The 72089-nt window shown below is 39.9% G+C and overlaps 1 protein-coding gene, 1 long non-coding RNA gene and 1 other non-coding gene across 4 annotated transcripts; all 3 read left to right on the top strand.

Annotated features, from left to right (window-relative positions):
* The first annotated feature begins 3232 nt into the window (after positions 1–3232).
* LOC117276997 (small nucleolar RNA R71) lies at positions 3233–3337 on the top strand. Its single transcript, XR_004507267.1, has one exon. It is a non-coding gene; the product is annotated as a small nucleolar RNA R71 (small nucleolar RNA).
* Positions 3338–16666: 13329 nt separating this feature from the next.
* LOC104097243 (probable beta-1,3-galactosyltransferase 8) lies at positions 16667–19773 on the top strand. Of its 2 annotated transcripts, XM_070196795.1 has the most exons (8): positions 16667–16772; positions 17425–17776; positions 17845–17909; positions 18015–18214; positions 18296–18553; positions 18855–18942; positions 19053–19178; positions 19275–19773. In XM_070196795.1, the coding sequence occupies exons 2-8, from the start codon at positions 17432–17434 to the stop codon at positions 19534–19536; spliced, it is 1344 nt and encodes a 447-aa protein (XP_070052896.1). In that variant the 5' UTR covers positions 16667–16772; positions 17425–17431; the 3' UTR covers positions 19537–19773. The 2 variants fall into 2 exon arrangements, with proteins under 2 accessions (XP_070052896.1, XP_033512310.1); XM_033656419.2 differs by lacking the exon at positions 16667–16772 and having other exon boundaries at positions 17190–17776.
* Positions 19774–35551: 15778 nt separating this feature from the next.
* On the top strand, positions 35552–37861 carry LOC104097242 (uncharacterized). The gene is made up of 3 exons (XR_686508.4): positions 35552–35972; positions 36039–36312; positions 37301–37861. It is a non-coding gene; the product is annotated as an uncharacterized lncRNA (long non-coding RNA).
* Positions 37862–72089: the final 34228 nt, after the last annotated feature.

The raw sequence follows: 72089 nt of genomic DNA, 5'->3' as shown, positions 1-72089 counted from the left end.
ATCAATACACGTGGAGTCCCAAACCTCGAAAATATATTCTTTTTCACAAATGCAGCTACCACCATGGCATCATTTGTTGGCAATGCGATCGCCTCTACCCATTTTGACACGTTGTCAACAGCTAGCAAAATGTATTTGTTTCCTCTGGACAATGGGAATGGTCCCATAAAATCTATCCCCCATACATCAAAAATCTCAACATCCAGGATGCTATTCAAAGGCATCTCATGCCTCATAGTGATTGTTCCTGTTCTCTGAATTTGGTCACACTTCTTAACAAATGCATGGGCATCCTTGAATAAAGTTGGCCAAAAGAAACCAGATTGTAATACCTTTGCAGCTGTTCTATCTCTTCCATGATGGCCCCCGTAAGGTGATGCATGACAATCATACAATACTAATTCTGCCTCATTTTCTGGAATGCATCTCCTCATCAACTGATCAGCACATTGCTTGTACAAATATGGCTCATCCCAATAGTAGAAGTTCACATCATGTAGAAACCTCTTTTTGACTTCAGATTCAATTTCAAGAGGAAGTACCCCACTCACAAGATAATTCACATAGTCTGCGTACCATGGGGGAGGGTCTTGGGTGATAGCAAAAAGTTGCTCATCAGGAAATACTTCTTTAATTTGTCCACCCTCCTCCACGTGGTCGTGATTTTGCATCCTTGATAGATGGTCAGCTACTTGGTTCTCTGTGCCCTTTCGATCTCGTATTTCTATATCAAATTCCTTCAACAACAAAACCCAGCGCATCAATCTAGCCTTGAATTCTTTTTTTTTATAAATAAATACCTGATTGCTGCATGATCGGTATGGACTATGACTTTTGTTCCCACCAAGTATGCCCGAAATTTCTCAAAGGCCCACACAACGGCTAACACCTCCTTTTCAGTGGTGGTGTAATTCAGCTGTGCATCATCAAGAGTCTTACTCGCATAGTAGATGGAATAAAACACCTTGTCTTTCCTCTGGCCTAGCACTGCCCCAACAGCATGGTCACTCGCATCACACATAAGTTCAAATGGTAAGGACCAATCTGGTGCCACAATAATGGGAGCAGGCACCAACTTCTTTTTGAGTTCTTTAAATGCTTTAAGGCAGGCATCATCAAAATTGAAAGTTACATCTTTTTCAAGCAACTTGCACAAAGAAGTAGCAATTTTAGAAAAATCTTTAATAAAGCGCTGATAGAATCCCGCGTGCCCCAAGAAACTCCGGACACCTTTCACAGAAATAGGTGGAGGTTATTTTTCAACCACCTCCACCGTTGCCTTATCAACTTCAATGCCACTCCTAGACATTCTGTGACCCAAAACGATGCCTTCCTGCACCATAAAGTGACACTTCTCCCAATTCAATACCAGATTTGTTTCTTCACACCGGGCTAACACCTTGCTCAAATTCTTCAAACAATCATCATAAGAAGACCCAAAGACTGAAAAATCATCAATAAAAACTTCAAAAAATTTTTCCACCATATCGGTGAAAATAGCCATCATGCATCTCTGGAAAGTAGCTGGTGCATTACAAAGACCAAACAACATTCACTTGAAGGCGAAAGTGCCATAAGGACAAGTAAAAGTGGTCTTCTCCTGATCCTCTAGGCATATGACAATCTGATTATATCCCGAATAACCATCAAGGAAGTAATAATATTCATGCCCCGCTTATATGTCCAACATTTGGTCAATGAATGGAAGTGGAAAGTGGTCCTTGCGGGTTGCTTTGTTGAGCCTTCTATAATCAATGCAGACTCTCCACCCCATCACAGTGCGAGTAGGAATTAGCTCATTTTTCTCATTCTCAGTTACAGTCATCCCCCCCTTTTGGGCACACATTGAACTGGGCTTACCCACTTGAACTAACACATCTTCAATCACTCCTTCAGGATGAGCAAGGGAGCGATCAGCCAACTGCAAGATGACCGTTATTGGGCGTCTCTCACCCAACCCCAACTGTCTAAACACAGATAGCGGCATCAAATTAATGCTCGCTCCAAGATCACATAAGGCTCGCCCGATTGTATGCTTACCAATCGAGATTTGGATAGTGAAACTACCCGGATCCTTCAATTTTTGAGGTTGCTTGCTTTGAATTCTTGAGCTACATTCCACAGTGAGTGCCACAGTCTCGAACTCGGTCTACCTCCTTTTATTTGCCACTATGTCCTTGATGCATTTTGCATATTTGGGCACTTCTTGCAAGATGTATACCAAAGGAATATTAATTTGCACCAGCTTCAAAATATCAAGAAACTTCTTATATGCGGCATTATCCTTCACTTTCTGCAATCTTTGAGGGAAAGGAGGTAGTTGCCTCACAACCAATGGTGGAGGTTGCTTAGCCACCGCCTCTTCAGTTGGCTTCTCAGATTCCTTTGCTTTTTCTGATTCTGACTCTATAGTGGCTGGCCTCTCATTAAAAGTCACCTGTTTTCTCTTTTTCGACTGGACTTCTTCTAATTGTCTCCCATTCCTCAATGAAATGGCATTAATGGATACCTTAGGATTAGCTTCAGTGTTACTTGGAAGAGCTCCAACTAGTCTAGTATTTTGGGCACTGGCAAGTTATCCCACTTGGAGCTCTAAATTTCTCATTGTTGTGGCTTGGGCTTGATGATCAGCCATCAATTTCTTCATCATTTTCTCAAGGTGACTTGTTGAGTTTGCCTGTTGTTCAGCCTGAGGTGGTCTATATTGTTGTTGAGGTGCTTGTGGTCGGTATTGATTTTGAGCACCTTGATTTCCACTCGAAGAGAAGTCTGGGTGGTTCCTCCAATTGGGATTGTAAGTGTTCCCATATTGGTTTGTTTGGCCCCTATTTGCAATACCCACAAAGCAGACAGACTCTGGATTAACTGGGCATAAGTCGTTCGTGTGACCCTCTCCGCATACTTCAAAAAACAATGGAACCTGTTGCACTGGTTGAGATTGTTGTTTGTTAATAACTATGGTCATCTGATTGACTTGGTTTGTGAATGTAGAAATCTGTGTTGATAATGCCGAGACGACATCTAACTCGAGAACCCCTGCAGATTTTTGCACCGTGTGTCTGCCCATTTCTCCTTGCCAATCTGGATTGCTTTTGGAGAATTTGTTCAGTAATGCATATATCTTATCAAAGCTTTTCTCCAACATTTGACCTCCAGCTGCAGCATCTACCACAAATTTTGTTTCAGGATGTAGCCCTTCTATGGAAGTGTTAGCTAACACTTCGTTTGTCTGATTGTGATGAGGACAGTCTCTGAGTAGCCCCTTGAACCTCTCCCAAGCTGAGTATAAAGACTCTCCCGCTTTCTGTTTGAAGGCAACTATCTCACTTCTGATCTTTGCAGTTTTTCCTGAAGGGAAGAACCTTGTCAGAAATTTCCTTGCCAGATCATTCCATGATGTAATAGAATTAGCTGGTTCTACCTTCAGCCATCGCTTTGCTTCGCCCAACAGAGAGAATGAAAAAAGTGTGAGCCTTACATAGTCTGTAGTGACCCCGTTAGTGATATAAGTATCACTAATTTCCAATAAGTTCAGGATATGCTGTTGTGGATCCTCGTGTGGAAGACCCATAAACTGCCCATTCGCATGAAGTAGCTGGATCATGCTCTGTTTCAGCTCAAAGTGCCCAGTCATCCTGGGCTTCACAATGCTGGAGGTAACATTAGCAATGCTGGGCATTGCCATCTCCTGAACAACCATATGTTCCTCTGCCATGTTCACAGGAAATTGTACAAGTGCCTAAATATTATTCGTGTCCCCTTGCTTCCCTCAACCTCCTATGAAATATTCTCTTAGGTTCGGGGTCAAAGCCTTGAAGTCGCTCCTGGCTTCTGACCCTGTGCATTCAATCAAAGTTCCTGAGATCCGAGTAAAAATCAAGTAACGTTAGACTTGACGAAATAAACAATGAAAGTAGAAACTAGAAAGTAGTCAATATTCAAGTCCCCGACAACGACGCCAAAAACTTGTTGCTCCCAAACGCACACGCAAGTATACGTGGTCGTACAAGTAATAAAATGATAAGTCGAGTGTCGAACCCACAAAGACTTATATCAACTACCCACAAAAATCACCAAGATTGTTATTCAGTCAAGCCAAATTCGAGTTCAAGAATGAGGTTATACTAAACTATACTTCTAAGGAGTAACTAAATTATCAAGCAGTAAAATAGTTGTTGTTTATTCAGTAGAGATAAATATTCTAGGGTTGTGATCGATTCACCAATTCTATTGTATTCTAGTTAACTCTCCCTTTCATACAATTCACTCATGGTTGCTAATTAATCGATAATTGCTCTCGTAGCCTTCTCTCGAAGTACTACTCGCCTATTCAAAATAGATTAACGCCTATATTCCTATGGAATCAATCTATCAAGAACGCATTAAGATTATGATATTTATTTAAGCACGGTGACTAGGGATATTCCTATCCTAACCACAAATCCGCTCCCCCTAAGAGTTAAGATCATGCTCTCTGCAATTCTTCTCTAATCTAAACATGACTTTCCCAAGCATAGCATAGATAGTAAATAGAACCTAACTGCTGGCCAGACAATTAAGCAATTAATCACAGAATTGAAGAAAAAACCACATAATAGTGAATTGTAATCAAGGTTAAGTCAACGTTAAACAACAATATTCATGGCTAAATCACAACCCCAGAACTATGGATTTTAGCCACTCATGATAATAGCAAATAATTTCATAAGTGTTGGATAATTTAAAATACTAAGAAAAGATGAAGAAAACTGAGATCTCTTCGCTCTCGGATGTTTCTCGTGTGTATTCTACCTTCAAAGTGTCATCTCCTCCCTAAAAATAAGCTTAGTCTTGCTTTTATACGTGTTGGGTAGGTCTAGGGCCGAAATAACCTTGTCCCGGGCAAAGTTGGATAGAATTCACGCCACCAGCGCCCAGCCCAACTGGTAATTGAAGCTTACTGTCTCTGGCACCACAGGTAGCACCAGGCGCTGGCTGTGGCGCTGGAAATTCCCTTTTTTTTGTTTTTTCGTCCGTTTTGGTTCTAATCTCGCACCTTTCGCCCCCAATTGCTCCCGGATCATTCCTACACATAAAAATACCTCAAATTAATATAAGTCAACACATGTTACATCCTAAATCCACGAAACAAAAGTAAAACATGAGGCGATATACATATAAATATATATACTTTAAGACAAACATCAGTTATGCTCTGGATGCTACAGCAACACGGGTCTTCACCGACATTCGGCAGCTTTTTGGCATCCTCGGTACTAATCCAGGTTCTATCGTTCTTTCCTTTGGTAATTCATAATTGTTTTTGCTAGTTTTTGCCCGTCTTTACATTATTTTGCCTTAGACTTTTGTTTCCAATTTGACGTGCCATTCTTTAGTTGTGTTTTTTTACATTTGGACTTGCTTTGATTTCCGTTTCTGTGACTACGGTCTTGTATATATAGTAGACTTTATTTCTTGCGTAGTTTATCTTGCCATAGGTTGTAGTGGTTCTAGCATAGTATCCGTTAGATAAGAGTGGCAGGTGTGAGTGACGACAAAGTGAGGTCATGTCCTTGGGTGGGGCAGGGGGTGGGGGCCAAGGGTAGTAGGGGTAAGGGCTCCACTAGGCTGCGTGTTGGGTCCTTGAATATAGGGACATTGACAGGGAAGTCTATAGAACTAGGGAAGATTCTCCAGAAGAGGAGGATCAATATAGCGTGTGTCCATGAGACTAGATGGGTGGGGCAAGAACGGGGTAGGTATCTTAGTAGACAAGGATCTCAGGGAGCTGGTGGACGATGTTAAGAGCGTGAATGATAGATTGATGACTATTATGCAAGTGGTTGGTGTGCTCACTTTAAGTATGGTTAGTTTATACGCCACCGCAAGCGGACTTGGGAAATGAGGTCAAGAGGTAATTCTGGGAGGATTTAGATGAGGTGGTGCATGGTATTCCGCACACCAATAAGATTTTCATAGGAGGTGATTGTAATGGTCATATTGGGGAGACGGCTAGGGGCTATGATGATGTGCATGGCGATTTTGGTTTTGGGGTTCAGAATGAAGGTTGTACTTCGTTGTTGTATTTTGCTAGAGCCTTTGATTTGGAGATAGCTAACTCATATTTTCATAAGAGGGTGGACCACTTGTTCACGTTCCGGAGTTTGGTGGCTAAGACTCAGATTGATTACTTACTCTGCAGGAAGAGGGATAGAGGCCTTTGCACTGATTGCAAGGTTATTCTGAGTGAGTGTCTTTCGGCCCAACATAGGCTCTTGGTTATGGACTTGGAGATTAAGAGGGAGAAGAAGAAGAGAGCGGTGTTTGGTCAACCTATGATCAAGTGGGGAGCCTTGACTGAGGACAAAGCTCAGGCTCTGGGGAGAAGTTGTTGGATATTAGGGCTTGGAGGAGTTGTGGGGACATGAATAGTATGTGGACCTCGACAACGAACTGCATTAGGGAAGATACTAGAGCGGTGTTAGAGGTCACGAAGGGTTTCTCCAGGGGTCACGGAGGTGACTTGTGGTGGAATGGATAGGTCTAAGGTAAAGTAGAAGCCAAGAAAGCGGCGTATATGAAATTAGTGGAAAACGCTGACGAGGAAGAGGGGAGGACGAGTAGGGAGTATTATAAGAAGGCTAAGAAAGAGGCGAACCTAGCGTTCACGGCGGCTAAGACCACAACATTTGAATGCCTATATACGAAACTTGGGGGCAGAGCCGGTGACAAAATATTGTTCAGGTTAGCCAAGGTTCAAGAGAGGAAAGCTCGGGACCTAGACCAAATGAGGTGCTTCAAAGACGAGGATGACAAGGTATTGGTTAAAGAGGCGTGCATTAGGCACAAGTGGAAGTCATACTTCCACAAACTTTTGAACAAGGATGGGGACAAGAACATTGTTCTTGGTGAGTTGGAGAACTTAGAGAACCGGCATGATTTGAGGTTTTGCAGGCGTATTAAGGTTGAGAAGGTTGAGGAGGTAATGCGGAAGATGAGTATAGGCAGGGCGACTGGGTCAGACGAGATCCCGGTAGAATTTTGGAAGGTCGTGGGACGGGTAGGCTTGGAGTGGCTTACTGGACTGTTTAATGTCATTTTAGGACTAAGAAGATACTTGAGGAATTGAGGTGGAGTAACAAAGGTGATATCCAAAATTGTAACAACTACAAGGGTATCAAGCTACTGAGTCACACTATGAAAGTGTGGGAGAGGGTGGTGGAGAGTATGGTGAGGAGGAGTGTGTCTATTTCAGAGAATTAGTTCGTTTTCATGCCGGGGCGTTCAAACACAGAAGCCATTCATCTTGTGAGGAGGTTGGTGGAGCAGTATCAGGAGAGGAAGAGGGACCTGCATATGGTGTTTATCGATTTAGAAAAAGCTTACGATAAAGTCTCAAGGGAGGTTTTATGGAGATGTCTGGAGGTTAGTGGTGTTCCAGCAGCGTACATTAGGATGATTAAGGATATGTACGATGGAGCGAAGACTGGGGTGAGGACTGTGGAGGTGTTGACAGCCAATTTTGACCCTCCCTTTTAAATTAAAATATATATACTTAATAATTTACAATAAATATTTTTAAAGTATTTTCTAGTAACAAATACTTAGTTTTTACAAATTAATTAAGTATTAAGTTTTAAAATTAATCACATAGTATTAATATTATGTAATTACAAATATATTATTTTAAGATTATTAAAATAACTTTTATATATACATTACATAGGTTCTATAATTAATTTAATGAATTACTATTTAATTTCTATTTAATTAGGCTACTATGTTAAAATTCCGAAATTAGTGTTGCATTTTAGAAAACAAAGTATTTTTATAAATAATTAATTAAAATAATTAGTAGTATATAATAATTATAATTTTATCACATTTATTGAAAATTGTTAAGTTTATTTAAATTAGTTTCAAAAAGGGATTAAAAGACAAAAGGCTACAATTGCAATTCTCAATCAAATGTAAAATGGCCATCTTTTAAATTATTTCTAGCCCAAACGTGCAGTCCCAGTCCGAAATATACCCAGTCCAAACACTCCTCTCTTTCCACTGTGGCAATCCGTGCCATTTCTTTTGTACTAATCATCGCGCGCCACGTCACCCTCCCTCACCACTCACAGAACAAACACACTCACATCTGAGCTGTTGGTCCATCTAATCAATGGTTCACATTTAATCTCTGATTTTCTCTTAATTTCAAACACCCGCCCTAGAGATTTCTTCCCCACCATCCAAAATCCGATGATCGAACGGACACCAAAATCCCCCTAAAAATCCTAAATGTTCCAAATAATCAGGGTCGTTGATCATTAGATCCAACGGCCCAGGTTCTGTCTCTCATCTTTAACCTAGAGACGGACCCTATTCCCCCCCTAAACCCTAATCATTTCCTCTTTGACACATCCGCCTCATTTCCCTTTCCTCTCCCTTTTCTCTCGTCTCCATCAACCATCAATCTCATAACCTTGCAAAAATTTGTGCAAGGTCACCTAAAACCACTAAAAATCATTCCTTCTATCCCTGCTACACCACGAATCTCGCTGATAATTTCCTCTTTCGATCATAAACTCTTGACCCCTAATCCTAAACCCTAAGCTCAAAAAGGAAACCATCTAATTTTCTCTCATGAGTCAAAGATCGAAGTCTAAAACCACCCTTTGCCTTCTGAAATCCGTGAATCCAGCCAGCTATTTCCTATCTTATCACTCAAAATTCAAACGCCCAAATCTTAACCCTAGATTCAAAGATATAACTTCAAATCTCCGAATTTCCTTCGTGTTCTGTCAAATTGGAGCATGCATGGAGTCGATCTCAGAGTTCATCATCAGGATTCGACGTCCAGAGGTCAAACTCAGTGACCTCTGGACATTAGAGTTTTAACTGTTGGTCCAAAGCTTCAACGGTCGATCTCCTTGTGCTCAAATAAATTCGAACCTGTTTTCCCCTCTGTTTTCTTTCTAATTTCACTCAATTTTGCTACCATCATCAATCTTTCATCACTTTTTACTCATGATTTTGAATCCGATTGAAACCCTAGAGCCTTAATGGCACTATAAAAGGGGCCTTTAATGTTCTCACCTAAAAACAACTACACAATCATCTACCACAACCTCAAATCACCAACTAGACGAAAAGAACAATCATCTAAGAGCAATTCTAAGATTCCAAAGCCTAGGATTTCTTACTGATTTCCCTTTTTCTCATTTTTGAGTACTTTCGCTGCTTCGAGCTTGAAGCTTTGGGGTCTTAAGCAACTAAGAGAAGTCTTTGTTTGGCCAGCTGCCGTCGAAAAGGTTAGTATACCTCTAAATTTTCTCTTCTGATCATCTTATTTGAATATTATGAAATACGCTTGTTGTCTTCTGTGAACTATAGTCATTTGTGATTCTTATAACCAATATAGAAATGTTATTTTATATTTATGATAAGATGTTGTCTACTTATGATCACTTGTCATGCTTCTAAGTATTTAATTAATGTTGATCAAGCTATTATGTGACCTCAAATGACTTTCGTTTCTGAGTCTAAATAGTCTACATGATTAATTCCCTTTAATATGCCTTAATGACTTCCATGCTTTTCTAAACTTCTGAGTTTTCTGTCAATAGTCCTATTATGACCTTTATTGTAATATTTATCTCTATACATTGCTTACCTGTATTTTTGCGGTTGAGATTATAGTTTGATAATCCTAATTAGGACAAAACTTGAGTTCACAATTTAATCTCTCACCACTTGACTGAAGGATAAAAAGTCTAAATATTTTTAAATGCTCTCCCTCTCTATCAATGCCTGTTAATTCTGGGAATAGTTTCTGAGTTGTCATTGTGACAATCTTGTGTTCATGTCTAACAGATGGTTATACCTATATGAACCAGTGTTGTTAGGATGAATTCTTATGAGCTTCAGTGACCCTTGTGTCTATATTTTGTTGTTATCAAACTGTCTTTCATAGATCAAACTTAGTTATGGCTGTCTTCAATCTAAGTTAAACACACTACCTCATATTTAGATAGAGCCTTCAGTTACATGTTTAAGTCAAAACTTGTTTGATATAGTACTTTCTTGTCTTTAATCTCTTTTATGCTACTGCTGACTTTGTAAAGCTTACATTCAGTTGTCATTAAGGTATCTTGCATAAAGTAGGATCTAATCTTGTTATAGTCAAGTGATAATTTTTAAAAATCTGAGTATGATTACTTCATATCTAGATACTAATATAAGCTATACACCTGAGTTAAACATTTTTTTTCCCTTCACTTCATGACATGGCTACTTGATCCCATAACATGTAAATTTCCATTGTCTGTATAAGTTCACAACCCCACTTGAAGTGTCTGTGTATAACTGATTGAATATTGTAGGTATCCCTGCTTCTCTTCATGACTTCATGATTCCATGTTTTTGTTTTGAAGTTATACTCAGTCCTCTCTTTTTTATTATTAATCTGAAATTGAATCTGATTTTCAATCATGTGAGAAGTTCTCTATTGCTACTGATTGAACATAGTGGTTTGTTTAATATTAGTATTATTTTGAGAAGGTATTCCGTTAAAGTATCTTTAGGAACTCCATGTTGAATCTATAACCTATAATCTTACTAAGAACCCTGATCATGTTTCTGGTACTTCTGATAATATCTAAGAAGTTGTTTGGTATGATTGTTTGTTTAAATCCTTGTCGATGCTTTTTCTGAAAAAATCCAGGCAGTATGGTCAGTCTATGCATGTTTTTGTGGCAAGACCTAAGCTAATCAACTCATAATTAGTTTACCAGGGCAGGAGTATTTGTATTTCTTGTGTTGCTGCATATCTGAACTCTGTATTCTTTATCTTCCCTTTGAATGTGTTTTTCCCTAATGTTTAGACCTTTAACAGTATGTTATAATATTTCTGTTTCTCTCCTATATGTGCTCGAAAGTCTGACCTTCAGATATACCTAACATGTGGATTGTTCATCTGGTGTTAGAAAAATGTAGAAATTTTTGTGTACCCTTATGTTATTCTGTTAGGAGGGAAAAGTATACTTCTGGGGTAGGGGATATAATAACATTTAGTTTATATTGAAAGTGCCTCATTGGCACTTAAACCCATAGGGAAAAATAAGTTATTAGTGGTTAGGGGTATTTGGGAGTAGAGTTTAACTCTAGGTTGGGCTGCTCTCCCCGACACAAGCATTGCCCTGGGCCTTGAGTCCCTTGGGAACTTTGAAGTGTCAGTGGATTCAAAGGGGGAATCGACCTTGAGTAGAACTCCCTCTTTAACCCTTAATTCATTGAAACTTTTGGTTCTTTAGGGGTTTATTATTTAATGACAACGAAATATTTTCAATGTAAATTATTTTCCATGTATGACCACCACATTAGTATAATTTTCCATAGTGTTAGAGTATTTATGTTTTAATATATTTGGTTCCAGTCGTTTATTTATATATTTCATACATGGTTGAATATGCGGAATATATGGAATATGTATCTAATGATTTTCTCCTTTCTTTTGGTCATGTACATCCATTTGGGCTTGCTGAGTTCCTAAGGAATTCAGGCCCCATCTCAGCCTTGTTGCATTTTTCTGGAGAGTCCAAAATCAGCTATAGCCGCATCTCTTTATTGCTGGGCCTGCCTTCTTGAGGCCCAATGCTGAATATTACTTTGGAATTGATGTAGGTAGTATCCCTATCTTTTTTGACAATATTAGCGCTATCAACATGACCAAGAACCCGGTCCATCACAAAAGAACTAAGTACATAGATGTTAAGCATCACTATCTGAGGGATAATTTTGAAAAGGGTTTGATCATTGTGGAATTTTGTGTTACTGATAAGCAAATAACTGACATCTTCACAAAATCTTTGAGTAGAGATCAATTTGAAAGGAAAATGCTAGAATTAGGGATAATTAAGATCACCTAAAAAAAATCGGTTCTAACTCAATGATTGGTTAGATAATTTATGAATTTTGTAAATAATTAGATTAGATATTGCTCAGTCTCATACTTTTAATAGTATACTCCTGTGTCATGTGCTAAAATATCTCACTGATGTCTAATGATATTATTCTTAATTTTTTGAAAAAAATCATTCTTACACAAGAGAACTTTTAGTGAAGAACCTAGTTCATCGAGCCTATAAGGTATGTATTCTACACTCCGCATAAATTGAATTAACTGCATTTGGATCATGATCTAAAAAGAGTTTCACTTTATCCCAAACTAATTTTGAACCAATCAGCTATAAACTAACCAATTTCACCAAGAGTCCCACACGCCATAATTATCGAAAATTTGGGGAAAAGCCCAATGTCTCTTCAAACTGGAACTCCCAATGTGATAAGACTTCTAGAGTTCAAAAAGTGTCGTTATACACTCAACCTTCCCTTCTTTAAATTTATCTGCCCCTATCATCTTCTTTCATCTCTTATTTTCTAAAAGACCAAAGCTTCTAAACCCTAAAACTCTCTCAATATTCTTCATCTACCTACCCTAATCTAATGGCCAACTTACCAAAAAAAACCAAGAACACTAAAAACCCCTCTTCACCACCAAAAGAACCTTCACCCACACCCTCAACCATCCAAACCCCCAAGAAAAAGCATGTTAAGATGCTTACACGAAAAACAGTGGCAAGTAGAGCACATGCCAGGAAATTGAGTGAGTAATTACAGGCTAGCCAAGTAGAGGAACCCTAAAATTTGATGAGTCATTCAAGTCTGCGACTGAGGGGGAAGAACTAGTTTCATCTGAAACTGAACAGGTAACCTCTGGATTGAAATTTTTTGAAATTATTTCTGAAACTGCTGAAAATCTTGAGAAAAGATTTGTCTTGGTTGGTACAATTGCTGGTGTAGAATCTGAGTCTGGAAAAATTGGAGGTAAAAATAAAAAGGGAAAAGAAAAGGAGAGTGATGGTGTTGAGGATGTGAGGGGAAAGGGAGAAGAAAGAGTGGCTGAAACCTCTTCACCCACTCTTGTTGGTCTAATAGATAAAACCAGAGTAATGGTAGTGTGGAGTGAGGAGAGTGCTGAAGAGGAAAATAATGTTATAAAAGAAGGAGGCAGTGGGTGCGGGGATGCTAGTGTAGCGGATGGGCTGGTTAGGTTGAGAAAAATGCTTCAAGGACCTATTCCCTCGATGAAGGAATCCCTCCTTGACCTACTGAAGAAAGTGTTTGATAGTTACAATTCAAAGAAGAAGAAAAGTTCAAGAGTTAAGATTCCAGGAAAGGCAATAGGTGTAAAGAAGAGAAAGACTGTCTCTTCTATCCCTGTATAGACTCCTACCACAAGGGAAAGAACTACAAGGAACCAGAGGAAGCATAATGAGGTCGACCTACAAAAGGCCTTAGATGAGAGTGAAAAGAAGGCTGTTGCCAAAGGGAATAAGAAGGTTTGTGAAACGAGTGAAGCCATTGAGATAGAGGAGATAGACCTGTTCCTTTCTGATGAGGATGAGGCAGAGGAATTGGAGGATGTGACTCCCAGTGCTAAGAAGAGAAAGACTTCTAAAAGGAAGTCTCCAAAAAAGGTCCACTGCGACAGAGGACTCTGCCCTATCCAATAGAACCAGGTCTGCCAGGAAGTCAAGAAAAGTTAAAATTGTAGAGGAAGAAAGTGAAGAAGAGGAGACTGATGAGGCAAAAGACAAAATGGTGAAGTTCCAGAAAAGAACTATCCTAAAGGGGAGGCTCCTCAGTGATTTAGATAAGGAAGACATGGTGCTGGTGCTGGAGAAATTGGAGATACAAGATAAAAAGGATATGGTCCTTCAGTTGGAAGGAAGGTTGGCCAGGCTGAGATTGTAGAATTCTTTGCAAATTGTGAGATTGTAAATGAAAGGGTCCATCAATAGTGAAGCGAAAAGTCTGAAGGAGAACTTTGATGAAAAAGAGCTAAGTGAGATTCTGGGTATACGTGATGAGGGGTATAATGACTACAAAAAGTTGAAGTTGCCTAGTTTAGAGAATCTACCTACCTCACTGGCCATCACTAGAAAATTTGTTGATAGGGACCTGGAGCAAGAACCCAGGGCTGTTTGTAAGAATGAAATGAAACCTGCCCACAAAATGCTCTTTGAATTTGTCAACAAAGTGGTTCTGCCTAGACAAGAGAGAAGACATATTTTTACCTTCATGGACCTGGTCCTTATGGAGTGCCTGGATAGTGGGAAGCAGATCAATTGGCCGGGATTCATAATTCAGCTCTTTCATAGGGTTGTTTGTGGCACTAAAACTCAGGCCATTCCCTATGGATTTATCCTCACTGTTGTGCTTGCTCACTTTAAGGTTCCCTTTAAGAAATGGGATGTTAGCATGAGCAAAAACTACTTTGGGGCTGACACTTTGACTGACTGTGACTATGAGTCCATACTTTCCCCAAAGAACTCGGTTCATCCAAGAGAGTGCCCAAAAATAACAAGGTTAGGGTGTTGGAGCAGGAGAGTGGGGCTAAGGATGCTAAGATTGAAAAGCTGAAGAAAAGGCTGGCTGAAGTGGAAACTGAGAGGGACTCTCTCAAGTCTGAGCTTGCAAAGGAGAAAGAGAAGAATGAGGGTACTCTTCAAGACATGTTGAAGCTGCTTCAGAATAGGAACCAAGAACCAAGAATCTGGTCCTTCCTAGTCCTAAACCCTTCCTAGCCTAGTTTGTAACCAGTGACCTAAGTGGGATTGTTTTTTGTGCTTTTTTGCTCATGGTTCTATGCATTTTTTTTTATGCTTTGTGGAATAATCTTATCAATAATATTCACTACTTTTGCTCTAATTATTTGTTGATATTTCTTAGATGGCTAATATCATTAGATTGATAAGAGAATTTTGATTCCTTGATTTCATTTGAAGTAGCCTCAGTGGCCATGAGTAAAATCAGCTAAAATCTGATTACTTAACGTAATTATGCAACTTTTAGATAATGCCAAAAAGGAAAGATAAGGTGTGCTTTTTCTTTGGACTGTGATGTTTATAACCTAATGAACTTGGTCCTTGATGATTTGTGATTTTAAATAGATTGTGTCCTAACGTTGTGTTAGATGTTGAGCTGAGTTGAAACAGGTTCCATGCTTCTAAAAAGCACAGAGTTTGTCATCATCAAAAATGGAGAATTTGTTGACCTAAGTGGTTTTGGTTTTGATGATTGACAAAGGAACACATGCATGAACCAGGTCCATGGACAGTGTACATAGGGCACGGTCAGATTCAAACAAGAGGCATGCACGTGTAAGGGATAAGTATAAGTGGTTATATATGATATTTCCTGAATGGAAAGGTTGCATAATTGATAAGAAGCAGGACTTCTTACTTGAAGAGAACTCTATCCTAGATAAGGAAAGAGTTATAGATTGAAGTTAACTAGAACTCTTCCACCAAGGAAGAGTAAATCATCAGGTCTCTAGTTAATCCTAATCTTACTGACTCTATATATTTCAGTTGTGTTTTCTTTTATAGGTGACACACACACGCTGAAATTAAGCAAGAATTGAGAACAAAATAGTAAGGCATTTTGCAATCAATTTCTGTGCGTTTCAAGAAGTGCGAACCTGAAGCTACATGAACCAGATAGAAGAATCAGTTCCACGTGTATGTCTTTTATTCTAGTTCAATTGTAGTAGGACTTTTGAGTTGTCTCTTTCAGCTTTCTTAGAAGCAAATTGTAATTAATAGGTACTTGAGTTGTACTGTTAAAGTTAGAGTTAACTTGAAGCTGTCGCAACAACCTGTGGGTGGATGCTATAAGGGTAGAGGTAATCCTTAGGTTTATAAGAGTTTTGTAAACATTGTTGTTTGGCTCAGAGTTGTAGTGAAGTTTTGGGAAAAATCCTACTAAGAAGTAGGTCGTGATTTTTTTTTACCTTTGAGTCGGGTGTTTTCCACGTAAAATACTTGTGTTCTTTACTTTCTGCATTATTTATTCTGCAACAGTAGATTAAGGAACACATAGAAGAACCAGGTCCTTCTATAAATCAGTGCACACGAAAATTGGACACTACAGAAATCACCGCCCCTCTTGTGTGGTATTGAAGTATAAAACATGAGAGGGTTAGGGCTCGACACTTACGAGCATATTAAAATTCAAGACTGAATACATGAAGTAGGAAGACATAAATCCAAACCTCCTCTGCAAACAACAGAACATTGCCCAGACACAAGGTTTTAAATTTGACAATTACAATATGATTTTAAAAAAAAAAAAAACTATAGTATTTGATATCTTCAACTTGGAGTTGAAGTTTTTTCAAATTAGTAAAGTTTGAACATATTATTTATATAGCTAGATTTTCAATTTGTTTAGTTTCAATATGCACCTTTAGCTGCCACAGATGATCTCTTCCCTTCCACATCGAATGGTACGTCTGAATTATCATATGTATATTTGACTCCCTTTTGATAACTATTTTTATCGTTTGATCAATTCTGTTACAAAGTATCCTAAATCTAATTGTCTTTCCGACATTATGAGCAAACAGTGGCTTCTGAACGGCTGAAATTTTGGCCAATGTTTGTCAAATTTAATTGCATCAATGAATATAGGATGTCCGTATACGAGTGTTAATCATACAAGAGAAACGTACTGCATTGCCTATTTGTAGCTTCAAAGCAATATGAAAAAAAACAGGAGCTTCTTTTCTGTTGAAATAGGGCATACAGTTTGTTGGAACATGAAAGCCACATGATTAAACTGCCTAGGCTTGCAACTGGACTCTTTCATGTAATAGGAAAGGGAAGATGTTATAAGCCTCTTTAAAATGACACATAATTTCATATGTGCATGCCACTTCAATTATCATGTCCTAGCAGGTACTACCTACCATCTCTTCTTTTACTGTAAATGCATATTTGACAAACAATTGTAGAAGATGTCTTTTAGCTGAAAGTGAATACATTAATTATATTAGTTCATGCATGTACTTAATTCCATGCTTCATTTACTAATAATGTGCATTGATTTCATTTGTTTTTGTATTCCGAATGAGGTATTCTTATTTATGCCAAACATCATGACACTACACATGAGAGAAATGAATCTTCAAATTCAATTCAGAATGTAAGGTTAATATCTTCTGATCTATAGAGAAACAGTTGGCCAAGCTGTTTCAATTTTTCAGTTCACTGAAGATTTTCCAAATCTGCCTAACATGATTTCTTGTCATATGATACAGAGTTTCTGTCCAGATCTTTCACTTTGTTCTTCTCTCTGTTAAAGGAAAATACTTTGTTTGTTGCTTTGGATTCAAGCCAAACACCTTTCTTCAATAGTGCTTGTTATTATTAGTCCTTGACATACCATGCAATTTAACATGACATGTTTCACTTCCCTTATTTTTCTTCAAGAATATCATATGTTGTTTGTGTGGCCATGAAGATTCTCATGTTTTATTGACCATAAGGGATATCCCTTATAAATTATTCAGCCCAAAGTTTGAAGTCATTATCATTTTATATATAACAGATATTAAATGTTGTTCTTCATGAAGAATACTGGAAAAGCAGCAGCAAACAATAGGGTGCTGCTGGCCGAGGAAAAGAAGCTAAATAGCAGTGGCCGCGTTTGGGTTCCGGCTTCAGTATTGTGGCCGTGGGAGCTCAACAAACTGGGAAATTCAAAAATGAGATCAGGGAAACTCCCGGTTTCAGGGAAATCCATATTGGTGTTATGCATTGCAAGCTTTCTGGCTGGATCAATCTTTAGTAGCCAAATATGGACTCAACCTAATTCTGAAATGAATAATGATCTTGTGATCCCCGCCATTTTCAACCATGAGAAGCTTAGGACCATTTCACGTGAATGCGATCCCAAGCGTGTAAGCTTCATTTGAAAAACAAGTATATATTGTTGTCATAATATTGACTTATGATTTTCTTTATGCAGAAACTAGCCGAAAGCAATTCAGGAGACATCATGGGAGAAGTTAAGAAGACTCATCAAGCTATTCAGTAAGCACAGGCTCAAATCGACCAATTCAATGCCTAATATAGCCTATCTTTTAATTCTCATTTTTTTTTAATTTTAAATTATGAATGTTGTGTTCAAATTAACAGATCACTTGATAAAAGTATGTCAACATTGGAGAATGAATTGGCAATAGCTCGGACAAGGCAAACAATCAGTCACAATGCAAAGGAAAATAGGGCTTCAAATCACACCACACCGAATAAAGCATTCATCGTGGTGGGAATTAATACCGCATTCAGCAGCAGAAAAAGACGCGATTCTCTTAGAGAAACTTGGATGCCTAAAGGTCTTCAATTAATCTATTTCTCTATTAGTTTGACTTAGATGGATGATTCTGACTAATTATGTATTCAAATATATTTGGCAGGGGATAAGCTAAGGAAGCTAGAGAAAGAGAAGGGAATCGTGATACGGTTTGTGATAGGACACAGTGCTACACGAGGAGGAGTTCTTGATCGTGCCATTGATAGTGAGGATGCTCAGTACAAGGATTTCCTTCGACTTGACCACGTTGAGGGTTATCATGAGCTGTCCACCAAGACAAGATTGTATTTCTCTAAAGCTGTCTCCATTTGGGACGCTGACTTCTACGTTAAAGTGGACGATGATGTCCATCTCAACTTAGGTAATCTAAATGAGAGTTTATATTCTCGTGTATATATTTGTTTACATCGTCGGGTTAACTTGACCTATAAGATCAAATAACTAGTTATTTATAAGCCTGATCTAGTAACCTGAAAAATAATATAATAACTTGCGATAGTTGGTTAAATTAAATAAGTAGCATAAAATATATATATATTAATTATACTTTCTAGTATATATAACTCAAATCCTCTGTCTAAAGGCTCATATAGTACTTTATTGATTTCCATAAATGTATGCATAACTTTAAATGGTTATGTAATTCTCACAACCCTTTGCAGGTATGCTTGCGAACACATTAGCAAAATACAAATCCAAACCAAGAGTCTACATTGGATGCATGAAATCAGGGCCAGTTCTTTCCCAAAAGTGAGTCGTCTTCCATTTAATTTGTTCTACAAATTTAAATATAAACGTAATATCTCCTCTCTAAATGTGAAATGAAATGTAATTGAGTGATAATTATATTGATTTGGCAGAGGAGTAAGGTATTATGAGCCCGAGTATTGGAAATTTGGAGAAGAAGGAAACAAGTATTTCAGGCATGCCACGGGTCAAATATATGGCATCTCTAGAGACCTTGCTTCATATATCTCCATCAACTCGTAAGTTGTTTAATTTACACATATTGCATCCTCTTAGACCAATATCAAGTTGAAGAATGACATATGTGTAATTGTATGATGGAAAACATAAAATAGGGGAATATTACATAGATATGCAAATGAAGACGTATCATTGGGATCATGGTTAATTGGGTTGGAAGTAGAGCATGTGGATGAGCGTTCAATGTGCTGTGGAACACCTCCAGATTGTGAGTGGAAAGCCAAAGGAGGAAATATATGTGTGGCATCATTTGATTGGTCATGCAGTGGGATATGCAAGTCGGTAGAGAGGATGAAAGATGTGCACCACTCATGCGGCGAAGGTGATGCAGCTCTTTGGAATGTTCCTCTCTCATGAGATTTATTGGAGAGAACTTAATTAATTATCCACATAGTATTTCCTTTCGATTAATTAATAATTTACTTGCGCAATGCAATTCTTATTTTGCTTATTTTTGCCACCACCATTTGTATTTCACACTTTTTGGCCTTTATCTTTAGAGTGCCAAGTATCTCTTTAATTAAGCCAGCCTTGTGTCATGAAAGAAATTTCTCTATCAGTAGCTGATATGACACTACACAATTCTACCTCTAACTTGTATTGTGTTCCTTATAATCTATTTCGCACTACATACATTTAAATTATATTCACCTAGCTTTAGAGACCACCAAAATTAAAGAGAAGCACTCTCTTATGATTTATGTCTATACTACTACGTATAAAAGTACAGATTGCATGCTCATTGTACTCAGTTAGAGTATAATATTCCTAAGAATACGATCATAAGGAATTAAACACAAAAATATTCTGCAGCTCCCATTTATGTATTCATTAGTATCACATTTTCAAGTATTCTCATTAATTACCTAAATCCACTGTAATCATTTTGTTATCTTATTTATTACTCTCTCATTCCTATTAATTTGATATTATTATTATTCCGGAGTCGAACAATTTCTTTAATTACCATTTTGTATTTGCTTTAAATATTTTCACGCGAAAAGTGTAACTTATAGTACTTTTTATATAGCGTCTAATTCTTTAAATTTTTATTTAAAACAATAAGAAATTCATGTCTATAATTGAGACTGAAAAATTAAAGATCTGACCATCGTATGTCAAACTCCTTTACTATTTTTTAGCATATGAAGTATTATTCTCCGTGGCACATTAACTTTTGAGACGAAAAGGCAGCTCTAAACCTGTAATTAAATTAAAAAGCAGCGATATATAATGTTTCACACCAAGAAAGATTCACACAGAAATCCGAAAAAGAGGGCAACAGGGAAAAAAGTAAGATAGCATGGTGTATGGGGTAAAACTGGTTAATGACAGCCGTGCGAATGACGGTGTGACACGTCGCACTGAAGACAAGTAGGATATGAGCCAGCAAACAACTGTCACCGGATGCAAGCAGCGAGCGATCAACACCGAACAAGCCCCAAAGACAGAACAACCAATAACAAAGATTTGCAGCATTGTCATCAGATAACATGCGTTGGACAACCATGGCAGAGAATATTTGTATTTAATGCCAACCGTTATGCACCCATCAATGACGATTTTATTTTCATTCAAGAGGAGCTTGATTTAAGTATCTTGTCCCCCTAAATAGGGCTATAAATAGCAGGATTAACAACTATTGTGAGGACAAGAAATATTCTCCACACAAACAAGCTATAATCTATTATCTTGTCACGCTCAGTTTGAACACCTGAACATTGCTTTTACTTTTATCCTCAGAAAGGCTAAGTTCTTAGTCAAACTTGTTATCTCCTTTAATTTCAGTCGTTAATCTTATTTTCGTTCTTATTTATTTATTTATTTATTTATTTATTATTTTTGGATCAAACCGATTCGCTTGTCTATAAATAATACTATAAATTTAACTGTACTGTTTTACGCGTAAATATTTTGGGGCCCACCGGGCACAGACAGCCGCGTAATTGCTTTGATCCATTCGTTTATTGCTAACAAGTTTTGACTTTTTCCTTAGTAAAAATCTTATATGGCAGCTAATGATGTCAACAACGTTTACAATGTTGGAGCACGCGATGAGCAAGAAGATGCGTTCCAGTGTGATGATTCAGCCAACAAAACTCGCAACGAAGGGGATAAAGCAACCCTAGTTCGTGAAGGATAGTATCCTCGGCATGTGCGGGACCCGACCCTAGATGAGGCGGATGATGAGCAGGTTGTCGAAACGGTCAAAATCTTGAGAGAACAACAAAAGGCGATAATGGATCACCTTTCAAGGCAAGATCGGGTGATGACGGAATTGAAGCAATCGTTATCGGGTGCCTCCAATAATGCTAATGAAAGAGTTGTGGTTCCTCCCAGCGTTCCCGCAAATCAGACAGCTCAAAGAACCGATAGCAACACTCCAAGGGATGAAGTCGGTTTAGATGAAGCCGGGGGGACCGAAAGCGGATCTGGGAACAACAACTTGAATGATCCTTTCAAAATCGAGCTCATGAGATTCATGAGAGAGATGAATGAATGAATGGACCAGAATGCATAAGCGTCTCATGCTTGGATGGATCAGAACTCAGGCGTGCCACCGGTGTTAAAAGGACCAGATTTGAGGAAGTATGCATAGTTGCCGTTTAAACCGAGCGCGACATCGGAGTTGATCCTGAAGAGGTTTAAGATACCGGATATTCCAAAATATGATGGGACGTCGCATCCACAGGAGAACATCATGAACTACACCATGACAGTAAAAAGCAATAACTTGGCTCAGCACGAGATCGAGTCGGTTTTGTTGAAAATGTTTGGCAAAACCCTCACGAAGTGGGCCCTGACATGGTATTCCTTCTTACCTAAGAATTTAATCGATTCTTCTAAAATACTTGCAAATTCGTTCATCAAAGGCCATGCTGGTGCAAGAAAGATTCAAGCCAGAAAGGCGGATATATTTAGAATTTCGCAAGGAGAATCCGAGCTATTACAGGAATTTGTAATCTGATTCTAGAAAGAAAGGATGCCGCTCCTAGCGGTTCCGGATGAGTGAGCATGGAGGCATTCACGAAGGGTCTCAATCCACTGAGTTCTGATGCCTCCCGAAAATTGAAGGAGAGCTTTCTCAAGTTTAAGAAAACCACATGGGCAGATGTACACAACCGCTACGAGTCGAAGATAAGGATAGAAGACGATCAACTTGGCTCTTTGGTATCCTCCAAGGGACAGGGTCGTGATAAAAATTAGGATAAGTTTAAAATTGACTTTGATGCAGATCAGAGATCCTCTAGGGGTTGTTTTCTATTGTACGAGAGAACCAATGGGCGTAGCAGTAAAGTATTCCAGTCATCATATAGGTTCACCTTCGAAAGAAGGACGGATCGTGGACAGAATAACAGATCGTTGCAAGAGAAAGAGGTGTCAGGATCCCATGATCCCGCATATCCCAGGTTATCAGGTTACAATTTTAATATCAGCCTGGTAGAATTGGTGTCAGTAATGAGAAATATCAAAGAAGCACAGTTTCCGAAACCGATCCGATAGGATCCTAGCCAAAGGGATCCTAATATATGGTGTGAATTCCATGGGACTCACGGCCATAGAATTAGGGATAGCCGACATCTTTGCAAGGAGGTGGCAACGTTGTTGTAGAATGGCCATCTTAGAGGGTTTTAAGTGACCGCACCAAAAACAATTAAGGTAGAAGCTGGGATAACATGGAACCATCAAAGACAGCAGCAGGGTCACCTCGGATGAAAATCAACATGATCTTCGGAGGAAATGAGGTCAATGTGGGTGACATTTTCGGTATCAAAAAAGACAAAAATATCGGTGACTCATGGCAAGAGAATCCGAGAAGCCGCAGAAGATGACATTACCTTCACTGAGGAAGATGCTGATGGGCTCCTTCTTCTACACAACGATGATTTTGTAATTTCTCTTAATGTATTAGATTTCAAAATTAAGCATGTTTTGGTTGATACAGGAAGTTCAGCCAACATCATACAATGGAGGGTTCTGGAATAAGCAAAGTTGACCGGGAATATCATTCCGGTGACAAAACTCCTAGCTGGATTCAACCTATCTAGTCCTTCGTTGTTGTTAAAATAGGGGACAGTGAGCAACTATTAATTTACTTGGTGGTCTAGGAAGTAGTGGTAAGTACCGTCTTGGTTCGAGAAGACGAAGGTATGTAATTTCATGTTTATTAATTTAGCAAGATACTATCAGGAGTGGAAACACGGTATCCGCACCCAGAAAAACTGGCCTTCACTCTCGTAGTTGCCTCTCGAAAGCTCAGGCCTTATTTTCAATTTCATCCAATAGCCGTTGTGACAATCTTTACCTTAACGAATGTCCTTCTTAAGACCGAGTTGTCAGGCCGGTTAGCTAAGTGGGTAGTCGAAGTTAGCGAGTTCGACATTGAATACAAGTTTAGGACCGCAATTAAGTCACAAGTCTTGGCCGACTTCCTAGATGATCTCAGTCCAGGGTTAATGCCTTTGGCTTCTAAGGAAGCAGTGCTGGCATTGGGATTTTGAACCTTGTTTATGGATGGAGCCTCCAATGTAAAAGGGTCCGGCCTCGGGGTTGTTTTAGTCACTCATTTGGGGGAAAACCTGAGGCAGGCCATCAGAACTATTCCATTAACTAACAATGAATCCGAGTACGATGCTTTAGTTGCAGGACTTGAATTAGATCGGGGATTAGGTTCCTAGATCATAGAGATCAAATGCGACTCCCAATTGATGATAAACCAAGTGTATGGGATTTTCGATGCCAAGGAAGAGTGCATGCAGCAATACTTGAACAAGGTTCAAGCATTACTTACACGATTCAGAGAATGGTCAATCGTCCATATTCCAATGGAGGAAAATGTGGAGGCAGGTGCTTTGGCTAATTTGGGTTCATCCACAAAGATGAAAGGATCTGATTCTGGTGCGGTCGTCCAATTGCTACATTTGGTATTGGATGTGGACGACTACTGCAAAATAAATTCAACCAACTTGATTTGGGACTGGAGGAACAAATTCGTTAGATATCTCAAACATAGTATATTACCCGAAGACCCGAAAGTGTCCCCGACGCTGTGGACCAAAGCAGCTCACTACTATCTTATTGACGGACAGTTGTACAAGAGGTCATTCCAAGGACCATTGGCTCGGTGTCTTGGGGCCTAGAAAGAAGACTACGTGATAAGGGAAGTCCATGAAGGAATCTGCGGAAACCTTTACTGTGCAGACTCGTTGGTTCTCAAGATAGTCATGGACAACTACTATTGTCCCCGAATGGAACAGGACGAAAAAACATTCATACAAAAATGTGACAAATGCCAGCATCATGCATAGTTATTTCATCAACCGGCAGAATTGCCGCATTCGGTGGTGTCACTATGGCCATTCATAAAGTGGGGGATAGACATAATCGGCCCCTTACCAGGGCTCGGGAAGGTAAGATTTCTTTTGGTTTTAACTGATAATTTTAATAAATGGGTTGAGGTAGGTCCTTACCAAAAGATCAGAGAAGGTGAAGTAGTTGACATCATATCGGACCACATAATCTGCCGATTTGGAATACCAAAAGAGATCGCTTGTGACAACGGGCCACAATTCATAGGATTAAAATCACAGAGTTTTTGGAAGGATTAAAGATCAAACGAATTACGTCGTCTCTATACCACCCGAGTTCTAACGGAGAAATGGACTCAACCAACAAGGTAATTATCCAAAACCTTAAAAAGAAGTTAGAAGATGCTAATGGCAAGTTGCTGGATGAGCTACCGAGTGTTCTATGGGCTTATCGGACAACATCAAAGTCAAGCACAGGAGAGATACCCTTTTTGCTCGTGTATGGTTCAGAAGCTTTAATACCGGTAGCGGTGGGAGAACCAACTTTGAGGTTTTCCCGAGCAAACGAAGAAGCAAATAATGAAGCGTTGCTAGTCAAGCTAGATTTGCTTAAAGAGCACCGGGATCTAGCATATGTGAGGATGGTGGTGCAAAAGCAAATGATGGAAACATATTATAATCGCAGGGCAAATCTCCAATATTTCCAAGTAAGGGATTTGGTTCTAAGGAAAGTCACTTAAAGCACCCGAGAGGTTAACATCGGGAAGCTAGGATCGACATGGGAAAGACCTTACCCAGTTTCAACTATAACCGGTAAAGGTTCATACGAGTTGGAAAATCAAGATGGATTTAAACTACCAAGAAATTGGAACGTGACTCACTTCAAAAGGTATTATTGCTGAAGATCCTTGCCGGTACTGAAAGTATGTGCTGCACTCTTGTTTCCTTCGACCAGCTTGTGTCCCAATCAGGTTTTTCTAGAAAATTTTTTAACGAGGCAACAATGTCAAGCATACTACGAAGGAAGGATCACCGGTAAGCTAACCAAAAGCTCTTTGTGGATCAACTCATATGGCAATCAACCTGTGGACGGTTAAATAATCTTTGGCCCGATAGAATAACTCACGAGTCTCATCGACCTTCGATAATAGATTATTTATCCATCTACAAGTTATTTCCATTAATGAGGGAGCAACGCAAAATCTTGCTATGAAAGGAATGTCATCGGCGAATGCAAGACCTTCAGTGTTCGAATTCTCATGCTCAGAATTCGAACACTGGGGGAATAATACATGACAAATCACTGAAAGTGTTACGAGAACCGGGGACTATTATAACCGAGATCAATGTCTTATCAGGACTGGGGACTGCTTGATCAGCTCCGTGGAAATAAGTTATACACGTTAGCCACATGTATTGGTAGCTTTATTTACTTTAGAAAATGAATGTTTATGTAAATGTACTTTTAATAATATAGGGAATAAATCAAAGTCCTTGTATTCTTATCTTATTTCTCGCCCGGATGATAAGTTAATTTTTTATCTTTTGAAAGTTAACAAAAACTTCAAATGTTTGTGCTGGAATGAACAAGAGACGTCCTCTTCAAGAGCACCGTAAACATAAGTGCCCTCTTTTATGAAACCCTCATAATAAAGGGTAGATTTCAGAAGTATTTATGCCCGGAATCAAAAGCTTTCAGACGTATGAATATTCCCGGGGCTTTATCAATTAAATGAAAGAGAATATTGTTTGCACAACACTTAGGCAAAAAGTTTCTTCTATTAATTAAAATGCCAAACATAGTAAGAGGTTTTGGCGTGATTACAAAAGATAAAATAAAACATTTATTCATCTTTGCTGCCAGAACCCGAAGGGAGACAAGGGTCTTCATTTCCCCTCGTGGAAGAAGATTGTTCCGCTGCCAGTTCGGGCCTTTATCTTCTTCATTTTCCACTTCGGATCCCGAGTACTCAGAATTAGTATTTGAGGAGTCAGATGCAGCATGCCCTCGGAGGCAAGAAGATTGGCCTGAAAAAAGGGATAAAATCAAAGTTGTTACTTAAAAATATAAATAAAAAAAGTAAAGAGAAGTGAGGATGCTACCTGCGCCGAGCAATGCATGTTGTTGTTTATTAGGCACTCTCTAGAAAGGGAGTCCATCCTTTACCAATATTTCGCTTCGTCTTCAGATAATTTGCAAGCTCCAATGGCTTGGAGAGAATATGGCACTCCTTCGAAATCGAAAGAGTGGCACTTCGCCTTCCACGAGGATCTTGACAAGGTGTCGAGTAATTATTTCCCAAGTTCCCGTGGTCGGGAGACCGTGGAAGAGTGGCATTCCCTACTTGTTCGGCTGATGCTGGTGGAGGAGAAGCAGTCGGTGCTGGTGGAGAAGGGATAGCTGGTATCGATGGATAAGGAGCTCTTGGTGTAGATGCGGAGAAGAAACATCTGGTCTGGAAGGCATAGAAGTTGTGGCTGGCTCGGTAGTCGGTGACAGAGGAAGGGCAGGGGCCGAACTTCTCAAACTGGGAACATCGGCAGGGATCGGAAAGCGAGAATCAACATTTTCAATCAAACCCATTTCCCCCTAGAGTTCCTAAACTTACTCTGATGATGGATTTTGAAGCCCTACCGGCTGAGAACTCGGTTGAGCTGATGAGGACCCTTTTCTCCTTTAAAGAGGGGCGCCTTCATCATTAGCCCCTTCTTCATCATCAATAACCACTGTAACCGGTTTAGTTGATGATCTTCTCACTTTCTTCTCCTGAGTCCCAGTCGAGAAGGTTCGCTTCCTCTTTGGTTTCTTGATTTTAGACTGGGGACTCAGAGAGGAGGTACCCTCACCGGGGGCTCGAGCAGATCCATGAGCCCTGGTCCGGTTAAGGGAATTCTGCAATACCCGCTCGGCCTCCTCGGGGTCATCGAGAGCTTCGACGTCGGGGCACATAACATAACCCCTCGGAAGCCCTATACAAGCAAAAAGACAGTTAGTAAATTGCTCTTAAGCTATTTTACATAGATAAGATTGAAAGAAAGACGAATTTTACTTACCTTGTTTCTTAGCTCTCCACCCATATTTGGGAGCCATTTCTTTCCATCGTCGGGTTTCCTGAGTAATGATATCTAGGATATTTTGAACCCTTTGGGCCAGTCCTTAAACTAGTGGCGGTTCCTAGCGAGTAGATGGAATGAAAAAAATAAAATGTCAGCTAAGGAGAGAGTTTTTTCACGAAGAAAAGAAACAAATATACGAAGACTTACGGAAAAGGTTCTATGATTCAGGAAAGACTAGCGTTGTGGCCGGGATGATGTCCCAGGTAGAAATAATGATGAAATGTTCCATCCACTCACGGTCGTTGTTGTCAAAAATACTGGTGAGAAGGGCGTGGTGACCACGCTTCCTGAGGTTTAGCACACCCCCGCAAAATAATTTGGGGGGAGTATAGGTTCATCAAGTGCGTAAGAGTTAGGGTTTCCCTGATCTCAGAGCATAACTGACAGAGACAAGCCACCGTACACCATATAGATGGGCCTACTTGTTCCAAGCAGACCTGGTACCGATGGCAGAACTCCAAGATTATTGGGTCAAGTCCTTCACCTGACCCCAAGGTGAAGGGACCCAAAGTGAAGGGGTATGTATATGCATACATGAACCGCGCTATGGAGTAGGTAACTCGTTCTACCCCATCTGGGGAGATTTTGATATTGTGTAAGTTATAGTACACCTTCACAACAGGGATGCTAGAAGGACGAATGAAGGAATGGTTGTGGAATTTGCATGTGTTTTTTCTCCTAGAGATCATATGCGGTGCTAAGATGAAGTGGTATGATGGTGTTTATGGTTGGAGGTTCGGAATCGACGTAAACCTCTTTGGTTTTGTTTTTCTTTGAGCCTCCACTATCACGTCCCAAACCTAGGGGGCGTGGTTGGCACTTGGTGCCTTACTGGCACGAGCGAACCACTCTGTAACTCATGATCGTTTGATCAAAACTAGAACATGCATAGGTCGAGTTGGCTAAACTCATTCCTTTTATAACTATCGTTGGCCAACATGGACACAACTCATAATGTATAACTATAAGTGGGCAAATGTTGTATCAATGAACCATCATACTTAAATCATAAATAAATATGGGCGTCAAGGCCTCTGACATATTGTACATGATGAACCTGAGTCTACAAAGCCTCTAAAAGTATTTGACATCAAAACATGGTCGGGACAGAGACTCGGCCTACCCATAAGTCTGTAGGAAAACTCTAACACGAAGACTTACAGACTCGGTTGCACTCCGAAAGAAGTGGAGTCTTACCGATACTTCATTGAATGCTAACCTCGTCTACTATGAGGGCTCGTAAAACTAATTATCTATACGTGTAGGCATGAATGCAACGTCCACAACAAAAGGACGTCAGTACGAATAATGTACCGAGTATGTAAGGCATGTAAACCAGTATATAAAGGACAAGAAAGAAACATGGAATAAAGGACTCAACCTGTAAGTCTGGATAGCTCTGTAAATCAAGAAATATTTATAATGTCATACATATGCATATAAATGTCATATCATGCATATGTATATGCGTACATAACATCATCAAGCCTCTGAGGGCATCCCATCATATCATCTCGGCCTCTGTGGTCGAAATTATTAACGTATACCAACTGATCAGGTGGTGCTGCATGTATAATGCCGTAACCTTTCCCCATACCCCATATGCATATAATATACGCGTATATAATGCCATCGGGTCATGGGTCAATGTACATGTATAAATGAATGCAATGCATAATGAAGTATGTCAATAAGATCTCTCGGGATGTCATACGATCAATATGCCTTCGTGTAATATCACGAAATAACTTTATCAGCTTACATATTTTCTAAAACCAATGAATAGAAGATATAATAAAAAGACACATGGGGAATCAACAACATAAGCACCCTTAGTATTTCTATGAATAGAGGCATTTATGAAAGTTGTGCGTATGCTCATTTTGTTTGTATTGTGTGGATCATGCCAAAAGGAAAGAAGGGATAGCCTTAACATTCCTGAGCCGATTCTCTTGACAATCCCTTTAACACACATCAATCGCAACAAAACACATAACGCCACGATCGAAGTAGGGAAAAATCCATATGATATTCTGGAGAAAGATTATACTGGGCTCCCTTAGAATTGTAAGTCACGTTGCTATTACATTAGATAGTTTCATTTGAATTTTGTTGAAGCTTTCATCCTTTACTTTGTAGATATATCCATCTCTCTTTAATGAATTACGTAGGTCTCTTATCCTAGTGGTTGTGGGCCCCACTAGATAAGGATTACTTTGTCAACATCCCCTAAATATGCCACCTAGCCACCTAGCCAAAGAGTCATTATTTGGTCTTAGCAAATAAACTCCTTGCTGCCACGTTGGGGGTGATGTCTTCATTAAGCTTATCAACAAATTCTAATTACCTTGTTAATCCCCCACTAAAAAATCAATAATTAATCAATTATCCACATAATTAGGTAATATCTTAATTACTTAAAATACTAATCACCTTTAATATACTTTATACACCTTACTATCATGGTCATGTGGTACATTGTATGTCACTAGTCCATAAATACGGGGTATTATAGCTTGAACCATATTTTATCCCAAATTATCAAAGTTCAACGAAACTCATTTCTTTGATTTGTTTACCCTCTAACCTTCACGACACTTACTTATCACTTGTTATAAATAACATAAATACCTATATCCTCAAAATTAATCTCATTCCTGAGCTTACGTTGATCAACTTATGAAGAAACTTTAACGTACGAAAACGCGAAATGTAACATCTTCCCCCCTTAGAAACATTCGTCCTCGAATGTTAACTCTTAGAGACTTGTGAAAATTTTTGCCAGAGTCTCTTCTGTAAATTGAACTACTTACTACCAACCTGCTACGCAGAAAAACAACTAATACAAGGCCATATTCACAAATAGCGATAATTGCCTCACACGACCAATGACAATAACTAACACAAGAATCCATACACGCACCTTAAGGCTGTGATGTCTCAGTCGGATCCTCCTCTGGAAGAGGAAACAAGTGAGGATACCTAGACTTGATGTCTTCTTCAGCTTCCCAAGACATTTGTTCCACATTATTGTTTCTCCAAAGGACTTTCACCGAAGCTACATCTTTAGTCCTCAATCTCTGAACCTGTCTATCTAGTATAGCAATGGGAGTTTCATCATATGATAGGTGCTCTATGACCTGAACATCATCGACTGACACGACTCTGGAAGGATCTCTGATACATTTATGGAGCATAGACACATGAAAGACTAGATGTACAGACTCCAAGTCAGAAGGCAAGTCTAACTCATATGCTACCTGGCCTACCTTGCGTATGATCTTATATGGTCCAATGTACCGAGGGCTAAGTTTTCCTTTCTTACCGAACCTCATAACACCTTTCATCGGTGATACCTTTAGGAATACCCAATTGTTAACCTGAAACTCCAAGTCTCGCCGTCTGTCTAGGGATGAAATGCTGTACTAGGATTTACCTGAGTCCTCAATCCTTTTTGGAAGGACCTCCATAAATTAGCTGTAAACTGATCACCTCTATCCGAGATAATAGATATAGGGACACCATGAAGTCGTACTATCTCCTTAATGTATAACCTTGTATAATCCTCTACGGAATATGTAGTCCTAACAGGCAGAAAATGGGTTGACGCTTCTAAACCAATAGGCCATGACGAGTGCCCGAGTCCTACCTGTCGAACACCCCTTAAGCATGCGTCTAAGATATAAACATGAATTGAGGGTAGGTCATGAATAAAATCTGCCAATAAACTGCTGAATCACGTGAATAACATACGTGAGGAAAACATGTCCAAAAGACATATATACATATACATGCGGAATACGGTAGGGTGAGCCGACAAGGTTACTGTAGACAACTATATATCCAAAACTAGAAGCCGACAAGGCCACATACTATCCAACTATAATGACCATCTACAGACCTCTAATAGAGTGTACAACTATATGAAGGACCGGACTGGGCCCCGTCGTACCCATATCTACATACAAAAATAGCGTACCAACATTAATAACAACTACGGATCAAGTGGAGCACACCGACTCTCGCTGATTAAGGATCAAAAAGAGGGGGATCGTCAGCCTATCTACCTGCACCTGCGGGCATGAAACGCAGGCCCCAGGAAATAAGGGAGTCAGTACAAATAATGTACGAGTATGTAAGGCATGAAATGATGCACATAAAAGACATAAAAGAAACATTGGGTAAAGGATTCCACCTGTGAATTAAATAGCTCTATGAATTCTGAAACATTTATAATGTCATGCATATGCGTATAAATATTATATCATGCATATGTATATGCGCACATAACATCATCAAGCCTTTGAGGGCATCCCATCATATCATCTCGGCCTCTGTGGGCGAAATCATCAATGTATACCAACTGATCAGGTGGTGCTGCATATATAACGCCATAACCTTTTCCCATACCCCATATACATATAATATACGTGTATATAACGCTATCTGGTCATGGGTCACTGTACATGAATAAATAAATGCAATGCATAATGAAGTATGTCAATAAGATCTCTCAGGATGTCATACCATCAATATGCCTTCGGGTAATATCACGAAAACACTTTATCAGCTTACGTATTTTCTAAAACCCATGAACAGATGATATAATAATAAGACACATGGGGAATTAACAACATAGGCGCCCCTAGTGTTTCTATGAATAGAGGCATTTATGAAAGTTGTGCGTTTGCTCGTTTCGTTTGTACTGTATGGATCATGCCAAAAGGAAAGAAGGGATAGCCTTAACATACCTGAGCCGATTCTCTTGACAATCCCTCTAACATACGTCAATTACGACAAAACACGTAACGACAAGATCGAAGTAGGGAAAAATCCGTATGATATTCTTGAGAAAGGTTATACCGGGCTCCCTTAGAATTGTAAGTCACGTTGCTATTACATTAGGTAGTTTAGTATGAATTTTGTTGAAGCTTTCATCTGTTACTCTGTAGATATATCCATCTCCCTTTAATGAATTAGGGAGGTCTCTTATCCTAGTGGTTGTGGGCCCCACTTGATAAGAATTACTTCGCCAACATCCCCTAAATATGCCACCTAGCCAAAGAGTCATTGTTTAGTCTTAGAAAATAAACCCCTTGCTTCCACGATGGGGTGATGTCTCCATTAAGCTTATCCACAAATTCTAATTACCTTGTTAATCCCCAACTAAAAAATTAATAATTAACCAATTATCCACATAATTAGGTAATATCTTAATTTCTTAAAATACTAATCACCTTTAACATACTTTATAAACCTTACTATCATGGTCATGTGGTACATTGTATGTCACTAGTCCATAAATACAAGGTATTATAGCTTGGACCATATTTTATCCCAAATTGTCAAATTTCAACGAAACTCATTTTCTTCGGTTTGTTTACCATCTAACCTTCTCGATACTTACTTATGACTTGTTATAAATAACATAAAAACATATATCCTCAAAATTAATCTCATTCCTGAGCTTACGTTGATCAACTTACGACGAAACTTTAATGTACAAAATTGTGAAATGTAACATCCACGAAGAGAAGACTAGTTTTTTAGGAGATAGCAGTGTAAGAAGACATGGTGGTAAGAGATCTGTGGAGAAATTCTTACTGAGAAAGTTGAGTGTTGTAGAAAAGTTATAAGGAGATTCAGAGAAAAAGAAAGAGTTGTGAAAATAGTGAAAGTATGATGAGTGGTGGAGAAGTTATAGACGACAAAAATCATGGTCATGATTACCTCAAAAACTGGCAAAAATACTTGCTGAATCACGGAGCAACACATGTTCGGATTATTAAATGCGAGAAGACTTACGTCCTTTCGAATGTCAGAGACCGTTCAGGAACTTTTCCGCCAAGAAAAGAATCCTTATCTACTTCCCGGTAACACTAAGTTACTTCACCAGAAAGTAGGGGGACTATCTGTATGGGGTAAAACTGGTTGATGACAGCTGGGCGAATGACGGTGTGACACATGACACTGAAGACAAGTGGGATATGAGCCAACAAACTGTTGTCACCGGTTTCAAGCAGCGAGCGATAAACGCCAAACAAACCCCGAAGATAGAACAACCGATAGCAATAATTTGTAGCATTGTCATCGGGTAACATTCATTGGACAGCTGTTACAGAGAATATCTGCATTTAATGCCAACCGTTATTCACCCATCAATGATGATTTTATTCTCATTCAAGAGGAGCTTGATTTGAGGATCTTTTTCCCCTAAATAGGGCTATAAATAGTAGGATTAACAACCATTGTAAGGACAGAAAATATTCTGCACACAAAAAGCTATAATCTATTATCTTGTCACGCTCAGTTTGAACACCTGAACATTGCTTTTACTTTTATCCTCGGAATGCCTAAGTTCTTAGTTGGGCTTGTTATCTCCTTTAATTTGAGTCGTTAATCTTATTTTCGTTCTTATTTATTGATCGTTTTTGGATCAAACCAATTCGCTTGTTTATAAACCACGCTATAAATTCAACTGTACCGTTTTACGAGTAAACATATGGTATCCTCTATTTTCTCTTAAAATCCTATATTTTCCTTCGATAATCTGCCCCGTTGTGTTACTCCATTTTCTTGTATCTATATCAGCAGTAATATGGCAGTTTATTAGTATCACTTGATTCTCCTCTACAAAATTCTCCGTGATTCGAGGGCTTGAGAATCGTCTTTCTCGAATGTAGGACGATGCATACCTCCTTGTGATGTATTTAATCGCCAAAAATGTCGAGCAACACTTTGTTGTTTCGGGTTAATCTCCGGGAAGAACTCCATTGACCACTCCTTTGTTGAAGAACTATGCACTTGATAATTGATCTCTCTGTTTGCGGATGCCTTCACCAATTGCAGAATGCTCTTCTCCAACTCTCAATCTTCAAAGAGTTATGTAACCCCTCTATTTATAGCTCTAGAGGATGGACAGTCTAACTATATATAAACTCTCTTACTTGATTCTGATTGGCTCATGTGAGTCATCAAACTTATCGCACAAGTTATGTGATAAGTTTGCTTGTGATTGGCCAAGACATGTCCTTTTAGACACTTGGCGATTTGATTGGTCACTATTTTAGACTAGGAATGCCACATAATTTAACACGTTGTATTATCTTGTTGGCCTCAAACTTTACCGGACATGCCACCTCACTTGACACGTGGCATGAGTCTCGACCTTAAGATAAAATAGACATTGGGCCTGAGAATAATAAAATGGACTTACTCAATTTGTAAAGTCCAAATTCACTACTTGCCCCAATAAAAATTTAATTCATGCACGTAATTGGACTTTGAAATATCCAATTAAATTTTAATGCTTCCAAATGCCCTCTGCTTAAAGGTTTGTCGGGGTGTAAGCTCGTTACTCCCAAAATAAGCTTCTTTTGGACTTATTTGCACACATCTCTTTAGAAGTGAAGCAGGGAAATATCAAATTTGAAATTTTTTCCATGTAAAGTCCTCCAAAATAATCACATGGGTAGTCCTACTTAATTTAGGAATAAGCCGCTTTTAGTATTTTCCTTCTCCAATTATGATCTTCTTAAGGACAATCGATCAAAGTAATTCCATCTTTGAGTTGAATTATTATTTTAATTCAATTCTTCTTGGAAAAGATGATTAATTCCAAACACTAAACAAAGCCACGTAACCAATCTACCTTAAATTCGTGTTTGGACAAGTCAAACTAGTCAGAAGCTTAACCAGTGGAATTGTGTGCAAACCTCTATTCGTTTAAATTGATCTCGGCAAATCCGTTGGCTCTATTACTCAAAGAATTTTAATTGGACACAACTTCATCTAACCCATCTTGTGTTTCACTCGCACATGGATTCTTCTTTATCCAATTTCAGTCCAACTTGATTACTCTCTTATCTTCCGTGAACTTCTCTTCATGCGACACCTATAAAATGATGACCAACCCACTAGTTTCGCATCACAACTTAATTTTGAGTTCTTCTGGGGTGTCGCTAATTTCTCTCGCTCGTCCATTCATTCCTTTCTCTTGCACTTTTTTGTTTGCTCTTGTTCACAATATTTTTTCGTTTTAGGCACCGAAGCACCAGCAAAGGAAGTTCAAATTTTGCAAACTTTGAGCAATGGAGATTGTTGTTTTGACATTGAACTCGGCCTTAGTTTAAAGCTTCATGCCGTTGCCATTATTACCTGTCACGCTGATCCGAACATCAAGTCGTGAGTACATTTATCTATCGTGACGAGTTGAAGCCTTGTGTCATTGACAACGGTACCTGCAGCTGAATCAAAGCTTCGTATAGTTGGCACCAATCAATCATATGGAATCAACAACTTCGTATCACTGGCACCGTATCCATCAGCCGAACTGAAGCCTCATTCTATTGAAGTGTCGTGCTACTGGTACCGTATCCATAGAAACTTCATGTTACTAGTATTGAGGATTTATAAAATATTTTTCTTTTACAGGATTTGAGAGAGTACCAACGGTCTTTGTTATCCCTAAGGAAATGCAGGAGATGCCTATATGATTTGCAGTAAAACACTCGTCTCTTTGTTGCGGCTGGCAAGAGAGACACATGAATTATCATTTAAACCTCGGCGCCAAAATCCCTACTCTTGGAAGCTTGAAGAGACCGTATTTTGATCATTGCCGAGCAAACATGTACCACATCGCATCTTTGCAAGTTGGCGAGGAAGACAATTGGAGTAGGCCTTTCCAACTTCGGCGAGCAAATACCTGGTGCGTCTTTGCCGCTTTGCCTTCAAAGCACTGCATGCTCTCATTGAAAAATCGTATCTCAACCTAAGAGTATCTAAACTGGGATCTGCTTGATTCTACAGAATCAAAACTTGCACCACAGTGACATATCAAAAATTTAGGGCCAAATTCTATCAGGACAAGTCGAAATAAAACTTTCGAAAGCGACGCACAAGTCTGTCATTTCGACTTCACAACACGCTGTCATTAGAAAGTACATATTTCAAGCTAGAAATGTCCAAATCATAAGATGTCTACGCCATCAAAAAGACAAGTTTGAGACCTGCAACACCTAAAAATATCGCGGCAGAAACCCTTTTAGATTGGCCGCAATATTATTTTGAAGTCGCTCCTGATGTCTGCCTTGCTGCTTTTCAGCTTTGTGCACCCTCGTCGAGAAATTCATATCTCGAGCTACAAGTGTAAAAATCGTGATCCGTTTGTGTTGTTAGAAAGTAAACTCAAATACTTGCAAAAAAATTAAATTTTATAACTGAACTCCTTACGGACTGTCAACAGAAAATTCGCAAAGTTGACCTAGTTGCATTCAACTTTCAGTTTTGCGTTACTTTTGGCGAAAAATATTGTATCTTGAGATAGGAGCCTCCAAATCACCAACGGTTTTTGTTGTTTGAAACTAGACATAAGAAGCTACATGTGAAAATTTAGAGGTAAAAAAAGCTTCTAGATGGACTGAGTGGCTTTCCAAAGTCGATCCAGACGTCCGTTGAGCTTGCTTTCCAATTTTGTCCACACTTGTGGAAAAATTCCTAGCTTGGGCTAGGGGTCTCTGAACCATAAACGGCTTGATCCTACGACATTCAGACGTGAAGAAATATAACCATACCGAAGATTAAGGCTCCATTCACTCTGAGTTGCCCTACTTTAAAATTAACTCTACATTCTTGCATATAGTAACTTCAAGTACCATGATTCACAAATCTTATCTCTTCGTTTATTTCTTTTGCAGAGTCGCGAAGGATATCAAAGGGTCCAAATATAAAATTGATAATTCATATAAGATGCGAACATATTAAAGTTTTGGAGTAACAAGGCCGCAAGCAAACTCTTTATCAGAAAGAAAGAATTATTGTAGTAGATCGTCATGCGAAGCCACTCCTTCACCAACTTATGCATTTGATTTGTTGATATTCTTAGAGTTCATTATTGGCGGCTCCATGGTGATTGAAAGTCTTTTTTCAAGAGAGACGACTTCTCACATATGTGACCTTCTACCAACACTAATAAAAGAGAAGCGGACTATCATGCTCGAGGCCTAATAACAAGACACATGGTCAAGAGATCACCACAACTACTGAACGCGAGTGACGTACATTGAGAATGATGTATTAAATATGGAGACGTCATACAAACATGGAATAAGCGTACAAGATGAATCGACAACAAAACCTAGTTTACGATCATTTGCATGACTTAAGCTTTTGTATAGGATAATGTCTAATCCCTTTTGTCTCTACAGTTTTGGATGTATCAACTTTTGTAAAATCGAAGCAATAAAATATCTTTTATACTTCAACGCTAATTGTCTTCTTTTCCTCCTTTATATACGCCTCTACATTTGGATGAGTTAATGTGATGATTCCATAACACCAAACTTATTTTTTTTTAAAAACCATGCGACTGAACTTAGAATGAATCTCTAAGTTGCCTACATACCTTAGTGAAAAGGATCAAGTCATAACGTAGTTCAAAGGGTTGAGGTTTGTTTTTGATTTTTTTATGTCCTATTTTTTGCCTAGGCCGCCTCTCACGAGATTTTCAACCTAGAGGACCTTTGTTTTGTCCTAACTTTTGCTTAGGATGCCTCTTTCAAGTTTTTTAACCTAGCGGACTCTTTTGTTCTGGCCATACACAATTTAGAATCACGTGGGCCAAGAGTGTTACAGCATGCAGTTTAGGCTCGTGCATCAAGGAACTTCATGACTTGCAGGTTAGGCTCATGCGTCAAGGAGCGTAGGTGACTTTCATGGGAAGTACTGCCTCAGGAATTTGCCATTGATTGGACTAACTCTGAGACCATCCTTATCAATGATTTTCTATGTGCCACTTGAATATGCTTCTTTCACAACATATGACCCATTCCATTTTGAAGTAAACTTGTCGCCTATGCGTTTGTTGAGGATTATGGGTCTTCTAACAGCTAGTACCAAGTCTCCCACTTGAAATGATTATGGCCACACTTTCATGTTGAAGACTCTAGCTAGTCAATCTTGATAACACTCCTATTTTTGTTGAGCTTCCAATCTTTTCTTATCCAATGCCTCTAACTCCGCTAGGCGAAGTTGAACATTCACTTCGGACGTGAGTCCTTCTTGATTGCGATCCGCAATGATGGAATTTGTTGATCCAGTGGAAGGACTGCTTCTATGCTATACACTGCTTGTGTAGCAGTTCTGAAGGTTGTCCGGTATGCCCATTCAACTTCACCAATTTTCTCATGCCAGTCTCTCTTGTTCCTTGCAACAACTTTCTTCAAAAGATTACCAAGCATCTTGTTAAAATCTTCAGTAAGGCCATTAGCGGGTGCATTATACATTGAATACATATGTTTCTTGAAACTGAACTTCTCGCATAGACTCCTTACAAACTTATTGTCAAATGGCGTTCCATTATCAGTGATTATGTATCTTGGTATGCCGTACCTAAAAAATATATTTGACTTGATAAAATCGGCATTAGTTTCCTTTTTCACTTCCTTGAGTGGAATAGCTTCAGCCTATCTAGAGAAGTTGTTAGTGGGAGCCAATATATAAATTTGTACCTTTGAAGACTTTGGAAGCGGTCCAACAACGTCAAGTCCCCATGCATCAAAAGTCCATGAATCTACAATTGGATGAAGAGTATCTGGAGGTTGGTTGACATAGTTGGCATGTAATTGACACGCTTGACATCTTTTGGCATTCTCCATGCAATCCTTCCCCATTGTCGGCCAGTAGTAGCCCACGCTCTTGATGCGAAAATAGAGCTTAGGACCAGATTGGTGTGCTCCACAAGAGCCAACATGTGCTTCCTCCAAAGCTTGGTGAGCTTCTTCTTTGTCAATACATCGTAGGGATACCTCTCCAAGTTCCATCAACGTGGCCAAGCATCATCCCTGCGATTTTCTTCTATTGGGATGTGATTTAAGAACACTTGGTCGAATTTTTCAAGTAAACAAGAAGCATATTGGTGGTATGGCAAAAGATCTTCCTTCTTTACCTTGTAACTCCCTAATAGTTGGTTGATGATCAACTTAGAGTCGTCGTATATCTCCAATTGTAAAATCTTCATGTCTAATGCCATTTTGAGATCGATGATCAAAGCTTGGTACTCTGCGGCATTGTTGGAGCATGTTTCACCTAAAACAAATGAGAATGGCAAGACTTGTATTTCTGGAGAGATCAACACAACACCCACCCCCGCACCGTTACGACATGAAGATATATCAAAGAACATTGTCCATGGTGGTAATTATTCAATGAACAATACGTCTTCATCTGGAAACTCATCAAAAAGCTCCCATTCCGTCGGAAGAGGGTGATCACCCTGTCCTTTTACAGCCTTTTGAGGTGTGCATGTGATCTCATATTGGTTAAACAATATGGATCATCTTGTTAGGTGTCCAGAAAGAACAGATCGATTCATTACAAACTTCACGATATCTCATTGAGAGATGATCTTGATGGTGTATGCTTCAAAATAATGCCTTAACTTCTTTATTGCATAATGTAACGCTAAGCATATTTTCTCAACAGGCGTGTACTTCAACTCAGCTCCTATCGGAGTTCGACTAAGGTAGTACAAGGCTTGTTCCTTTTCTTCCTCATTCTCTTGAGCAAGTAGTGTCTCAAGTGAATATTCTTGTGCCACAATGTAGAGTTCAATGGCTTCCCAATCATTGGTGCCCCTAACAAAGGTGGATTAAGCAAGTACCATTTGATGCTTTTAAAAGCATTTTGACATGACTGATCCCAATTAAAAGGGACGTCCTTCCTCAATAGATGATTGAAGGGTTGACACCATCCAACCAGATTAGAGATGAACCTCCAGATGAATGCTAAGTTTCCTTGAAGACTGCAAAGCTCGCTCAAGTTCTTTGGCTCGGGCATTTTTTAAATGACATCAATCTTTGCGGGATCAACTTCAATTCCACGATGACGCACAATGAATCCAAGAAACTTTCCCGAGGTAACACCAAATGCACATTTGAGTGGATTCATCTTCAGATCGAATTTTCTTAACCTTTCGAAAACAATTTGAAGGTGTTCAAAGCGGTAGAGCCTATGATTTGTCTTTACCACCAAGTCATCGAAGTAGCTTTCAACCCTCATATGAAGCATGTCATCAAAGATACTTTGCATTGCGCGTTGGTAGGTGGAACCATCATTCTTTAAACCGAAAGGCATCACTTTGTAGCAATATATCCCCTTTGGAGTTAGAAAAGCAGTGCACTCTTCATCCTTCGGAGACATCCTAATTTAATTGTATCTAGAGGACCCATCCCTGAATGACATAACTTCATGCCTTGTTGTAGAATCAACCATGAGTTTGATAATTGGTTGCGAAAAGTCATCTTTCGGACATGCCTTGTTTAGGTCTCGAAAGTCAACACAAACACGTATTTGACCATTCTCCTTCTTGACAGGTACAATATTCAATATCCATGATGGGTACTTCACCTCTCAAATAAATTCCACCTCGATGAGCTTGTTGACTTCAGTTTCAATTTGTAGTACGAGCTCCGGTCGAAACATGCATTATGACTGCTTCACAGGGCATGCTCCACTTTTGATCTCCAAATGATGAATGGATACTTTAGGACTAAGTCCAGGAATCTCTTTGTATGACCAAGCGAAGACATCTTCGTACTCGGTCAACAACTTGAAGTATTCCTCCTCATCTTGAGGTGTGAAAAATGGAGATTTTGACTAGTTATTAGAGCCTTTTAACTTTTGTTTTAGTCTAAAAGTATTTAATTGTGTTCCCAGAACTAATAAAATTGCGCAAAATTGCAGGAATGCTGGAAGTTGGGCTTTCGAGATAAAATCCGACTAATAAGGACCAGTCTAAGCACAAAGCAATAAAAAGGCACAAAAGCACAAAATGTGCGGTCCACAGAAGGAATTCTGTGGCCGCATAAGAAATTACGGACCGCAAAATTCCATCTACGGCCGCAACCAAATAAGGCAAAATCTGCAGACAATTGTGCAAATTGTGGACCACATATAAATTGTGCGGCAGCAAAAGCTGGGCTAGGAGTCAAGATCAGAGAGTATGCAAATTACCAAGTCCAGAACCACATAATATTTGTGCGGCCATAGAAGATTGCCTTGCAGCCGCAAACTTAACATTGTGGACCGCAGAAGAGTGTCTTGCGGCCACAATTCTAAATCTGCGGACCGCAAAAAAGTTGCTTCGCCCCCGTAGTTCAGAATTGTGAGGCCGCAGAACTCCAACTCCTGTTAGATGAAGAAATCTGCGGACCACATATGGAATTGTGCAGCCTCAGAACCTCTCAAAGGATATTTTTGTCCGAGATTTTTAGCCTTGTACAAATAGACGAGTTTCACAAAACTAGGTCAAGTTTGAACATCAGCAATTACTGTAGCCGTTGTCTTTGCCATTTTTGGAAGTTTACTTTGCTTTAGTGTATTTTACAATAGATTTAATTATTTTAAGCATTCATTATGAGTTTAATTAGTTTTTCTTCTCTATTTTCTTCAAACCCAAGTATGAATAGCTAGATATTTATTAGGGTTGTGACCCAACCCTAGTGTGTAAACCTCACGGGTATCTAATTTAGTGCTTGTTTATGATTGAGTGTTTATTATTTATCTTAGTTCATGCTTTAATTATTGAATTAATGGTTGCAAATATTAGTTGATGCCTATTTGACCTAGTCTCTTCTTGAGAAAGAGAGACCTAGTCTAGGATAACTTGGCTAACAAGGAATTGGGTCAATCAAGAGATTTATTTACCCAATTAAAGGGTTCAACCTAGAGATAGTAATAACCCGACTTGAGCTTTTATCAATTATTTTGTGTGATACCCATTTGGTCTTGAGAAAGCCAAATTGGGCAAAACCACTCTCTGACCGAGATGTATTGAGTGGGTAATTTAGAGTCGATAGCTATAATACACCCCAATCAGTAAAACAAGCATTAAAGTCTTTATCCCATCAGGCAAATACCTAGGCAATGGTCACAGCCCTAGGCTTTTTATCAATTCGGAAAACCCCCAAAAACAATTATCTCTAGTCTTCTTTCTTTATTTTGCAATCAATAGAGTAACATTAGAAATAGAAAACCAAACTTTTTGTGGAAGTGCAATCTAGATAGATCAATCATGCGCATTGAAATATATACCCCTAACTCCCATCTTAGCTCCATGTGGATTCGATCCCGACTCTTAGTTGGGTTTCTATAATTGCAAACGACCGTTTCATACCTCTTTTGAGGTGTGTATTTGGTCGCGATCAATTATTGGGGTCGTTGTCGGGGAGTTAAAAACGGTGTTAGCTATATATTTGGGTGTGTTTTTTGAGTATTTTCTTTTCCTTCAGTGTTACTAACGTGTTTGAGAAATCGTAGGTACAACCATGGCGAACAATGAGCTTGAAAATATTGCTTTGGGGGATGTGGACGTTGAGGATGACCAAGTGGATGAGGTTCCTCTTGAACTTCAAGCCAATAGAAGAGGCCGAGTGCCTCATGATAAATTCATTCTTCTAGTGGATTTTGTAATTCTTGATTGTGAAGTTGATTATGAGGTACCGATTATTCTTGAAAGACCTTTCCTTGCTACGGGGAAGGATCATTGTGATGTGAAAGCCGGCGAACTCACCTTCCGAGTGGGTGATGAAAAAGTGGTATTCCATGTGTGCTAGTCCATACGGCAACCAAATAGCAACGAGGTGTGCTCTTTTGTGGACTTGGTGACCGATGTTATTGTTGATGATACAAGTTCCACAATCAATGTTGGTGATATATTGGAGTCCGTCTTGCTCAACTTTGATGATGACGAGATGTATGGCTTCATGGAATATGTGAATTCTTTGCAAGGAATGGGGTCGTACAATTATGCACCCCGAAAACTATCTTTGGATCTCGAAAATAGGAAAACTCCTCCTACAAAGCCTTCTATTGAAGAACCTTCTACCTTGGAGTTGAATCCATTGCCTCCACACCTTCAGTATGAATTTTTTGGCCCTTGTTCTACTTTATCAGTTATTCTTTCCTCTTGTTTGACTAACGTGTAGGTAGATTCTACATTGGCGGTGCTACAAAAAAGGAAAAAGGCTATTAGGTGGACACTGGCAGATATTTGGGGGATAAGCCCCGTATTTTGCATGCATAGGATCAACTTGGAGGAAGGTGACAAACCATTTATTGAACATCAAAGGAGACTCAATGAGGCTATGCAAGACGTTGTCAAAAAGGAGATTATCAAGTGGTTGGATGCAAGGGTTGTCTCCCCATTTCTGATAGTTCGTGGACTTCTCCGGTTCAATATGTCCCAAAGAAGGGGGGAATGATGGTGGTCACCAATGACAAGAATGAGTTGATTCCTGCAAGAACGGTGACCGGCTGGAGAGTATGTATGGACTATCGCAAGCTCAACAAAGTCACAAGGAAGGATCATTTTCTACTTCCCTTCCTAGACCAATTGCTTGATAGGTTGGCCGACCGTGCTTTCTATTGCTTTCTTGATGGGTATTTGGGCTACAACCAAATCCTTATTGCTCCAGAGGATCAAGAGAAAACAACCTTCATATATCCCTATGGTACTTTCGCCTTCAAGAGGATGCCATTTGGTTTGTGTAAAGCACCGACGACTTTTCAAAGGTGTATGATGGCTATATTCACGGACATGGTGGAGGACTACCTTGAAGTTTTATGGATGACTTCTCGGTAGTTGGGGATTCCTTTGATAATTGTCTTTCCAATCTAGATAAAGTGTTGTCAAGATGTGAGGAAACGAATTTGGTGCTCAATTGGGAGAAGTGCCATTTCATGGTCGAGGAAGGAATTGTCCTTGGCCACAAGATCTCAAAGAATGGAATTGAAGTTGACAAGGCAAAGATTGAGGTGATTTTTAAACTTCCACCTCCTACTTTGGTGAAAGGTGTGCAGAGTTTCTTAGGCCATGCAGGGTTTTACCGCTGATTCATCAAAGATTTCTTTAAGGTGGTGAACCCATTGTGCAAACCTCTTGAGAAATATGCTAAGTTTAACTTCAATGATGATTGTATGAGAGCCTTTGAATTGTTAAAGTTCAAGTTGACAACCACTCCCATCATCACCGCTCCAAATTAGAGTGTCCCCTTTGAACTCATGTGTGATGCTAGTGACCTAGTGGTTGGGGCTGTTTTGGGGCAACACATCAATAAGTTTTTTCATCCGGTCTACTACGCTAGTAAGACCATGAATGGTGCCCAAGTCAACTATACCGTTACGGAGAAAGAGCTCCTTGCCATTGTGTTTGCAATTGAGAAGTTTCGCCCGTACTTGATGGGTGCAAAAGTTATTGTCCACACGGATCATGCAACATTTTATTATCTTATGAGCAAGAAAGAATCCAAAGCTCGGTTGATGAGATGGGTGCTTTTATTTCAAGAGTTTTATTTTGACATCCAAGATAGAAAAGGGAGTGAAAATCAAGTGGCAGACCACTTGTCTCGTTTGGTGGAGGAGGGGAGGTCTTATGATGGACATGAAATTAATGACTCCTTCCCCGATGAGCAGCTCTTGGATATTTGAGTGAAGGCCGTGCCATGGTTTGCGGATCTAGCAAATTTCCTTGTGTGTGGAATAATTCCGGATGAGTTCTCTTCAAACCAAACGAAGAAGCTCAAATGGGATTGCCAAGATTATTATTGGGATGAACCATACCTTTTCCAGATTTGCACGGATGGGGTGATTAGAAGATGTGTACTTGAAGAGGAACAAGGTGAAATTCTTGGGGCTTGTCATTCTTCTCCATATGGTGGTCACCATGGTGGAGCAAGAACGACGACCAAAGTGCTAAGTTGCGGTTTCTGTTGGCCAACTCTGTACAAGGATGCAAGTGATGTAGTGAAAAGATGTGATAAATGTCAACGGGCCGGTGGAATCTAGAAGAAAACTGAAATGCTTCTCACTATCATTTTGGAGATTTATATCTTTGAAGTGTGGGGTATTGACTTCATGAGTCCTTTTGTGAGTTCTTGTGGAAATACCTACATATTGGTCGCGGTTGATTATGTGTCTAAATGGGTTGAGGTCGTTGCTCTACCCAACAATGAAGCGATAAGTGTGGTGGCTTTCTTGAAGAAGAATATTTTCACAAGGTTTGGTACTCCACAGGCTATCATAAGCGATGTGGGGTCGTATCTTTGCAACAAGGCTTTTGACACTTTACTTAGCAAGTATGGTATTACTCATAAGGTCACAACTCCCTATCATCCACAAGCTAGCGGTCAAGTGGAAGTCTCCAACCGGGAGATAAAGAGTATTTTGTCCAAAACAGTGAATGTTAACCGGACGGATTGGTCCAAGAAGCTTGATGATGCATTATGGGCTTATCAGATGGCTTACAAAACACCTATCGGAATGCCGCCATACCGGTTGGTGTTCATCAAAGCTTGTCATCTTCCGGTGGAACTTGAGCACAAAGCCATGTGGGCTCTAAAGAAGTTGAATCTTGATTGGGATGTAGCCGCTAACTTGAGGGTTGAAAATTTGAATGAATTGGATGAGTTCCGGTATCATGCTTATGCAAGTTCGTCCTTGTACAAAAAAAGATGAAATATCTTCATGACAAATATATTTAGAACAAAGAGTTCAAGGTAGGAGATCTTGTATTGTTGTTCAACTCGAGGTTGAGGATGTTACCCGGAATGCTAAAGTCTAAATGGAGTGGTCCGTTTGAAATTATGAGTGTGACGCCTTTTGGTGCATTAGAGTTGAAGAACAAAAACAATGAGGTATTCCGAGTCAATGGTCACCAGGTGAAGCACTATTTGGGAAAAGTTGAAGATGGCCACGTCGTGGCGGTGATTCATTCTAACTAATAGTATTCTGCATAGTGCCGCGACGTTAAATCATGCGCTTTTTGGGAGGCAACCCATGTTTCTTTTTCTTTTCTTTTCTTCATTTGTAGTTAGGTGTTATTTTTGTGCTAACTTAATTTGAAGTGTGCTACATGGATGAGTGTGCCTTACAGGAATGGTGGACAAAAATCTGGCTAAGTGTGCAAAAATGTGCGGACCGCAGATGAATTGTGTGGACCGCACATTTACAGTTGTTGTAGCAAAAGCAACTCTGCGGCCTCACAATTAGCTTGCGGACCGCAGAAATGGAAGGTGAAAAATGCCAACTCTTTGAAGTTGGTCTGTCAGAAAAATGGTCGATCTGCGGCCGCACCAAAGAATCTGCGGCTGCAAACAAAATTTTGTGAACTGCAGATGGAGACCACAATTGAAGCACTAGGTAATAGAGTGCGGTCCACAATTGAAATTCTGCGACCGCACTCGCTCTTCTCTCCCTTCAGAACATGAAACGTATAAATAGACGACTAGGGCTACTGTTACCCTTTTCCCTCTCTGAGCAAAAATCATATAATCTTTTAAAGTTTCTTGTTGGGTCTACCCGTGCATTCATACAACATCTTTGATCAATCAATAATCACACTCATTCATTTGGTATGCTTCACAATCTTGTTAATCTTTTATCTTTTTTTATTTTTTAGATTTTTAGCCAAATTTTAGGCCATTTGTCAGTAGAATTCAATTGTACAACCATGTGGGGGTAAATATGCAGTGGGTTATCTAATACTTGCTTATTGGGGACTGGGCAAACGTGTTTTCATGCTTTTATGTTGTTTCCATGTCAAATATTGCTAAAAAAATAAAATTTGCAAAACCTAGTTAGTCATATTGGCCTGTTCGTAATTGTTTGAATTTTGCGGCCGCAAGAAATTTGTGCGGTCCACAGAACTTGAGTATAGGGTAACTTAAGTAACGATTGGGTCTGCGACCGTAAGGTAAATTGTGCAGACCGCAGAATTTTTGTTGCGTTCGCAAAACAGCTAATTCACTGTCTTCAGAGAAGTGTACATATTTGTGATTTAATGTGCGGCCGCAAGACAAAATGTGCGGACCACAGAAATCAGGTTGCGGTCGCACATCAGCCAATTTTCAGTCATCAGAGAGTTAGGATATCTTTTGTTTACAAGTTGCAGCCACGATGAAAAATGTGCGGACCGATGAAAATGTGTGGACCGCACTTCATATTGGCGGCCGCAAGAGAGAATTGTGCGGTCCGCAAGGCCCAATCTGCGGATGCAAGGAAAAATATACAGACCGCTGATCCTTATCCCCCAAGAATGTTTCAATTGTGTTCCTCATTGTATCTTCTAGTGTGTCCTTACATATCTTATTGTATGTCTGAACTTGATTTGTAACTAACGATCGCCTTTGCTTGATACAGGAAATGGTTTGATTTAGAGGCAGAGGCGACACTTCAAAAGGAAGGGGTGAACCTTCTTGGGGACGAGAAAAGAGACCCCTACTTATTGCCCAACATCATGAAATCAGAAAAAAGACAATAGAGGGAGAGGGAGAGGTGCAGATCTCTCCGAGACGAGTTCATACGCCAAATCTAGGACGTATCAGAGGGAAACTCAACCTCTATTCAGGAACAACCTGCAGTACTATCCAAGCCGTCAGGGAGATTTAAACTGAGTCACAAGCCATCATCATAACACAACACTTCCGAGGGTTCAAAAAGTGCTAGCCAGGCTTTTGAGCCATTTACTACACCCGTCTCGGAGGCATAGGGACATTAGTTCACGACATCCCCCATGATGATAGAGGGGGAGATGATATAGTTACCGGCCTTGAAAGGATAAAGAGGAAAGAGGTTTGGGAAGACTGGTTTGTCAGTTTGACTGCCTTCACCAACTTTCGTCAGTGGTGGCCAGTGAGGTCGCTTACTCTTGAGAGGCAGTTTCAGTTGAAGGACTTTTGAGAAATATAACCCGGCAATGCTGAGACAGTTCAAGGAACGCAAAGGGTAGATATGGTTCACCCAGAGTGTGGTGGATGCCAAAGAATATCTTATCCGGAAATTCTACACCAATGTGGCACATATCAAGAAGGGTACAAAGGTAACCAAAGTGCGTAACCTTAAAGTGAGATTTGACCAAGCTACTCTCAACACATACTTGGGTTTCGAGGATGTCAAGCTGACGGAATACTTAGAGAAGTATGCAATGGGAGATGCAGCCCGACCTTGGTTAGCAGAGATTTTAGCAGCTCATGGGCCACCACCACCATGGATAACAACAGGGGTTCCTATTCATAGGAGCACTTTGATCTTTGAGGCAAAGGGGTGGAAAACCTTTGTCTGCAGTAGACTGAACCCGAGCCAGAATGAAACCTATCTCCCAATCCCTCGGGCAGTTCTAGTTGCTTCGATCATGTACGGGTACCCTATCAATATGGGTGACATGATGTCGACCAACATCTCGGTCATTGCTCAACAGGATGACTCATCCTACCCGTATCCCAACACTATTACCGAGTATCTCACAGATGCGAGGGTAGAGCCGAGGGATTATAATACAAAGGTGCGGCTGAAGAAGCCTTTCTCATGGTACTCAATGATGGATGCGAACAACCCCAAGAGAAAGGGTCAGTCGGCTACCACCACAAGCTAGTCTGATGAGCCAGCGACGGTAGTTGCAGAGGCAGTTGATGTTCCATCCACTTCGGTAGAGCCTTCCTCAAGTGCCGCAGTTATGCCTCCACCATCCTCTTCAGTTCCCACTGCAGTTCGTGTCACAGGTTCCACCTCGGCGTTGAAGCCGGTGCCCATGCCTACTGCTCCACTTTCTGCACTGCGAGTCTCCCAGACATTGGCAAGCCTCAACAACTGGATGCAGATAACCACTGTAAAGCTGTCTAACCTATCCAGTACTGTTGTAGCACAGTCTTCAGCACAGGCACCTCAGATTCCCCTAACATTTGAGGAGACATTGAAGAATCTTCTAGAGAACCAGAGCGCCATAATGGCTACCCTGGTACAACACGGGTCAGTGATCGAAGAGCTGGGCAAAGAAGTCAAGAAAATGAGAAAGTCCCAAGCCAACAAGAAATCAGCGGACAAGCTCCGGAGACAGTTGAGATCCAGTTGGAAGATACTGAGGGTGGTGACCTTGCTGTGGACACAGAGATTTCCAAGGAGCCATAGGGAGTTTTCTTCACTCTTTCGCCTCTTTTACTCTTATTTTGTTAAGCATTGGCGACAATGCTTATTTTTATTCAGGGGGTGGAGTTTATTTGATCTTATTTGGTACATTCTGAGACTATTGGCCTGTAATAACTTGATATTATTTTCTTTCTCTTTCTAATTTTGTATATATTCTTTCTTTTTCTCTCATTATGTATATTCAGTAGCTTTTGTTTAATTAGCTTCTTTATTTTTGGTTTCATTATTAGTTCGTAGTTTGAGTTAGTGGCTTCTTTGTTTGTTTTAGTAGCTTCTTTCTATGTTTTAGTAGATAATAAGCCTTTGGTTTTCTTAATGCCACGGTTCTTTCTAAAGGTAGTTGTTGTATGAACCAAGTGACTCGTCCCAACGATGGATGGCGTGACAACCTTCTTAAGGGAATGAGTTCGTTTTTGGTGTTTAGGTAATAATAGTATTAGTAATGAATAAAAAAGACCTAATTAATTCATGCTCGAAGAGTTAAACATGCTTCATTTGGTACCAACACACTTAACTACATGCTTACGGTTAGAAACAAGGTTTTTGAAAAAATAGCTCTAGTTAGTGACTTGGTGACTCTTGTGTTGACTTTGGCAACCATCGAATGTTTTAATTGAACCATAGTGATTTTTTATCTTGAATGTGGTCGTTGTGGGCCCTCGACTCTATCCTTTTTAACAATTCAGTTGTGCGAGGGGTGAGATACTTTGTTGCTAGTCCAAGTACTCGTGCGAAAGGTCTAGAACTTGCCCCGAATGTGTTTCAAGGCGAAATCCAAAGTTTTGCTTGACTTGAGAAGTGATTGTAGGCTTTCCTTGGCCCGTTTGAATTTTCTATGGCCTACAATGTTGCTATCCCTATTCAACCCATTTGAGCCTCGAGCCTTTCTCATTTGATAACCATGTTACAAGACTTTACCCGTTTTGTTGTGACCCACTCTTGGCACCCGAGATTTCCTTAACACTCTTGTGAAACAATTGGCTAAAAATGTAAGTTTGGGGGAGAGACGAGGAAATTGAAAAAGGTATCAAGGCATAAAAAGAGAAAAGAAATAATGAGAAGGAAAGGCAAGAAAAGAGAAGAACAAAAAGAAAAATGCAAAAAAGTGAATAAGTGGAAGGTTTGAAGGGATTCAAAGAGAGGTAATGATCCCAAACATGGAGAAATCAAAAAGGGAGAAAATGAATGTAATGATCAAGAAAGAGTGATGTTAAGTCTATCTAGTTCCCCAAGGAAAAGAAAGTGCCTCAAAGAATTGGCAAAAATGTGAGCCGAGAATAAAAAAATAGAGTGTTTAAGGAAAGGTGTAACCACTCAACCATATTGTATCCAACCCTAATCCAAAAGCCTTCATTACAATCCCGAAAGAAGTCCTATTTGATCTCGAGCCGAGTGAGCTTGCATTAGTGGCGATCTACATGAGGGGCAATCCTATGGTACTAGAAGCCGTACTTGCGACATTCTCTTGAGAGAGATGAGTGAACCTTTCATAAATCTTTGGATTGAGTGTTAAAATTCTTAAGTGAGCCAGGCAACCGGAAAGTAGACGAGGAAGAGTTTGTAGATCCACCATGACCTACATGATAGAGAAAGAGTCCTTGATGAGTAAAGTCAACTTTTGATGCTCAAATGTTACTCTAGAACTCTATGTGCATAAATGTTTAACTTGTCGTCTTGTTGATAATACATAAGTAGTGTAGTTAGTTGTTGCTCCCAACTGATGTGTGGATGGCTTACCTTCGTTTCACTGAAATGATCCTTAACTTTTGGAGGTGGGAACTAATTTATTTGCTTGAGGAAAAGCAAAGACTTAAGTTTGGGAGAGTTGATAAGTAGGGATTTTGACTACTTATTAGCACCTTTTAACTTTTGTTTTAGTTTAAAAGCATTGAATTGTGTTTCCCAGAAATAATGAAATTGTGCAAAATTGCAGGAATTCTGGAAGTTGGACTCCCGAGATAAAATCCGACTAAACAAGGAGCAGTATAAGCACAAAGAAATAAAATGGCACAGAAGCACAAAATGTGCGGTCCGCAGAAGATATTGCGGACTACGGAATTCCATCTGGAATTCTGCGGCCGCAACCAAAGAAGGCAAAATCTGCAGACAATTGTGCAAATTGCGGGCCGCTTATGAATTGTGCGACCGCAAACGCTGGGCTAGGAGTCAAGATCAGAGAGTATGCAAATTAATAAGTCCAGAACCTCAGTGAATTGCGGACCGCACAGTATTTGTGCGGCCGCAGAAGATTTCATTATAGCCAAAACCTTAACATTACGGACCGCAGAAGAGTGTCTTGCGGCTGCAATTCTAAATCTGCGGACCATATAAAAGTTGCTTCACGCCTGTAGTTCAGAATTGTGCGGCCACAGAACTCCAGTTCCTGTCAGGTGAAGAAATCTGCGGACGACACATGGAATTGTGCGGCCGCAGAACCTCTTGAAGGGTATTTTTGTACGAGATTTTCAGCCTTGTATAAATAGACGAGTTTCACAAAATTAGGTCAAGTTTGAACATTAGCAATTACTGTAGCCTTTTTACTTTACCATTTTTGGACGTTTGCTTTGGTGTATTTTATAATAGATTTAATTATTTTAAGCTTTCATTGTGAGTTTAATTAGTCTTTCTTCTCTATTTTCTTCAAACCCAAGTATGAGTAGCTAGACTTTTACTAGGGTTGTGACCCAACCCTAGTGTGTAAACCTCATGGGTTTCTAATTTAGTGCTTGTTTATGATTGGGTATTTATTATTTATCTTAGTTCATGCTTTAATTGTTGAATTAATGGATGCAAATATTAGTTCATGCCTATTTGACTTAGTCTCTTCTTGAGAAAGAGAGACCTAGTCTAGGATAACTTGGCTAACAAAGAATTGGGTCAATCAAGAGATTGATTTACCCAATTAAAGGGTTCAACCTAGAGATAGTAATAAACCGATTTGAGTTTTTATCAATTGTTTTGTGTGATACCAATATGGTCTTGAGAAAGCCAAGTTGGGCAAAACCACTCTCTGACCGAGATGTATTGAGTGGGTAATTTAGAGTCGATAGCTATAATACACTCCAATCAATAAAACAAGCATTAAAGTCTTTATCCCATCAGGCAAATACCTAGGCAATGGTCACAACCCTAGGCTTTTTATCAATTTGGAAAACCCCTAAAAATAATTATCTCTAGTCTTCTTTCTTTATTTTGCAATCAATAGAGTAACATTAGAAATAGAAAACCAAACTTTTTGTGGAAGTGCAATCTAGATAGATCAATCACGCGCATTGAAATATATACCCCTAACTCCCATCTTAGCTCCCTGGGTTCCTTAAGCTCATCTATAGTTCAATTCCCTCCATCTTCTAATTGAGGGGGAGCCTCTTGGACTTCTCCATGGGCTATCTTCCATTGTTATGTGATATGATATTTTCATAAAGTCTGACTTTTCTCTTTGACTTCCTTGGATGGTCGGCATGGGTTCTTCCTCTTTCTTTGTTTCTTTACGAGGCTGGTAAGTGCAAATGATGGTACTCTTTTTCACCTTCAGTGGACCATCTGTGGATATTGACAAAATAGACTTCCTCTTCATATGTGATGGGAAAGCACTACAGATTTCTTTGTCACCAATAACTTTACAATGACCTCGCTCCTCATGGCCTTGCTCTTCATGTTTCAACAATATCTTTCTAGATAGAGACTTCCTTGTGGTTCCCAGGTGAAAAAGACGGAGGTCTTTGAGGTAGTGAAAGATTCTTTTTGATCTTTGGAAAATACACGTTCACTTTTGTGTCTTAGCCTTTCAAAAACCGAGACCCGAGGGGTTGAGCCTCCAATGCGATCAAACACTGAAGCCCGTTATTTAATTTTATTGTCCTTAAGTTTCTTCGTATCCTCTATCGAGGTGTATTGTGATGAAACTATCATTTTATCTCTCTTAGATGAAATTCGAAGAGGCTATGCCAAACTGAATCCTAACCCAAACTTAGGAGTGGCTACATAGTGTCCTTGCTTCCTCAACCTCAGTTGGGACTCAGTAAGACCATGTTTCTTTTCACCAATAACATTATCTTTGATCTCTCCTAGCCCTGATGGATTGTAGAAGTCGTAACCAGACGTTTCAAGAAGTTTGAAGGCTTTTGGGGATTGCCTTTAGTAGACTCACAAGTCACATATGGGATTTGTGGTACTGGGATAGTAATATGCTCCTTCAAATATTGGATAGCTTTGTGACTCATTTTCTTCTTTGGAGTACATTCCTCTAATAGAGGTTTCCCTTTCTTTCGATGCTCATGTAGAACATAGCAGAAATCCGGATGCTCTTTATCAGTCATTGTCTGTATGTAACCTTCAGATGATTATATCTTAATGTAGACTTCTTCAGTTCTCATATGAGGCAGCTTTCCGGCAACCCATTGAGCCTCATTGTTTTCTTTTGAAATGACAACAACTTCGTCAACTTATGATGGTTTCTCCACACTCGGTTCACAAGAATATAGGTAGATTTTTGCATCTGCAAAGTATGATTCTGTCTCAGTGAAAGGATTGATGTCATCATCAATTTTGACTATCTCTCCATCCCTTCTATACTTCAGAAGGGATACCACTCCATTATCATGAATCCAAGGACGTCCGAGCAGTAAGTTGTATGATATTTTAGCATCTATGATTTGAATAAGGGTGTTTGACTTTATCTCACCAATGGATAATCCCATGCGGATCATACCTATGGCCCGTTGTCCTCTTTGGTTCAAACCTTGGATTGTTAGGTTACTTTTGGATAGATCATCGATAGAGATCCCAATCTTTTTAGCACCATATTTGGCATGATCTTGACAGCCGAACCATCATCAACAAGGATGCGATTGAGAGATTGTTCCCGAATGGCCCTGACAACAAACAAGGGTCTGTTATGTGGCCTAGACCCTAGCAACAAGTCATCATCTTTGAAGGAACTTATTGCACAACTTGTGATAACTTTTTTGTTATCATGATGTTCTTGTATTTTTGGTGGATGATGCTCATCATTGCTTTCCTTTGTTTCATCTGTGCTAGAAACTACATGAGTCACATCAATGTCACTTTCATAAAGGAACTTTTTATGAAGGAATTTATGCAAAGTAATGGGCTTTCGGAACTTTTGTGATAAGGCACCATTAATCTTCTTGTTAGTAGAAGATTTGATATTTCTTGGTGGTTGTAGCCTATCCACATTGCTCATCATCGCTCTTGGATTAGGAATTCATAGCCTCAAAACTACATGATGTTTTTACTTCTTGTGAGTGAATGGAGTACAACGCTCATCGTCTTTGTCTTTAGAGTGATTGTCTAGCTCTAGTGAACCTTCAAGAGTTTTCCTTGAAAGATCAACTTCAACAGGCTCGAAACTTCCAAATTGTAAGAAGGCAGTGCTTGACACGTTCTGAGACCTTGAACACTTCTTTTCCTTGAGCGCGATACATGCATGATTTGCTTCTTCTATTTCATCCATGTCTATGGTGATTTTTCCTTCACTTTAAGAGCCATGATTTTCTCTTTCAAGATGAAGCATATCTCTGTAGGGTGGCTAATGACACGATGAAATTTGCAGTATTTTGGATCACCAAATTTACCAATTTTCTCAGGCCTTTTTGATTCAGGGAGATCAATGACTTTATTGGCAAGCAATTCATCAAGGATCGTGGGTACGTCTGAATCTGGAAACAGATAAAGTTTTGCCTCTAATTCCTTCAAGGTTGGATGGCGTTTCTCCTCTCTGGGATATTAACTCGGGGCCTTATCCTCCTTTACCTTTTGCATGGTCGTGACTTTTATAGAAGTTTATTTCACCACCATAGATTCTTTGGTTTGATTCTTTGATGCAACACTTTCTTGAACTCCTTCTGATCAGCAAATGGAGATGACATTCAATGACTTGCGATGCCTAACTCCATGTCGTGCACTCGCGTTGCAAGTTCTTCAAAAGTTCACGGTTTGATCCCTTATAGGATGTAAAAAAGGCCCTAGTGCAGTCCTTGAATGCGTATCTCCACAACAGATATTTCTGAAAGGAGATCCTTGCAGTCCAATTTTAACGCTATCCGACGATTGATGTAATCCACCACGGGCTCGTCCTTCCTTTGCTTGGTGCCTGTAAACTCTACCATACTTACAGCTCTTCGGGTACTGTAAAAGTGATTGAGGAATTCCTTCTCAAATTTCTCCCAAATATCAATGGACTCGGGCTCCAAGTCTATATACAAGTCAAATATGTTCCCTTTCAGAGAACGAACAAACTATTTTACCAAAACGTCACCATGCGCTCCATCATTGCTACAAGTCTCGACAAAGTGGGCAATATGTTTCCTTGGGTTTCCTTTGCCATCAAATTGATACAGCTTTGGTGGTTGATAATTGGTTGGCATAGTTAGACAATCAATTCGCTTCCTATAAGGTTTAGAGTAGTACAATGAACTTTGTGATGGTCTACAATACTGAGCTCTGATGGTGTTTCTTATCATGTTTTGCAATTGTCGGACAGATAATGCCACAAATGAAGTGGATTGCTTTTCTTTTTGAATGTTGAACTTGGCAAACAACTCCTCAACAGTAGTTTTTTGCAAGGTGGAGACAGGTGAACGAGGAGGGACATGACTCGACAGGTGCATAGGCCTCCAATTTGTTCATGAGTTGAGCGATTTGAAGGTCTTTGTTTTAAACAGATTTCTTCAAGACTTCTATAGTCTGTTCCATCATGGAAAACGTTTTCTCCATATTAGTTGCGTCTGTAATTAAGGTCCTGACTTTCTTTGAAACATGAGAATCCACCAAATCCTCAAATCCACCAAGGTTGGAGGTTGTTTGAGAAAGTTTGTGAAATAGCGAGAATGGGGTGTTGCCCCCAGAGGTTGCGGTTGCAGATGTCATGCGATATCTGCTCCTCTTTGCTATTTCCATGGAGGCGAAGTATTTGAATCCCTCCAAGCCACTAGCCTTGAACTTGCTTCGGGTAATTGGTCCAACAAGACTGAGCTCAACAAATGTGGCAGCGGTAGCGTCTTTGCATGGTACATCATCAGACATTCGGAAGTCCATTGAAGTAGTAGACCTAAAGTTTCAACTTACAAGAGGAAGAGATGAATGGCAGAAATGGTCCCACTAGGCGTGCCAAAATTTATTCGCAACAAATTTTCGTAGTATGAAAAATAAACTCCAACAAAAATAATACGAAGAAAAAGAGATTTTATTCATTAATATTTGTGAGTACAATTCTATGTATTCCTTGATTCTCCTCTATGAAATTCTTCGTGATTCTAGGGCTTAAGAAGCATCTTTCTTGAATGTGGGATGATGCAGGCCTCCTTGTGATGTATTTAATCACCAAGAACGTTGAGCAACACTTTGTTGTTTCATGTTGATCTCCGAGAAGAACTCCATTGACCACTCCTTTGTTGAAGAACTATGCACTTGATTATTGATCTCTTTGTTTGGGGATGCCTTTACCAATTGCAGAATGCTCTTCTCCAACTCTCAATCTCCAAAGAGTTATGTAACCCCTCTATTTATAGTTGTGGAGGATGGACAGTTCAACTACATATGAACTCTCTTACTTGATTCTGATTGGCTCATGTGAGTCATCAAACTTATCACACAAGTTATGTGATAAGCTTGCTTGTGATTGGCCAAGACATGTAATTTTAGACACTTGGCGATTCTTGATGGGTCACTATTTTGGACTGGGATTGCCACATCATTTAATACATGGTGTCATCTTGTTGGCCTCAAATTTAACTGGACATGCCACGTCACTTGACATATGACATGAGTCTGGGCCAAGTGATGGGTCCGAAGTGCTCTCCGCAATGTCTCGCACCCAAGGTCGCACCTAGTTTGAGTGTTATGCCAGGTGCGGCGCACCCACTGCGCCCCTCAAGACTAACTGTAATGATCAGGCCGATTGTTTTGAGTATTTTAACTTTGTTCCCCTATTTATTGCCTCCTCTATGTTATATTATGATTATGTAACTTCTCGGGGTGGTTGGTTTTGGTTTCGGGGAGAAAAGGGACACTTAGTCCCTAAGTTGGATACTTAAGTTGAAAGAGTTGACCGGAGTTTAAATTTTATATAGACAACTACGGAATGGAGTTTTGACGATTACGATAGCTTCGTATGGTAATTTTAGACTTAGGAGAATTCTCGAATATTGATTTGTAGGTCTGTAGGTCATTTTGGATTGAATTAGCGAAAGTTAGAAAGTTGAAGGTTTGGAAGGTTGAAAAATTTGACCAAAAGTTGATTTTATTAATATCGGGTCGAATTTCTATTCTGGAAGTTGGAATAGGTCTATTGTGTCATTTATGATTTTTGTGCAAAATTTGAAGTCAATCGTAGTTGGTTTGGTATAAATCGGCGTTAGTTTTGGAAGTTGGATGTTCATGGTTTCAATAGTCTTGAATTGGCTTGCGATTTGTAGAATCAATATTGTTTGATGTAATTTTAGGCCTCGAGTAGGTTTATTATGTGTTTTGGAACTTGTTGGTATATTCGGACGGGGTCCCGGGGGCCTCGGGTGTGAATCGGATTGAAATCGGGATCAAATTTGGACTTAGAGGATTGCTGAAGCAGCAGAAGTCTGGTGTCATCGCATCTGTGGGGGGAGTAGCCGCAGGTGCGGTCATGCAGGTACGAGGGAGTTATCGTAAGTGTGAGATATGGCTAGGTGAACTGGGTCTACAGGTGCAGAGGTCCTCGTGCAGGTGCAGATTTCCCTTCGCATAAGCGGAGTCTGGCCTATTGAATTGGGACCGCAGGTGCGGTCTTTGCTCGTAGAAGCAAACGCGTAGAAATGCCTTTGTCTGCAGGAGCGAAAGTGCATATGTGCTTGGTCGACCGCAGAAGCATTTGTTGAGGCTTAATGAAGCCGCATTTGTGATGGTTTTTCCGTAGATGCGGAGTCGCAGAAGCGACTTATATTCCGCAGAAGCGGACAACACTGGGCTGAAAAGGATAGAAACGAGGGTTTTATTTCATTCTTCATCTTTTGACTTAGATAACTCGGTTTGTGGCAATTGTGAGAGGGGTTGTCAAGGAATTGATCGGGGTAAGTGATTCTAACTCGGATTGGGATATTATACATGAGTCTGTCGTTGTTTTTATCATTTAATTAGTGTTAGTAGTTGGAAAAATTGGGAAAAATTGTGAAAACTTCATAGACTATATTTTGAGGATTTGAAGGTCAATTTGAGATCGAAATTGAGTAATTTTAGAATGGTTGGACTCATTATCGAATGGGTGTTCAGATTTTATAAGTTTGGCCGGGTTCCGAGATGCGGACCCGGGGTTGACTTTTTGATTTTCCTTAAAGATTACAACTTTATTATCCGGAATAGTTTTCTATGGTTTGTATTTATGGTATAATGTTATTTTGGCTAGATTCAAGCCGTTTGGAGTTGGATAATTGCAGAAAAAGCTTACTAGTGGATTGAGTTAGCTTGTTTTGAGGTAAGTGTCTTGCCTAATTTTATGTGGGGGAATTACCCCTTAGAATTGGTATTGTTTTGTGTTAATTGTGATACGTGAAAGCCATGTACGCAAGGTGACTAGTGGGTACACGGGCTAAATGTGGCAATTGACCGGTTTAAGCTATGTAGATTCTTTTCATGCCTTTAATTGAGTTGTCATAACATGCGATATACATTATCGTTAGTCTATCTTCACATGTTTCACTTGGCATTGTTAATACTTGTCTCATCTCTTACTTGTTATTTTCCCTTACATGCTTAGTTGAAGTTATTGTTCTCTCATTGCCTTGTTAAATATTTAAATGTTCAATTACCTTACTTGAAGTTATTATTTCTCGGAATATCTTAGTGTTGAGTTTTGGGGTTGAAGTAGTAAAAGTCGTGATGACATTAAGGCAAAGTATAAATTGTTAAAATATCATTCTTGTTGAGCTATTCTCTTTTGGTGTCTATTATTGAGACTCTTGTACACATTGTGGTTGAGCCATGGGCTATTTATTGTGGAAATATTGTTATTGCTGACTTCTTTGGCAAGTTGTGGTATTGGGAACTTGAGGTGCGATTTGTGATATGTTGTGATATTGATACATATGCGGTGGTATAAGGATAGGGGTTGATACGTATGCAGTGAGATAAGGTCGGATTGATACGCGTGTTACTAGTTGGGGAACTACTTGAAGCCACACTGTGTGATAAGGTGTTCTAAAATGCGTGTAGCTATTTCGGGAAAATAATTTTCAAAACTAAATGTAAGGCTCCCACGGTGATATAAGGAAAGACTGTAAATTTTGATTGTTAAACGTGATTAAGAGGCGGTACCCCCGTAGTGATTCTTTTTGCTATCTTTCATTTACATCACTTGTATTTATCTGTATCGTTTCCTTGGAATTTTTATTATGTGTCTCTTCCGTGATTTCTTAATTGCCTTAATTTTAGTGTAGCTACTCTTGTTATATTCTTCATCGTATAAGTTCCATTGTTTCCATTATTATTCTGGTAATACATGTTCATTTTCTTTATTTATTGAAGTAGGTATCTTCACCTAGCCTCGTCATTACTTTACCGAGGTTAGGCTTGATAATTACTGGGTGTCGTTGTGGTGTACTCATACTAGGCTTCTACACATCTTTTTGTGTAGATTCAGGTACTTCATAGAAGGCTAGGTATCCGTGAGTTAAGCTTGGATCAGAGACTTCAAGGTATACCTACCAGCGTTCCTAGGCCTCGAAGTCACCCTCTATCTAGTTTCTATTTCATTCTCCTTTTATAGATATTTTTGTATAGGGATGTTTCAGTATACTCATGTTGAGCTTATGACTCGGTATCACCAGATTTTGGGTGTTATATTGAGCTATATTAGAGAGTCCTTTTTATGATGGCTGTTGGTTTAATTGGAAGTTTTATTATTATTTCTGTCAATTCTTCATGTATGTTAGGCTTAGTTAGTCTTAGAGAATAGCTGCCATCACGACATCCTACAGAGGGAGATTGGGGTCGTGACAAGTTAGTATCGGAGCTCTAGGTTCATAGGTGTTTCGAGTCATAAGTAGGTTTAGTAGAGTCTCGCGGATCGGTACGGAGACGTCTGTACTTATCTTCGAAAGACTATGGAACTGTTAGGAAAACTCCACTTCTTTGATTCCTTTTCGTGCGCATTTGTTAGCTTCGAAATTTTGAATCTTTGTCTTTCTATTCTCTCACAGACGGTGAGGAGATGCATCGCCGGATCCAACAATCAGACACATGCACCCCCTGCTAGAGTCGTGAGAGGCCGAGCCGGGGTAGAGGCCGAGGAAGGGCACGAGGTGCAGCTAGAGCACCTGCCCGAGTTGCGATAGAGGAGCCACCAGTAGCCAGCCGATGCAGTTTCACTCACATGGGCTTAATTTTCAGATATTCTCTTGAGAGAGTTTGTTCCCAGAGCCTTCGTGATGCATGGTGCACGGTGTTTGAGTAGGTGTGCCAGGTGCTATGACTGTGTCAGAGTATGCTGTCAGATTCTGTGTGTTGTCCAGACATGAATCCGCCTTGGTTTAGATAGTCAGAGAGAGTTCATCAATTCATCGAGGGTCTCAACTATGGTATTAGATTCAGCATGGCTCGAGAGTTGGATACCGACACCCCATATCAGCAGGTAGTAGAGATCGTACGGAGACTAGAGGGTATGCGAGGCCGGAAGAGAGAGGATAGGGAGGCCAAGAGGCCTCGAGACTTTGGCGGATATAGTGGTGCCCGTGCTCCAGTTACAGCCCGACATGATAGAGGCTATGTGAGTCATCCAGTTCATTCAGCACTTACAACTTCTAGTGGTACATGGGCTACTCCCAGGCCTTAGGTTGCTCATTATGCACTGCAATTGTCTAGTGTACCTCCTGCACGGGGTGCTTTTAGCGGTCAGTGCAACCGACTAGGCACAAGTCAGTCCCAACAGCCACGCCCACCGAGAGCTTACTTTGAGTGTGGTGATACCCGTCATATGGATAGAGGTTGCCCTAGACCCAGGAGGGGTGCACCTCGACCGACTACTCAGCCTCCACGTATTTCACAGGGTCCTAGACTTTTCAGGCAGTGGTTACTGCTCCAGTTGCCACTCCACCTGCATAGCCAGCTAGGGGTGAAGGTCAGGCAGGTAGGGGTCGCCCTAGTGGGGGAGGCCAAGCCAGATGTTATGCTTTTCCGGGTAGATCAGAGGCAGTTGCATCAGATGCAGTTATCACAGGTATTGTTCCGGTTTGTCATAGAGATGCATCAGTCTTATTTGATCCAGGCTCCACTTATTCAGTTGTATCATCTTACTTTGCTCCGTATTTGGGTATATCTCGTGATTCTTTGAGTTTTCCTGTTTATGTGTCCACGCGCGTGGGAGATTCTATTATTGTTGACCATGTGTATCGGTTGTGTTTAGTTGTAACTGGAGGTTTTAAGACCAGAGTTGATCTATTATTGCTCAGTATGGTAGACTTTGATATAATCTTGGACATGGACTGGTTGTCACCCTATCATGCTATTCTTGCGTGTCACGCCAAAACGGTGACATTGGCTATGCCAGGTTTAACGCGGTTGGAGTGGAGGGGTACTTTGGATTATGTTCCTAGCAGGGTTATGTCCTTCCTTAAGTCACAACGGATGGTTGATAAGGGGTGTGACGCATACCTAGACTTTGTGAGAGATGTCAATGTTGATACTCCTACCGTTGAGTCAGTTATGATAGTGAGAGACTATCCAGATGTGTTTTCGGAAGATATTTCGGGCATGCCGCCCGATAGGGATATCGATTTTGGTATTGACTTGTTGCCGGGAACTCAACCCATTTCTATTCCACCATATCGTAACGGAGTTGAAAGAGTTAAAGGAGCAGTTACAAGAGTTGATTGATGAGGGTTTCATCCGGCCTAGTGTGTCACCTTGGGGTGCTCCAGTTCTATTTGTGAAGAAAATTGATGGTTCTATATGCATGTGTATTTATTATCGGCCATTGTACAAGGTTACAGTGAAGAACAAATATCCATTTCCACACATTGATGACTAATTCGATCAGTTACATGGTGCCAAAGGGTTCTCAAAGATTGATTTGCGGTCAGGTTATGATCAACTAAAGATTTGGGATCTGGATATTTAGTAGACTTCCTTTAGGACTCGGTATGGTTACTGCGAGTTCCTTGTGATGTCATTTTGGCTGACCAACTCCCCAACATCGTTCATGCACCTGATGAACAGTTTATTCCAATACTATCTTGATTCATTCGTCATTGTGTTTATTAAAGACATCTTGGTGTACTCCCACAACCAGGATGATCACGAGTAGCACCTGAGGGTCGTGCTCTAGACCTTGAGAGAAAAGGAGTTGTATGCAAAATTCTCAAAGTGTGAATTCTGGCTTGATTCAGTGGCGTTTTTGGGTCATGTGCTGTCGAGTGAGGGGATCAAGGTATATCTGAAGAAGATTGAAGCAGTACAGAGTTAGCCCAGACCATCTTCAGCTACTAAGATCCAGAGTTTTCTTGGTTTGGTGGGTATTACTGTCATTTCGTAGAGGGTTTCTCATTTATTGTTGCACCTATGACCAGATTGACCCAGAAGGGTGTTCCTTTCATATGGTCCGAGGAGTGTGAGGAGAGCTTGCAAAAGCTCAAGACTACTTTGACTGCAGCCCCAATGTTGGTGTTGCCTTCAGGTTCGGGGTCTTACACTGTGTACTGTGATTCATCACGTGTTGGCCTTGGTGCGATGTTGGTGCAAGATGCTAGGGTGATTTCCGACGTGTCTAGACAAATGAAAGTTCATGAGAAGAATTATTTTGTCCATGACTTGGAATTGGCTGCCATTGTTCATGCCTTGAAGATTTGGTAGTACTATTTATACGGTGTCCCTTGTGAGGTCTATACCGACCACCAAAGCCTACAACTTCTGTTCAAGTAGAAGGATCTTCACTTGTGGCAGCAGAGATGGTTAGAGTTTCTTAAGGACTATCATATCACCATTCTATATCATCCTGGGAAGGCCAATGTGGTGGCTGATGCGTTGAGTCGAAAGACGGAGAGCTTAGGCAATTTAGCATATCTACCGGCAGCAAAGAGGCCATTAGCATTGGATGTTCAGGACATTGGATGTTTTGGAGTCGAGTCGAGTTCTTTCTTGCGTGGTTTCTCGTTATTCGTTATATGATCGCATCAGAGAGCGTCAGTATGACGACCCCCATTTGCTTGTCCTTAAGGACACGGTGCAGCACGACGATGCCAAGGTGGTTTCTATTAGAGATGACAGTGTGTTGCGGAAGTAGGGTCGATTATGTGTTCCTAATGTGGATGGGTTACGTGATTTGATTCTTTAGGAGGCCCAAAGTTCGCGGTACTCCATTCATCCGGGTGCCACTAAGATGTACCAGTATTTGAGGCAGCACTATTAGTGGAGTAGAATGAAGAAAGACATAGTGGAGTATGTAGCTTGGTGCCTAAATTGTCAGCAGGTGAAGTATGAGTACCAGAGGCAAGGTGGTTTGCTTCAAACACTTGAGATTCCTGAGTGGAAATGGGAGCGAGTTACCATGGACTTCGTTGTTGTGCTCCCACAGACTCAAAAGAAATTTGACCCAGTATGGATGATTATGGATAGGCTGACCAAGTCGGCTCATTTCATTGCGATGGTGACTACCTATTCTTCGGAGCAGCTGGCTCGGGTCTATATTCGCGAGATTGTCCGACTTTATGGCGTACCGATATCCATCATCTCTGATCGGGCTACGCAGTTTACATCGTGATTTTGGAGGCCGTACAACATGAGTTAGGCACACGGGTTGAGTTAAGTACAACATTTCATCCCCAGACAGACGGACAGTCCGAGCGCACAATTTAGATATTGGAGGATATGCTTCGTGCATGTGTTGTGTATTTCGGGGGTTCTTGGGATCAGTTCTTGCCGCTAGTGGAGTTTGCCTACAACAACAGCTACCAATCGAGTATTCAGATGGCTCCTTTTGAGGCCCGACATAGGAGACGGTGTCGTTCCTTAGTTGGTTGGTTTGAGCTGGGAGAGGCTAAGCTATTAGGCACAGATTTGGTTCGAGATGCTTTGGATAAGGTCAAGTTAATCCAGGATTGGCTTCATACATCCCAATCTAGACAGAAGAGTTACGCGGATTGGATGATTCGCAATGTTGAATTTATGGTTAGAGAGCGAGTTTTGGTCCGGATTTCACCTATGGAGGGTGTAATGAGGTTCGGGAAGAAGGGCAAGTTGATCCCTAGGTATACCGAGCCTTTTGAGATCCTTGAGAGAGTGGGAGATGTGGCCTACAAGCTTGCATTGTTGCCTAGTCTATTTGCAGTTTATCAGGTATTTCATGTTTCTATGCTCCGCAAGTATCACGGTGATCCGTCCCATGTGTTAGATTTTACCGCTGTCCAATTGGACAAGGATTTGTCTTATGTTGAGGAACCGATGGCTATTTTGGACAGGCAGGTCCGAAAGTTGAGGTCAAAGGGCATTGCTTTAGTGAAGCTTTAATGGAGGGGTCAACCGGTCGAGGAGGCAACTTGGGAGACCGAGCATGATATGTATAGCCGGTATCCTCAACTTTTCACCACTTCAGGTATGTATCTATACTCATTCGAGGACGAATATTTATTTTATGAGAGGGAGGATGCAATGACCCAGCCGGCTGTTTTTAGTATTTTAACATTGTTCCCCTATTTATTGCCTCCTCTATGTTATATTGTGATTATGTGTCTTGTCGGGGTGGTTGGTTTTGGTTTTGGGTGAGTTTCAGAGTGAAATATAACACTTAGTCCCTAAGTTGGAGGCTTAAGTTAAAAGCGTTTACCAGAGTTTGACTTTTGTGTAGATGACACTGAAATGGAATTTTGACGGTTCCTATAGTTTCGTTATGTAATTTTGGACTTAGGAGCGTGTTCGAATATTGATTTGGAGGTCCGTAGGTCATTTTGGATTGAATTGGCGAAAGTTAGAAAGTTGAACGTTTGGAAGGTTGAGAAGTTTGACCAAGAGTTGACTTTATTGATATCGGGGTTGGATTCCGATTCCGAAAGTTGGAATAGGTCTGTTGTGTCAATTATGACTTGTGTGAAAATTTGAGGTCAATCGGAGTTGGTTTGGTATAAATCGGCGTTAGTTTAGGAAGTTGGATGTTCATGGTTTCAATAGGTTTGAATTGAATTGCAATTTGTAGAATAGATGTTGTTTGATGTGATTTTAGGCCTCGAGTAGGTTCGTTATGTGTTTTGGAGGTTGTTGGTATATTCGGATGGGGTCCCGGGGGCCCGGGTCTGAATCAGATTGAAATCGGGATCATGTTTTGGCTTAGAGGATTGTTGAAGCAGCTGATGTCTAGTGACATCGCACATACGGCGGGAGTGGCTGATGATGTCAAAATCCACTACTAAAAAGTAAATGAACACGGTTGCATGCAATATAATTTACCCAACTATGAGTCGGGGTCGAATCCCACAGAGAACAATATGTAGGCGATTAGGCGCGTAAGAGAATTATCACTTGTTATGCTAAGCCAAACACTTAAAAGGTTATTATGAAAATATTTATGTCTAAATGCAAAAATATAAACTAACCTAGAAAGCACGTAAAATGATCAATGGCTACACGCATGGATGCAATGGGAATTACACTCAAGTAACGATCCATTGTATTTCACGATTTTATAAATATGAGCGAGTTTATGTTAATTAGCCTCGGGTAATAATTCTGTATTAACTTCTTCCGAAGACTAACAAGACTTCCTAATTGAATTGTCCCTAAAACAATTAAGACATTAAGCAAACCCGAATATGGCTACAAGTAGTTCAATCCTATTCTTAGGTAGAATCTATAAAGTAAGAGTTAACGCCTCAAGTTCTTGTTAATGAATCTTTCCCAACCCCAAAGTATCTTTGCCAAAATCAATTCGAAGTTAATGGACGAGTCCTAGGGTTAGCCAATCCCTTTGGAAACATTAAAGAACAAGAATAATTAAAGAAACAATAACTCACTTCAATATAAATAAAAATCGTTCAATACATAAGCACAACAAGATCTTTAATCCACACTTTAAATATGAATATTCCCATAAACAAGATTCAAGTGTTGGAAAAAATTACTACACACTTAGATATTCAATACAAACCAAGGAAATGAAGAAATGAAATCAACCAAAAGCTTCAAATCTTCAAGACCCAAGTGTGTGTGCAAGAACCCTAGCTCCAAAACTTATCTTCTTAGTCAAGAGATGTTAAAGATGTGCAGAGACTGGCCAAAGATGCCAAAGATGTGTTTCCAATAAGCTAGGTCATATATTTGTGGGTTTGGAATGGAGAAAATATGAATTTCCAAGTCTCTCCAGAACTGGAACCCGTTGACCGCACCTGCGAAAACAATCATTGCAGGTGCGACTCCACAAAAGCGGACATTCATTTGCAGATGCAAAACTTGTGGAGAATTGCCTATTCCGCAGAAGCGGACATGTCACCGCATAAGCGGCTTCGCAAATGCGAACCTCAATCGCAGAAGCTGTTCCGCATAAGAGGATTCGTGGTCGCAGGTGCGCTTCCAGTGTAATTTCTCCTATTCCGCACACGAGGCTTTTTCTCGCAGGTGCGGGACCGCAGAAGAGGCCACCCTTCCGCTGATGTGGTTTCACTGAAGAAAGTTTTTACTTCTTTCCCTATTTATTTGCTCAATTCCACTTCAATTCTCTTCAAGACTCATTGTACCTGAAAATCTAGCAATGCACACCATAAATCGCCTCATTTTATAATTAAAGGATACAAAAACTAAAGAAAAGAGACTAGAATAAATGGTAAAATCACCAGTCATCAACACCCCCCAACTTAAAGCCTTTTCTTGTCCTCAAGCAAATCAAAACCAAATACTCAATTAGGCTCTAACATTTAAAGCTCATTTAGCATCGCTATCATTTTCAAATCACATTCTCCAATTAAGCACAACACTTATGGTTTTGGTTGGTACTAATAATTAAGCTCAAGCATGTGAACTTCAACAAAACAACTCCCTCATTTAAAACAATCTCAAGAATGTAATGGAGTTTAAAAATAATCAAGTGACAACAACCAAGCCTCAAGAAGTCACTCAAAAGAACTAGTCTACTACATATGCCCAATTTACTTAATTCGGAATATATCAATGTCACCAATCCATCATAACCCATGTGCCCTCACAATAAATAAAGTCCCAAAATCACCATATTTACAATAACAACACAAGGGACAAATGCATAAAGACACTCACTCTCAATAAAGAATTTCAAGTGTTACAAAATATCATGCCATAAGCTTGCCCTTATTTTAATTCGCCGCCTATTTAAGAACAATCGGTTGGAGATCACATAAGGACTTTTTAAGCTTGTAATGTAGGCTTAGGGGAGGGTAAGATAAGCATTTGAGATACAAGTGACTACACCCTCCTTGAACACTACTCACATTTATCTTTCTTTTTGCACTTTGCTTCTTTTTAAACCACATAGCCCTTATTGACATATAGTTACCAACGTAGAACCACCTTAAAGTTCCTCTCTAATTTTCTCAAGACTCCATTTTTTTATGCAACTATTTTCTTTTGGAGCTTGAGTATCTTCATAAAAACAACTCTGAGGTATATGTTTCTACACACAATGTACATCTTTACTATTTCCTAATTAATACCAACACCCCCAACTTAGGATTTTAGCCTCATTTTTAACATTCAAGGAGGGACGAGTTCAAAAGATGAAATTATTTCACAAAGGGTAAAGGTTTGTAATGAGGTAGCCAAAGAAAAGGTTAAAGGCTCAAATGGGGTTAACTAGTGATAATATTTATGCAATGGTAGACTCGAAAGGCTAAAGAGGCTTTTTCAAAGATCACAAAGAATGCCTAAGGTCAACCCTCTAGACAAACATAATTAACATTAGCATTGAAACATCAATCGGGCAAGTTCTAGATGATAAAAGTAAAACCAAGAATTATTTTTAACAAAAACGGTCACATATGGAACATGAACTAATCAAGACAGGTCAATTTCACTTATTAATAAGAACAATTTAAGCAATATCATATTTTTTATTGCCGGGGTGTTCGACTACAGAAGCTATCCACCTTGTTAGGAGATTGATGGAGCAATATGGGAATGGAAAGAAGGACTTGCATATGGTGTTCATCGACTTAGAAAAGGCATACGATAAAGTTCCAAGGGAGGTTTTGTGGAGATGTTTGGAGGCTAGAGGTGTACATGTTTCCTATGTTAGGTTGATTAAGGACATGTATGATGGAGTAAAGAATCGAGTGAGGATGGTGAGTGGGGACTCGGACCATTTTCCGATTATGATGGGGTTTCATCAAGGGTCGACACTCAACCCTTTTTTGTTTGCTCTGGTGATGGACGTACCGACGCTCCACATCCAAGGGGAGATTCTGTGGTGCATGCTATTTTCAGATGATATTGTATTGATTGACGAGATGCAAGATGGTGTGAAAGCGCAATTAGAGGTATGGAGGAAGACCTTGGAATCTAAAGGTTTCAAGTTGAGCAGGACCAAGACAGAATACTTGGAGTGTAAGTTCAGTGGCGAGACTCAAGGAGGGGAGGGGAAGGTGGGGCCGGACTCGCAGATCATCACTAAGAGAAGGATTTTTAAGTACCTTGGGTCTATTATTCAGGGGGATGGGGATATTGATGAAGATTTCACACAACGTATTGGGGCGGGAAGCATGAAATGGAGACTCGCTTCCTGTGTTTTGTGTGACAAGAAGGTGCCACTGAAACTTGTTCCTTACTTTCCAGTCTTTTTCTGAAGTTCCTTCTAGATTACTGTCAAATAGGTTCTTATGCCGCTTCATTGGTTTATCGGCATACGAGGGTAGGTTCTACAGAGTGGTGGTCAGACCAAGAGATATTGTATGGGGATGAGTGTTGGCCAGTTAAGATCGCTCATATCCAGGAGATGAAGGTAGCAGAGATGAGGATGTTGATATAGATGTGCGGGCACACTAGGTTAGATAGGATCAGAAATGAGGTTATTCGCGACAAGGTGGGTATGGCCCTTATTGAGGACAAGATGCGGGAAGCGCGGCTTAGGTGGTTTGGTCATGTCAAGAGGAGAAGCACTGACGCCCCGGTGAAGAGGTGTGAGAGGTTGACATTGGAGGGCCTACGGAAAGGTAGAGGTAGGCCAAAGAAGAAGTGATTAGACAAGACATGGCACAACTTTAGTTGACCAAGGACATGACCCTTGATAGGAAGGTATGGAGGTCGAGGATTAGAGTAGTAGAGTAGGTAGTCTAGAATGTTCATAACATTAGTATTGGCATGCAGTCTCACTTTCTGTTGGTAGTAGGTTTTTATGCCTAACCGTTGTTTTCTTTCATTGTTGATCACCTTACTGTCTTGTTTTTATTCTGCTTTTATATGGCTTTTTGGTATTGTCCCTTATTGTCTATATTTTCATTAATGTGGTGCTTATGATTTCTTGAGTCGAGGGTCTATTTGAAACAACCTCTCTATTCTCACAAGGTAGGAGTAAGGTCTGTGTACACACTATCCTCCCCAGAGCCCACGGTGTGGGATAATACTGGGTATATTGTTGTTGTTGTTGAGCAATATCATGCCAACTAGTGGGCAAAGAGTCACAAAATGAGCCAAAATGTTATCACAAAAATTATTCTTCCCCATGCAACTTTCTTTTTCAATTTACAACCAAAATTTGGAGGGGCATTCTTAATTCACACATCACATACAAGAGACTAATTTTATTAGTATCAAACAATCCAAAAGTCTCCACATAACAAAACAAGACTAATTCCCTTAAGAAAGTCGTCACGCCATCCATCATAGGAAGTCACCCAGTTCAACACAAAATTATTACTCGGAAAAGAACCGTAGCATAAAGAAAACCTAAGAAAGTTTATAGAAAAGTATATTACTACTAAAGAGATAAAAGTAATATAAACTCAAAACTACTAAAGAAAATAAAATAAACACTAAAGAAATAAAAATAAAATAACTAAAAACTACTAAAGAAAATGAAATAGCAAAAGCAACTAATAATAAAGGAATAAAAATTACACAAACTAAAAACTACTAAAGAAAAATAAAATAGAATAACAAAAGCGACTAATCCCAAATGTATCACCAATCACAAACTACGCCCGGTAAAGGCACATGATAAACAATAGTAGAACAAGCCCGGCAAGGGCATACAATATTCATACAAAAGCATAAGACCGGCAAGGGCACAAGTCCAGCATCAATGTACAAATAAAGTATACTCCTTAAAGCCACCCCCAACTAAAAACACTACAGTATCCTCATTGCAAAATATCAAGATAAATTAAGAGTAGTTTGAGGGTCTCCCTGAGGTCTACAACAGACTAGCAGATTGCAGGAAAAGGCTAATCACTGTCATGTAGAGCTCTCAGCCTTATCATCATCGGTAGCATCAGTATCAGCATCAACAACATTTGACAAGAAGGAATACTCTTCACTGTCTTCAATTTCATGATCAACCGCCGCATATTCGTCATGTTCGGGTCCATTTTAAGCTCAAAGTACCTTAAAAATTCAAATCAAAGTTAGTCAGGAATTATAATCATGTTAAGAAATTCATAACAATGCAATTAGGCCAAAGAATCAAGCTAAACGGGCCCAGCAAGCCAAAGTTGCATAGCTACTATTTTTGCACAAACTGCCCAGTCACCGCACCTGCGGAAAAACCATCGCAGGTACGGTTCCACTTCTGCAGAATTGTTTTTCGCTTCGGCGAAATCTCATAGTTGACCAAACATCTCACCTGCGGAAAAGGCATCGCAGGTGCAAGGCCGCATCTGCAGCATTGTTTTCGCTTCTGCGATATTCATCAGGGGTTTTAAAAACCTAGCATCTGTCGATTTCTTTCACTTCTAAACATGATTTTAGCACACAATTTATACTCAAGACTTCTAAATTAGTGCACGGGATGATTATACAACTTGATTAAATCTAATTTTAATTTACTTCGCAACAAAAATTCTCTTGGACAAATTATCGAACATTAAACGAGCAAAGAGAAGTCATGCTTATTTAAACAAATTAGGTACTCAGATTTCCCCAAATATTTTTCAACAACAACAGCACGCATGACTACGCTCAACCAATTTTCTCACCCCTATTATTAACACTAATCAGAAGGAAATGGGGCTGTGGGAATTTTGCCATGGAGAAGAGATGAAAAAGAAAAGAAAGTAAAAGCAGAAGAGAGAAATAAAAGAGAGAGCTGAAGATGATACATGTGTTTCCTGTGTGTGAGAACTTGAGTGTGAGCAGTGGCGAAGAGAAATAGCCTTAGAGATGAGAGGGTTTTTGGGTTAGGGAGTTGAGATTGAAAGGGATATGGTATTACCTGCTGAAGAACATATGGACTCTTTAAAATTACCCGATGCATCGCATCTGCGAGGGATTAACCGCTTCTGCGCCTACGCTTTTGCGGTTAATGAGCCGCTTCTGTGAAGCTTTTGCATCTGCCCTCCAACGGGTGCTTCTGCGAGG

The sequence above is a fragment of the Nicotiana tomentosiformis genome, chromosome 3, assembly GCF_000390325.3.
Source record: "Nicotiana tomentosiformis chromosome 3, ASM39032v3, whole genome shotgun sequence".
NCBI classification, from domain to species: domain Eukaryota; kingdom Viridiplantae; phylum Streptophyta; class Magnoliopsida; order Solanales; family Solanaceae; genus Nicotiana; species Nicotiana tomentosiformis.
Note: the sequence above shows the minus strand (reverse complement) of the source record. Positions and strands in the feature narration are given on the sequence as shown.

Coding starts and splice junctions, on each gene's coding strand:
- LOC104097243 (XM_070196795.1), top strand. CDS start 17,432: ATGTTGTTCTTCATGAAGAATACTGGAAAAGCAGCAGCAAACAATAGG. Junction 17,910..18,014: donor AAGACTCATCAAGCTATTCA/GTAAGCACAGGC, acceptor TCAAATTAACAG/ATCACTTGATAAAAGTATGT. Junction 19,179..19,274: donor TCATATATCTCCATCAACTC/GTAAGTTGTTTA, acceptor AACATAAAATAG/GGGAATATTACATAGATATG.